The 63,119-nt window shown below is 46.0% G+C and overlaps 2 protein-coding genes across 5 annotated transcripts; both read left to right on the top strand.

Moving 5' to 3' along the window:
* The first annotated feature begins 11,828 nt into the window (after window positions 1–11,828).
* Window positions 11,829–46,312, top strand: LOC308577618 (procathepsin L-like). Of its 2 annotated transcripts, none has more exons than XM_081177981.1 (8): window positions 11,829–11,982; window positions 31,685–31,821; window positions 35,396–35,506; window positions 35,730–35,888; window positions 37,189–37,413; window positions 40,733–40,901; window positions 43,583–43,697; window positions 45,682–46,312. In XM_081177981.1, exons 2-8 carry the CDS (start codon window positions 31,693–31,695, stop codon window positions 45,779–45,781), a joined length of 1,008 nt encoding a protein of 335 aa, XP_081034107.1. In that variant the 5' UTR covers window positions 11,829–11,982; window positions 31,685–31,692; the 3' UTR covers window positions 45,782–46,312. The 2 variants fall into 2 exon arrangements, with proteins under 2 accessions (XP_081034107.1, XP_081034106.1); XM_081177980.1 differs by lacking the exon at window positions 11,829–11,982 and adding an exon at window positions 22,707–22,816.
* A 1,273-nt stretch (window positions 46,313–47,585) lies between these two features.
* On the top strand, window positions 47,586–58,007 carry LOC308577622 (interleukin-27 subunit beta-like). Of its 3 annotated transcripts, XM_081177990.1 has the most exons (7): window positions 48,782–49,027; window positions 50,225–50,342; window positions 51,419–51,664; window positions 54,193–54,307; window positions 54,935–55,107; window positions 57,139–57,302; window positions 57,480–57,783. In XM_081177990.1, the coding sequence occupies exons 2-7, from the start codon at window positions 50,255–50,257 to the stop codon at window positions 57,630–57,632; spliced, it is 939 nt and encodes a 312-aa protein (XP_081034116.1). In that variant the 5' UTR covers window positions 48,782–49,027; window positions 50,225–50,254; the 3' UTR covers window positions 57,633–57,783. The 3 variants fall into 3 exon arrangements, with proteins under 3 accessions (XP_081034115.1, XP_081034114.1, XP_081034116.1); XM_081177989.1 differs by lacking the exons at window positions 48,782–49,027; window positions 57,139–57,302 and adding an exon at window positions 47,586–47,872 and having other exon boundaries at window positions 57,480–58,007; XM_081177988.1 differs by lacking the exon at window positions 57,139–57,302 and having other exon boundaries at window positions 47,882–49,027; window positions 57,480–58,007.
* Window positions 58,008–63,119: the final 5,112 nt, after the last annotated feature.

Genomic DNA, 63,119 nt, shown 5'->3' with positions numbered 1-63,119 from the left:
GATATAAAAATATTTAAAGGGACAAGACAGGGCTGCCCGCTCTCTCCGCTGCTCTTTATAGTGGTGTTGGAGGTTCTGCTAAACGCAATAAGGCAAAACAAACAAATTAAGGGAATATCATTAGGCTCAAACGAATATAAAGTTAAAGCATATGCTGATGACGTGGTATTAACGGTAGAAGATCCTATAAACAGCTTAAAGGGAATTTTGGAGGAGATGGAGGAATTTGGGAAGTTAGCTGGATTCAAACTAAATAAGAATAAGACAAAGATGATCGTTAAAAACTTAGACCAAGACAAGATAGAATCACTACAGGAACAAACAGGAATTGAAGTAGTTAAAAAAGTTAAATATTTAGGACTCTGGCTTACCAATAAAAATATTGACCTATACCAAAATAATTATATCCCAGTGTGGAATGAAATTAAGAAAAAGCTGGAGATTTGGGCAAGGATGAAATTATCACTCTGGGGCAGAGTGTCCATGGTCAAAATGATGGTACTCCCCAAAATGCTTTTTCTATTCCAAACAATCCCGATAATAAAGGGCACAAAAAACTTTAAAGAATGGCAAAGGGTGATTTCTAGATTTGTCTGGGAAGGAAAGAAGCCCAGAATTAAGTTTAAGATATTAACAGATACCACTGAAAGAGGGGGCTTCGCCCTGCCAGACATGAGAACGTACTACGAAGCGGCATGCCTTTGCTGGATTAAAGAGTGGATAAAGTTGGAGGATACAGAGTTATTGGATTTAGAAGGGTATAAGAACAAATTTGGATGGCATGCCTATTTGTGGAGAGATAAGATAAAAGTACATAAGGGATTTTGCAGCCATATCTTTAAGGGACCTTTGATAGAAGTTTGGAATAGATATAAGAACATATTAGAACCAAAAACCCCACACTGGTTATCACCAGTGGAGTTAATAAGTGTAAAGAAAGTCAATATGGGGAAAAAATGGGGTAGGTACGAAGAATTGGTATTGAAGGAAGGAGGGAAGTGGAAAATTAAACCATACGACCAGGTAAAAAGATATACATACGATTGGCTGAGCTACTATCAGATAAATGAGATATTTAAAAAAGAAGTGAAAGAGAGGGGCTACGATGAAAAGACATCGAAATTTCAGAGAGAGATAATAAACAGTGATCGGAAAAATCTGTCAAGTATGTATAAAATACTGTTAGAATGGAACATGAAAGATGAGAAAGTCAAAAAAGTGATGACTCAGTGGGCAAAGGACCTCGGCTATGATATTCAATTGGAGAATTGGGAAAAATTGTGGAGAGTGAATATAAAATTTACAGCATGTGTACTGCTAAGGGAGAATATGTTAAAAATGTTATATAGGTGGTATATGACACCCGTTAAACTAGCCAAGATGTATAAAACAGATAACAAATGTTGGAAATGTAGACAAAAAGAAGGGACGTTCTATCACCAATGGTGGGAATGTGGGAAGGTTAAAAGCTTCTGGGGCGAAGTCTATAATGAAATCAAAAAGATATTAAGCTACACATTTGTAAAGAAACCCGAAGCTTTTCTATTAGGTATGGTCGGAAAAGATATTAAAAGAAAGGATTATAAAATCTTCCAATATGCGGTAACAGCAGCTAGAATCGTGGTGGCGCAGAAGTGGAAGCAGGAAGAAAGCCCAACGTTAACAGAGTGGAGATTAAAATTGACGGAATATGCGGAGTTAGATAAATTAACAGGGAAAATTAGATATATGAAGGATCAAAAATTTATAGATGACTGGGGAAAATTTGCGGATTATCTGGAGAACAAATGTTTAGTAAACACAACGCTAGTAGGATTTAAAGAGGCACTGTAAAACACTAAGAAGTATTGCTTATGGAAAACAATGTCTGAAAAATGGTACTAATGGCAGTACGAAAGATTGGAATGCGTTATAAAGAGATAAATACGAATGAATGTCAAGGACGTTGAAGGAAGTCCAAAAGAATGAGATGTATGAAACACGGATTTAATGTATATATATGGAAAGATTAATAAAATTTTTTAAAATGCAAAAAAAAAAAAAAAAAAAGGAAGCGCTTCCGAAAACAACCACTGTCGGAATCTGCAAGTGACTAGGGCAGACATGTCTGAGGAGCTCTGTCACACATAGAGGTTTGTGGAGTTGCACAAACTCTGAGGGACCACGATTTTACGCACAAGCAGCTAATCATCCCATCACAGTTATGGACCACCGGAATGAAATTCACGGCATGTAATGCCCTGAAGGAAAATATTATGAAAATGATATATAGGTGGTACATGACCCCAGTCAAGCTTGCAAAGATATATCACCTGTCTGATAATAAATGTTGGAAATGTAAGGAGCCTGAAGGGACATTCTTTCACCTCTGGTGGACCTGTCCAAAAGTGAAGGCCTTCTGGGAAACGATCTACAATGAGTTAAAAAAGGTATTTAAGTATATCTTTCCCAAGAAACCAGAGGCCTTCCTCCTGGGCATTGTCGGCCAGAAAGTGTTAAAGAAGGATAGAACTTTTTTTTATGTATGCAACTACAGCAGCAAGAATTCTCATCGCAAAATACTGGAAGACACAAGATCTACCCACACTGGAAGAGTGGCAGACGCAATTGATGGACTATATGGAACTGGTTGAAATGACTGGCAGAATCCGAGATTTGGGAGAAGAAACAATGGAAGAGGACTGGAAAAAATTTAAGGACTATTTACAAAAATATTATAAGTTGTATGAATGTTAAGAATTTGCACGATTTGGAAATTTTAGCTTCAGCAATTAGATTTGGTGAAACAGGAAACTAAGTTATAAGTAAGAAAAGGTTGAAATTCAAAGTAATATTATGTTTAACTTAAGGCACAAGTAATTGATAAAAAGTATTTTAAACTCAAAAACATAATATCTGAAAGGTACAAAATAAGATATGAAACAAGGTAATAATTTGCTGATATTTTTATTGTAAAGAACGCAGGGTGAGGAAGATGTGGGGAAGTCCAGTAGGTTGTACAAAAAAGTTTTGGAAAGTTGGTTTTTTTTCCCTTCTTTTTTCTTTTCTTTTTTCTTACTTCTTTCTTATATTTCTTATATTTTTGGAGTTTGTATCTGAAAAATGTAATAAAAATATTTTTAAAAATAATAATGATTGTCAGTCAAATCCCATCAGCAATGTGTTTCTCCCTTGAGCCCAAGAGAAGGACCAAGTTTGTAGCCTGGGAGTAATTTTGGACTCGCAGCTGTCCATGGAGGCACAGGCCAATTCTGTTTCCAGGGCGGCTGTTTCCCAGCTCCATCTGAGACCCGCCCTGCCTATGAATTGTCTTGCCAGAGTGGTGCATGCTCTGCTTAGGTGCCTGTAACATCATAGTGAGGGAACTGCTAGAAGGCCCTCGGAGCTGGACCTCAGTGTCCAGACTGGACAATGGGGGTGGAGATGCCCCTTCGGGTATACTGGGCCGAGAGCATTTAGGGGTTTAAAGGTCAACACCAGCAATTTGAATTGAGCTCAGAAATGTACTGGGAGCCAGTGAAGATCCTTTAGGACTGGGGTTATATGGTCCCAGTCTCCAGTCTGGCAGCTGCATTCTGGATTAGTTGTTATTTCCGAGTCACCTTCCAAGGTAGCCCCGCATCTTCGCTAAATTATTCAGTGCCAGATATCATCTATAAATAATTTTCACATAATTTTCTTTCAAAGTATAACATGCTATGAATTTCAGATCAGTTTTCCACAATTTATCCCGTAAGCTGAATTCAGTGTTATGTCCTACATCCCTTGCCCCGAGTAGCATCTAAATCACAAAACTTGTTTGAGCTTAGATTGACACCCACCTCTAGCCATCGAGTGGACCACAGAAATTCTTCCTTTTGCTGTTTCGTCTGCTTGTATTTAGACAATTGTTGTGTGGCGAGTTCCACCACCCCCCCGCCATGAAAATAAAGACACATGACACAATTATTAAGGTTAATGGGCTAAATAAGGCAACAGCTTCATTAGTTACAGGTGATGAGCGGTATTGGCTTAGGCATTGGTCCTAACCGACTGTATATGTCTTCAGCCCGTCTGCTTGAAGTCCGGGAAGGGTTAACCACCAGTAGGGGGAGTCCTGCTGATGCACATCAACTAGGAAATGCCCCAGGGTCACCCACTGGGGGCGTGCCTTAGGCGCTCACCTCCATTGGCTTCGGACAGGGCCACGCCCCCCAGAATCCTTTATCAGACTACCCTTCAATATGTGGGGCAGGTGATGGCGCTTCCTCCCCTCTTCCATCTACAAAACTATATGAATGCCTAACTGCCAATACCCAGAAAGTTCTGACGATTTACTACGAGGTGGGTGAAAACCAAGTGGTTGGTGCCAATTTGCCAAGTGCAAAAATTCCTACCAGGCCGCTCAACGGCGACCAACTGAGGTCCATAGCAAGGTCAAGGAACAAAAACCTTATAGAGTGGGAGGGTGGGAAACAGGAACCGCTGGCAGGCGGGGAAAGAGGGAGATCCTGCCTTAAGTAGGGCAGGCCACGCCCCCAGAGCCAGCCAATTGGGGATGGCGCGGCTGGAAATTCCCCCAATCGCTCCAGCCGCCGCGCACGTGGTGGGGCCGTGAAGCCCACAACTCCACCTCCTTCTAGGGCGGAAGTGGCTTTAGAGAAGGCAAATGTTGGGAAACAAGCAAGGCAATAAGGACATGTCCATGCAAGGACAAAGACCCCTTTCTACCAATAGGGGCACAGCAGAGACCGCAGGGGAGGGCGAGGGAGAAGAAGACACATCAAGAAAGCAGATGATGGTATCACCTGGTGTACTTTGCCTAGCCTTGGGAGATGACTCCCCTGGACTATTCAAACTAGCCTGAATAAACCTGTGTTTTCCCACTCGTTTGTTGTCCTGTGTGGCTGGAGAAATGGACTCGTTGGGCCTTTGTTGCTGCGGGGCTCTTCTCTGGTCCTTGTGAGCAAAGTTCAAGCCAAACTCCCCCCTCCCAAACTCACACATTGACTTATGTCAAACTCTGGATGTTTAACACAAGCATGTTTATCTCCAGCTCTGCAGCTGATGCTTGAGCCATTCAAGACTCCAAAAAGTTCCAGAGGTGAAATTTTATCCATGTATAATCATCTAAATCATAGTGATTTCTTCTTTTAAAGCTCAAGAGATATTTCTGCAGGTGGCGTAAGCCTCGGAAGCAACAACAACATGACAATATTAATTGCACTGTGACAGGAGAGGGGAAAGCTGGTGCAGAGAACATTTTCTGTGTCGGACACACAGAGTCAAGATTTAGAGCTTAGAGATATAGTGCTTAATACTTCTGAAGCCAGATCTGAGCTTCACCCTGATCACGAAAGTCTCTGTCACCAGAGTTTTCTCTTCTTCTGCTTCCCTGGTCCAGGAAGTAAGAGGGGCTACCGACAATACAGTTGTAGGAAGGAGAGTCAGAATGAGACCCCTGCTCCTCCTCATAGAATCATAGAGTTGGAAGAGACCACAAGGGCCATCGAGTCCAACCCCCTGCCAAGCAGGAAACACCATCAGAGCACTCCTGACATATGGTTGTCAAGCCACTGCTTAAAGACCTCCAAAGTAGGAGACTCCACCACACTCCTTGGCAGCAAATTCCACTGTCGAACAGCTCTTACTGTCAGGAAGTCCTTCCTAATGTTTAGGTGGAATCTTCTTTCTTGTAGTTTGGATCCATTGCTCCGTGTCCGCTTCTCTGGAGCAGCAGAAAACAACCTTTCTCCCTCCTCTATGTGACATCCTTTTCTATATTTGAACATGGCTATCATATCACCCCTTAACCTCCTCTTCTCCAGGCTAAACATGCCCAGCTCCCTTAGCCGTTCCTCATAAGGCATCGTTTCCAGGCCTTTGACCATTTTGGTTGCCCTCCTCTGGACACGTTCCAGTTTGTCAGTGTCCTTCTTGAACTGTGGTGCCCAGAACTGGACACAGTACTCCAGGTGAGGTCTGACCAGAGCAGAATACAGTGGCACTATTACTTCCCTTGATCTAGATGCTATACTCCTATTGATGCAGCCCAGAATTGCATTGGCTTTTTTAGCTGCCGCGTCACACTGTTGGCTCATGTCAAGTTTATGGTCAACCAAGACTCCTAGATCCTTTTCACATGTACTGCTCTCAAGCCAGGTGTCACCCATCTTGTATTTGTGCCTCTGATTTTTTTTGCCCAAGTGCAATACTTTACATTTCTCCCTGTTAAAATTCATCTTGTTTGTTTTTGCCCAGTTCTCTAATCTGTGAAGGTCGTTTTGAAGTGTGATCCTGTCCTCTGGGGTGTTAGCCACCCCTCCCAGTTTGGTGTCATCTGCAAATTTGATCAGGATGCCCTTGAGTCCATCATCCAAGTCGTTGATAAAGATGTTGAATAAGACCGGGCCCAAGACAGAACCCTGTGGCACCCCACTAGTCACTCTTCTCCAGGATGAAGAGGAACCATTGATGAGAACCCTTTGGGTTCGGTCAGTCAGCCAGTTACAAATCCACTGAGTGGTAGCATAGTCAAGACTGCATTTTACCAGCTTCTTAACAAGAATATCATGGGGCACCTTGTCAAATGCCTTGCTGAAATCAAGGTAGGCTACATCCACTGCGTTCCCTTCATCTACCAGGCTTGTAATTCTGTCAAAAAACGAGATCAGGTTAGTCTGACATGACTTATTTTTCAGAAATCCATGCTGACTATTGGTGATCACAGCATTCCTTTCTAGGTGCTCACAGACTGTTTGCTTAATGATCTGCTCCAGAATCTTCCCTGGTATTGATGTCAGACTGACTGGGCGATAATTATTTGGGTCCTCTCTTTTCCCCTTTTTGAAAATAGGGACATTTGCCCTCCTCCAGTCTGCCGGGACTTCGCCTGTTCTCCAGGAATTCTCAAAGATGACTGCCAGTGGTTCTGAGATCACATCTGCCAGTTCTTTTAATACTCTTGGATGCAGTTCATCTGGCCCTGGAGACTTGAATACATCTAAACTAGCCAAGTATTCTTGTACTATCTCCTTAGTTATTCTGGGCTGTGTTTCCTTTGCTGAATCATTTGCTCCAAATTCTTCAGGTCGGGCATTGTTTTCTTTATCGGAGAAGACTGAGGCAAAGAAGGCATTGAGGAGTTCAGCCCTTTCTGTGTCCCCTGTTTGCATTTCACCATCTTCTCCTCTGAGTGACCCCACTGTTTCTTTGTTCTTCCTTTTGCTACGAACATACCCATAAAAGCCTTTTTTGTTGCTTTTAACCTCTCTAGCCAGCCTGAGTTCATTCTGTGCTTTAGCTTTTCTGACTTTGTGTCTACACGTGCTGGCTATTTGTTTGAATTCCTCTTTGGTGGTTTCCCCCCTTTTCCATTTTTTGTACACATCCTTTTTTAATCTTAACTCAGTTAAAAGTTCTTTAGATAGCCACCCTGGCTTCTTTAGGCACCTTCCATGTTTCCGTCTCATTGGTATTGCCTGACGTTGTGCTTTTACTATCTCCCTCTTAACAAACTCCCAGCCATCATGAACTCCCTTTCCTTTTAGTATTACTGTCCATGGGATCTCACCCAGCACTTCCCTAAATTTTATGAAGTCGGCTTTCTTAAAGTCAAGAAATTGAGTCCTAGTATGCTTGGCTGCTCCTTTCCGCTGTATAGTAAACTTCAGAAGAGCATGATCACTCGCGCCTAATGATCCTTCCACTTCTACCCCACTAACCAGGTCATCAACATTGGTTAGGACCAGATCTAAAATGGCTGTTCCTCTTGTTGCTTCTCCCACTTTCTGGACAATGAAGTTGTCTGCAAGGCCAGTGAGGAATCTGTTTGACCTTATGCTCTTGGCTGAGTTTGACATCCAACAAATATCCGGGTAATTGAAGTCCCCCATTACTACTATCTCCCTTCCTTTTGCATGCTTGGCCATCTGTTCCAGGAAGGCATCATCTATGTCCTCCGTTTGGCTTGGGGATCTATAGTAAACTCCCACAATGAGGTCTCTGTTATTCTTCTCTCCCTTAATTTTGACCCAAATGCTCTCACTTTGGCTTTGAGGTTCTAAATCTTGGATCTCTTCACAGGTATACACATCCCTGACATATAACGCCACTCCTCCTCCTTTCTTGTCTGGTCTGTTTCTCTGAAATAGATTGTATCCCCCCATTATTACATTCCAATTGTGGGACTTATCCCACCAGGTTTCAGTGATGCCTATTATGTCATATTCAGTTTGCTGTACCAAGAGCTCAAGCTCATCTTGTTTATTTCCCATGCTTTGCGCATTAGTGTACAGACATTGAAGTCCATTAATCATTCCCCCGTGTCTCTTATTTAAGGATTTTTCCTCCCACCACTAGGTCTGCGTGCTGTTTGCTCCATTTGGTCCTCCTCCTCCTGCTTTTAATGATGCCCCATGGAGTCTGTGGGAACCAGAAGGCAAAGTGTCCTTTGAATCTGGTCAGGGATGAAACAGATGCTCGCAATTACTACAGGCCTGGAGACTTTCTCATCAGTGGGATCGTATCTTCAAAACTTTACCTAAAACAAGCTGCTGTATTGAGGTGTTTGGTGTTTCACCTCCCTCCATAAAACTGGCTCCTCACTAACTGTTTTTGAGCCCCTTTGAAGAAGCCAGAGACCAATGCAGCAACTTCCAAGTACAGTGGTAACCCGGGCTACAGACGCTTCAGGTTACAGATGCCTCAGGTTACAGACTCGGCTAACCCAGAAATAGTACCTTGAGTTAAGAACTTTGCTTCAGGATGAGAACAGAAATTGCATGGTGGCGGCAGTGGGAGGCCCCATTAGCTAAAGTGGTGCTTCAGGTTAAGAACAGTTTCAGGTTAAGAATGGACCTCCAGAACAAATTAAGTTCTTAACCCGGGATATCACTGTATTAGGAAGGATTGTAAGCAGAGGAGGCTGAATGTTGGAAGATTCAGGGCAGGTGAACGAAACTCCTTCTTCACAAAGTGCATAGTCAAACTATGGAACTCACGGCCACAGGAAGCAGTAGGATTTAGGCAAATTCATGGAAAGGAGGCGAATGTCCTGGGTCCTCAAACGCTCTGCGCTTCAATCAGGAGAAAGCTGTGCTTGCAGAGCTCAGGCGATATTGGATTTTGGCAAGCCCACTCGCCACGATGAGGTGATGATCCAGCGAGTGAGTCCAAACTCTTTATCGGGTTCCGGCAGGAGGAAGAACTTTTCCGGAGGGAAGTGTGGGAGAAGAATCTACAGATGATTAAAGAGCACAATTTGGAGGATTCCCAGGGGATGCACACCTATGAGCTGGGCATGAATCACCTTGGTGACTTGGTAAGGCAGACTTTTCTGCATTCCTTCCAGATGGGTTGTTTATTGCTGTGGTCAAGCTCCTCCTTGGGGAAGGACAACAGCATCCGCCTTCCATGCATAGAATCATAGAGTTGTAGAGGCGCAAGAGACCCCCTGGGTCATCTATTCCAACCCCCTGCAATGCAGAAATCTCAACCAGTGCATCCATGGCAGATGGCCACCCAACCTCTGCTTAAAATCCTCCAAGGAAGGAGAGTCCACCGCCTCCCAAGGGAGACCGTTCCACTGTCAAAAAGCTCTTCCTGTCTTCTTGACCTTCTTCCTGAGTGTCAGGGAACTGCCATCAGAGGGAAGAGGAGAGGAAAGTCGCTCCAGTGATGCAGGGGAGGGAACTAGCAAGGAGAGAGAGAGGGTTCCCACGGGGGAAAGAAATCCAGGGGACACCAGGGAGAAAGGGGAAGCTGAGAGTACGGCGGAGGGGAGGCTCAGAGACTCTTCCAGTGAAATCAGCGGAGAGAGCACAGGACCTCCGCTTGGCACGCCCACGCTGCGCAGAAGGCTTCCATGCAGAGAATCTAGGAGGAGACTTGGAGTCAAGCAACTTTTATGTTGGAAGAAATTTAGGTCACACCCACTGACGGATTCTGCCAGTGACTAAGACAGTCGCGTTTCAAGGGCTGTCAACCGGGGAAAGTTTTAGCTACACGGTTAGCTTGGAGCAGTTTGCAGTTTACGCACAAGCAACCCCAATTCCCATTACAGTGGTGCCTCGCAAGACGAAATTAATTCGTTCCACAAGTCTCTTCGTCTTGCGAGTTTTTCGTCTTGCGATGCACGGTTTCCCATAGGAATGCATTGAAACTCAATTAATGCGTTCCTAGGGAAACCGCCTTCAGACCAGGTCCGGGGACAGTCTGTCCCCGGACCTCTTCTGAAGGCTGGGGGGGGGACAAGGGCTTTTCTTCCCACCCCCAGCATTTTAAAAAACCCCGGGACAGCGGAGGACTTCTCCGCTGTCCGGGGCGATTTAAAAGCCCCTGGGAAGGCAGGCAGGGGGGACAAAGACTTTTGCCCCCCGCCCGCCTTCAGAAGGTGTTCCCGCCCCCCCGCCCCGCTTCGGAGCAGCGTTCCGAAGCGGGGTGGCTGGGGCAGGTGTTCCCGCCCCCCCGCCCGGCTTCGGAGCAGCGTTCCGAAGCGGGGTGGCTGGGGCAGGTGTTCCCGCCCCCCCGCCCCGCTTCAGAGCAGCGTTCCGAAGCGGGGCGGCTGGGGCAGGTGTTCCCCCGAGCGCTTCTAAAGGCGGGCGGCGGTGAGGGAATCCCTTGGACCCCCGCCGGACTTCAAAGGAGCTTCGGGAAGTCCGGCGGGGGGCCAAGGGATTCCCTCCCAGCCGCCTGCATTTAAAAGGCGGCTGGGAGGGAATCGCTGCTTTGCCCGGAGTGCTTTTAAAGGTGGGCGGTGGTGAGGGAATCCCTTGGCCCCCCGCCGGACTTCCCGAAGCTCTTTTGAAGTCCGGCGGGGGGCCAAGGGATTCCCTCCCAGCCGCCTGCATTTAAAAGCACTCCGGGCAAAGCAGCGAAGTGCGCTGCTTTCCCCGAGCGCTTCTAAATGCGCTGCGCTTCCCCGCTGTCCCAGAGATTTCCCTATGGGCTTTCGTCTTGCGAAGCAAGCCCATAGGGAAATTCGTTTTGCGAAGCGCCTCCAAAACGGAAAACCCTTTCGTCTTGCGGGTTTTCCGTCTTGCGAGGCGTTCGTCTTGCGGGGTACCACTGTACACTGAGGTTTAGCCCGAATCTCCTTTCTCGTAATTTGAAGCCGTTGGCTTGAGCAGGAGAAAACAAGCTTGCTCCATCTTCCATGTGACAGCCCTTAAGATATTGGAAGCTGGGGCTCATATCTCTTCTCAGTCTCCTCTTTTTCAGGCTAAACATACCCAGCTCCTTCAACTGTTCCTCATCAGGCTTGGTTTCCAGACCCTTGATCACTTTGATTGCCCTCGTCTGCAAACCTTCCAGCTTGTCAACATCCTTCTTAGATTGTGGTGCCCAGAACTGGACACAGGAACTCCATGTGTGGTCTGAGCAAGACACAATAGAGTGGCACTTTTCACTAGACTTCTGTTTATGCAGCCTAAAATAGCCTTCGCTTTCTTCACTGCTGCCTCGCACGGTGGGCTCACGCTAAGCTGGTGGTCCACTACGTCTCCTAGGCTTGTAGTCTTTCTTTGTGTAAGAATAGGCACAATCTGACGGGCAGCATAAATTAACAATGCCGAGTTTTAAAGAATAAGAGCTTTACTGCGTTAAAATCAACTTCTTCCTAAACAACAAGCTTCCAAACAGTCTGACTGAGATTCCATACTGCTCAGAACTGAGGCGACTGACTGACTGACATCTTACAGAGAACACAAAAGTGAAACTGGCTGCCAAGTCACATGACAGGGGGACTCCCCAGTTGGCAGTCAGGCCTGGAGAACCTGACTCGGCCCTAATGCCTGGGCAGGCCCAGCCCTTCCCCGCCTGCCTTGCTGCTTCGGCTCTCAGGACCCCATTACTTTCAGGAGCTGAGGGCCTCATCACACCTAAATCCAGCCCTGCGTCGGACGTTTGGCGTCCAATGATCATTCACAAACGGGAACACTCACTTCTGGGTTTGTGGCGCTTGGGAGCCAAAACGTTCGAGTCGCAAGGCTTTTGAGATCCAAGGTAGAACTGTATGTTCTTTTAAAGTTGTTTTTTTAATGCTTTCAGCTTTAGGTTTGTCTTTGCTGAATGCAATTGTCTTAAATAGATGCTGTGAGCTATCTTGAGCAGTTGTGGAAAGATTTTGAGTATTTCAAATAAACAAATGGCAGTGAGTGAAGCCATGAGCAGGATCAGTCCTCAGACCAAAAGACTCTGCAATACTCCCAAATTTTTTTCAGGATAATATTTGCCAGTGCTGAGCCTTCAAATCTGCTCTCATGTTGCAGTGCAATGAAATGTATTTTTAACAAATTCTATGCAGGAAAACCCCCAATAGTGAGCCCACCCACTCCAACCATCTGGAACGAAGGACCTGGGTTTTCAGAACAGAGGATAGGACTTCAGGTCTGGATTTCACTTCCGCTCCTTTCCTTTTTTTTTTCTTGTTGAAAACACCATCTTCAGGTATTCCAGTTGCTGGTTGTGGTCCTACCCTGTCTTTTATCCCCCATTTTTCTGGACATCTTTTTGAGGCAATTTTGTGCCCCACCCCTCACCTGCGCCCCTGGCGGGGGCCCACCTCATCACCCCCTAGCTAGGGCCCTGCCTGGACCACAGAGAAACCCTCTCCATAAAACTACAGGGATCTCTAAATCAGGCCTTCCTCCTCCACCCCCAGGATCACTGGGAAACACTTCCCCTGCCACAAAAGGTCACAACATACCTCCGGATTTTGCTGGGTTTCCCTGCACCGCTGGGCTGCTGCTGGTTCCCCAAACCACAGCCCTGCAAAGGAAGAAGGACATTGTACTCTCTGGGGGGCAGAACAAGCACCCCTGCCAGGCTGCCCATGCCCACGTCACCACAGGCTGCCAGCCTGCTCCTGCCTGGGCACCTGACCCCTGGCTTGGAAGGAGGGGAGCAAGGGGCTGCGGCGAGACGGGACTGCAACCCCCCAGCCCAGCCCTGTTTCACTCAGGTCAGCGTCATGACCTCCCTGCACATGTGGGGAATGGATTCCACATGGAATTACCACAAACTCCAATGGTTAATTCACTCCAGCCTCCTTCATGGTTTGGCGTCTCAGGAGCCTTTTTTGTCCTAGGAGACAGAAAGGAAAATAAAAAACAGAGGAAGAGGTTACAGGCAGGAAATGTCCGGGAATCCCAAAGTCTAAACTCAGAGACCTAGACTCAGGATCCAGCCTGGACCTCAACCTTTCCCTGTTCCCTCCCTGTGTCCTATTAAAGATTGTAAGCCCCTCGGGGCAGGACCCTTACCATGAAGGGTCATGTGCAGTGATGGCGCAAAGAAATAATTCGGAAGTAATTTCACCAGGCTCCTGCCCCATGCAAGCTGAAGCCTGCTAGGCGCCTTTCCTGAATACTCCAAATCGCCCACATCCTACCATTTCTTTCTTAAGAGGGCCTTCTTGAATGAGCAATGCAAAGAAATAGAGGAAAACAATAGAATGGGAAAAACCAGAGATCTGTTCAAGAAAATTTGAGATATGAAAGGAACATTTCGTTTAAAGATTACCATAATAAAGGACAAAAGTGGTAAGGACCTAACAGAAGCAGAAGACATCAAGAAGAGGTGGCAAGAATACACAGAGGAATTATACCCGAAAGATATGGATGTCTCGTACACCCCAGGTAGTGTGGTTGCTGACCTTGAGCCAGACATCCTGGAGAGTGAAGTCAAATGGGCCTTAGAAAGCACTGCTAAATAACAAGGCCAGTGGAAGTGATGATATTCCAGCTGGAATATTTAAAATTTTAAAAGATGCTGCTGTTAAGGTGCTACACTCAATATGCCAGCAAGTTTGGAAAACTCAGCAGTGGCCAGAGGATTGGAGAAGATCAGTCTACATCCCAATCCCAAAGAAGGGCAGCGCCAAAGAATGCTCCAACTACCGCACAATTGCATTCATTTCACACGCTAGCAAGGTTATGCTTAAAATTCTACAAGGAAAGCTCAAGCAGTATGTGGACCGAGAACTCCCAGAAGTGCAAGCTGGATTTCGAAGGGGCAGAGGAACCAGAGACCAGAGATATGCAGAAGACACAACCTTGATGGCAGAAAGTGAGGAGGAATTAAAGAACCTTTTAATGAAGGTGAAAGAGGAGAGCGCAAAATATGGTCTGAAGCTCAACATCAAAAAAAACTAACATCATGGCCACTGGTCCCATCACCTCCTGGCAAATAGCCCAGTACTGTGAAGCTTGGAGGTGGGATGTGAGGCATCTGGGCTTTAGCAGTGCAGTGGTACCTTGGGTTAAGAACTTCGTTCTGGAGGTCCGTTCTTAACCTAAAACTGTTCTTAACCTGAGGTACCACTTTAGCTAATGGGGCCTCCCACAGCTGCCACTCCACCGCTGCGCAATTTCTGTCCTCATCCTGAAACAAAGTTCTTAACCTGAGGTACCATTTCTGTACAAGCCAAGCCCTGGTTCCATGGCTCACCTGAATTAATGGAATCCTCTTGCAGGCCAAGTTGGGAGAGACCCCCTTCTCTCAGCACTGAACGGCCACATGCTCAGAGCGATGGCGGCTGTGCTGCTGCTTCTAAGTCCAGCTCAGCTTCAGGCCCCCCCTCGTGCCCCCTTCTAGAACCCACCGCTCTCAACCGACTCTCACCTGCCCCCCCTTCAAACTCCCTTTCCAAGCCTCCTTCCAGCTTCCGTCTCCGCCAGAATTCCACTCTCTCTCTTCCCCCTCCCTCCCTGCTTGACAATAATAATATTGCCGCTCATCTCCTCTAGGCCTCCTACCTGGAGAATCCATCTTTCTCTACCAACTCTCACTGTCATCTGACAGGCATCCCCCTTGCAGGGCATTATAAGGCTTGCTTGCAAAGCAGCACTTTGTGACATCAGCTGGGAAACGGGCCAGGCTGCTGGGTTGTCCGGCAGCTGAATGAAGAAAAATAAAACCAGACTTGCAGAGGCGAGGGAGGGCTGCTGTGGGGTCCCTGGCCCTCAGGAGGGGTACTCCTGTTCAGCGGGAAACTCATGCAAACAGATAACTTACAAGATAAATACTGAACCAAAAGCAACCTAAGAAAAATATCTTCTTTTTTTTAATGACAGGATAAACCACTCATTCAATTGTATCACCACTTGACTTATTGCTTGGAGGAGTTCCAGATAAATATATAGATGATAATATTTATTATTATCATCTATATGCTTAGACATATTTCTGGACATCTTTTTGAGGCAATTTTGTGCCCCACCCCTCACCTGCGCCCCTGGTGGGGGCCCACCTCATCACCCCCTAGCTAGGGCCCTGCCTGGACCACAGAGAAACCCTCTCCATAAAACTACAGGGATCTCTAAATCAGGCCTTCCTCCTCCACCCCCAGGATCACTGGGAAACACTTCCCCTGCCACACAAGGTCACAACATACCTCCGGATTTTGCTGGGTTTCCCTGCACCGCTGGGCTGCTGCTGGTTCCCCAAACCACGGCCTGCAAAGGAAGAAGGACATTGTACTCTCTGGGGGCAGAACAAGCACCCCTGCCAGGCTGCCCATGCCCACGTCACCACAGGCTGCCAGGCTGCTCCTGCCTGGGCACCTGACCCCTGGCTTGGAAGGAGGGGAGCAAGGGGCTGGGGCGAGACGGGACTGCAACCCCCCAACCCAGCCCTGTTTCACTCAGGTCAGCGCCATGACCTCCCTGCACATGTGGGGAATGGATTCCCCATGGAATTACCACAAACTCCAATGGTTGATTCACTCCAGCCTCCTTCATGCTTTGGCGTCTCAGGAGCCTTTTTTGTCCTAGGAGACAGAAAGGAAAATAAAAAACAGAGGAAGAGGTTACAGGTGGGAAATGTCCGGGAATCCCAAAGTCTAAACTCAGAGACCTAGACTCAGGATCCAGCCTGGACCTCAACCTTTCCCTGTTCCCTCCCTGTGTCCTATTAAAGATTGTAAGCCCCTCGGGGCAGGACCCTTACCATGAAGGGGCATGTGCAGCGATGGCGCAAAGAAATAATTCGGAAGTAATTTCACCAGGCTCCTGCCCCGTGCACGCTGAAGCCTGCTAGGCGCCTTTCCTGAGTACTCCAAAGCCAAGCCCTGGCTCCATGGCTCACCTGAATTCATGGAATCCTCTTGCCGCCAAGTTGGGAGAGACCCCTTTCTTTCGGCGTTGGACGGCCACATGCTCAGAGCAATGGCGGCTGTGCTGCTGCTTCTAAGTCCAGCTCAGCTTCAGCCCCCCCCCCCAGGCCCCCTTCTAGAACCCACAGCTCTCAACCGACTCTCACCTGCCCCCTTCAAACTCCCTTTCCCCATGGAATTAACTTACCACAATCTCCAATGTTTCTTTCATTGGCACACCAGCCTCCTTCATGGTTTGCCGTCTCAGCAGCCTTTTATGTCCTAGGAGACAGAAAGGAAAATAAAAAAGGAAGAGGTTACATGGCTCCATGGCTCACCTGAATAAAGGGAATCCTCCTGCTGCCAAGTTGCACATGCTCAGAGTGATGGCGGCTGTGTCCAGCTCAGTTTCAGCCCCCCCCCTCGTGCCCCCTTCTAGAACCCACCGCTCTCAACCGACTCTCACCTGCCCCCCTTCAAACTCCCTTTCCAAGCCTCCTTCCAGCTTCCGTCTCCGCCAGAATTCCACTCTCTCTCTTCCCCCCTCCCTCCCTGCTTGACATTCCCTTTGGAATTGTAATAGCATCACCTCACAATAATAATATTGCCACTCATCTCCTCTAGGCCTCCTACCTGGAGAATCCATCTTTCTCGACCAACTCTCACTGTCATCTGACAGGCATCCCCCTTGCAGGGCATTATAAGGCTTGCTTGCAAAGCAGCACTTTGTGACATCAGCTGGCAAACGGGCCAGGCTGCTGGGTTGTCCGGCAGCTGAATGAAGAAAAATAAAACCAGGGAGGGTCAAAGTGTGCTGGGATGAGGCCACCATGGGTCAGGCCAGAGGGGGCTGTTGGGGGGTGTGGTTGTGCCTCCCCTTCATCTGCATCTTGCTCCCCCACCCGTTCCTTCAGCTGCTCGAGAGAATCAGAGCATGGCAGAGTTGGAAGGGGTGCCAAGGGGCATCTAGTCCAACCCCCAGCAGTGCAAGGATCCTGCCCACAGCCAGCTCCTGGCTGGGCTCCACACTCCCACCACCTTCTTCCCAGCTGGATGCACAGACCCCTTGCCCTTCTGCATGGGGTGGAGAAAGGGGAGAGAGAGAGGTTTTGCTCCCTGTCCCTCCGGACATGGATATGAGAGCCCTGTCAATATCTCAAGGGCATCCCAGGGAGGAAGCTTGTCTTGGCTTCAACCAGAGCCAGGGCCTTTTCAACTCTGGCTCCGGCCTGGTGGAGCGCTCTGCCTCATGAGACCAGGGCCCTGCAGGATCTGATTTCTTTCCGCAGGGCCTGTAAGACAGAGTTGTTCCGCCTGGCCTTTGGCTTGGAGACAATTTGATTCCCTCCCTCCCTCTCTTTCTTTTTTCCTTTCCTTCTCCTCCTGCGATGAGGCTACATTTTAATATTTCAATGTTTCAATATTTTAATGTTGTATTTTAATTTTCTTTTGAAGTTGTAATCATTCAACTTGTTTTTATTATTGCTTGTAAGCCGCTCTGAGCCCGGCCTTGGCGGGGGAGGGCGGGGTATAAATAATAATAATAATAATAATTCTCCTTCTCCAGAGGCCCTCAGGACCTGAAGCCTTCAAGCGACCAGAAAGGAGATTCCGACTCCAGGAAGAACTTTCTGGCAGCAAGAGCTGCTTGACAGTGGGAGGAAATCCCTCGGAAGGTGGTCGACACTCCTTCCTTGGAGGTTTTTCAGCAGAGCTTAGATGGCCACCTGCCATGGGTTCTTGAGTTGAGATTCCTGCATTGCAGGGGGTTGAACTAGATGACCCTTGGGGTCCCTCACAACTCTACAGTTCTAGGATGCTATGATTTAAAGTGCATCCAGTGAGCAGTTAAAGCACATGGCGTCCCCCAAATGATCCTGGGCATTGCAGCTTCCCTGTCAGAGAGGCCAGTGTGGTGTAGTGGTTAAGAGCAGTGGACTCGTAATCTGGTGAACTGGGTTTGCTTCCCCGCTCCTCCCCATGCAGCTGCTGGGTGACCTTGGGCTAGTCACACTTCTCTGAAGTCTCTCAGCGGGGGGCAAGTTCTCGTCTGCACCATCTGACTGGGCTCTTCTCCCCCATTCCCTGAGCCTGGCATGCACTCCTGGGTGGAAAAGATCATCCTGCAATGCAGCGAAGGGTCTGTGGCCATGTTTTACGTTGCCCTCGGCTACCTGGGCTTCTTGGCTGCCACCTGCTTCACGGTGGCTTTCCTAGCCAGGAAGCTGCCTGGCTCCTTCAACGAAGCCAAGCTGATCACCTTCAGCATGCTGGTCTTCTGCAGTGTTTGGGTGTCTTTTGTGCCCCCCTACCTGAGCACCAAGGGGAAGTACATGGTGGCCGTGCAGATCTTCTCTATGTTGGCCTCCAGTGCTGGGCTCCTGGGCTGCATCTTCCTCCCCAAGTGCTACGTTATTGTGCTGAGGCCTGATCTGAACACAAAGGAGCACCTGACAACCAGAACTTAAGATGGCATCGGATTCAGTGTTGACAATGGCCATCACTGCAGTGATGAAACACAAGTAGTTGTCTTTGGATTACAGCTCCACATAGCTCTCTTCCTTTTACATGAATCATGAAAGATGAAAATAATTGTAGAAAACCTGCAATGGCCACAAGGCTACTGGGTCCAATGTTTAGCCTGTACTGCTTTATCACTGCCTGATTCCCACTAGATAACTGGTGATGAGCTATCTTAGCCTTGATGCTGCTAATAGGTCACAGTCGTCCTATCCTTTTCAGAAGTTGGAGCTTAGGGACACTGTGGCAAAAACTTTGTTTTAGCTTCTTCTCTTTATATTTTAGGGATTTTTCCAAATATAACGGAACTTTCCCTTTGACCCACTATAACGCCTTACCATCTGCTCTATTGCCCCCCCCCCCATTTAGTAATGAAAAACGGAATTAGAATGGCAAATAAAAATCCATTAACCCAACAGTTGTTGATAAAGCATGCGTATGAATAAGCCCTGAGGGGCATGCTCCTCAAACCTTCAACGATGGAAATCAGCGGAGCGCTTACTAAACTCCCACCATTATAGAAACAATACCTAATGGTTATTGGGGTGAGGATGTGGAGGCTGCAAGAGAGGCTGAAGAGGAGAAGGCAGGGCAAAATTTCCTGCTTTGCCTCAAACCGTGAAGCATCCTAGGCTGCCCCTGCCCCTTGCCCAATTACAAAGTGTTCCTGCTGTTTCCACAGGCCTGGCACCTTGGCAAACACTTGCCCTTCAGCCAGGCATTTGATAAATAAGAATCTTCACACACTTTAACTCAGTGGGTCTGACATCTGAGGAGATGCGCAGAGAAACATTCTTGGCTGAGTTTTGCTTTTCCTGGTATAATTTTATTCATTTATTCATTCATTTCATAAAATTTATATACCATATGATTGTAAGAAATACTCCAAAGGGGTTTAATATGAAGTTTCTGGATGGGGTAACTGTGAGGTGGATTTGTAGGTGGTTGACTGAATGAGCCCAAAGAGGGCTTATAAATGGTTCCTCATCATCCTGGGAAAAAGTGACAAGTGGGGTGCCGCAGGGTTCTCTCCTGGGTCCGTGGTTGTTCAACGTCTTTATAAATGACTAAGGGTGGAGGAGTTGTAGTCCCAAAACAACTGGAGGGCCAAGTTTGCCTGTGCCTGCCTTAACATTTGGGTGTACATCGGAAGGGCTGAGCGTCAGGAGAGAGGTACATTTCCTTCTTTTTTAAATCTAAGGGCTTATCCACACTTAAATTCTGCCCTGTTCTTTCCAGGTCGGTGCTTTAAGTCTCCATCTTGGAGTGTGTTCGGGGGGGGGGGGCTGGCTTTCCCTGCTAAAACCTTCTCTTTTAGGCCAGGAAGGTGGAAGTGGCCGAAACTGGAAAGATTTGAGGCCTAGACCTCCAACTGTCTCTCCTCAGACCAGGCAAGGAAGCATTGAAGAGGCTTAATTACTGACCTTCACACAACCTGAGGCCTTTTATTGAGGTGAGGGGGGAGAGAAGAAAAAGACTGTTTGTTTGGCTTGCACCACTTTGAATTGCAAGGACTGCTCCTCACTGCAGAAGCATTCCCTCCCCGCAGAAAACGAAAGGTTTCTTTTATGACTCAACTCGACCAGTGCAATGAGGAACGCTAAGGAGGTTAGATAACAGCCCTACGGAACAAGTGCAGGTTTCGTCTGCTCATAAAATAAGCAGACAGCCCTCGACTGATATAGCTTTGTTAATTATTGGAATGCCTGCCGGAAGGAGAAAATGAGGTGCAAAGAGCCAGAAGAGCACAATTGGGACTCACAATTCCTCTAAAACAAAGAATCAGCAGAGAGCCAGCGCCATCTTCCCTGGCTCAGAAACAGAGCGGGTTGAGGAAGCCGAGAAAACGGAGCAAATAGAACAAACAGTGAGTAACAACGTTGGGGGAACCTCACCCCCCCTTAAGGAGGATGACAATGACCCGACCCCCCTCCGCCCAGAGAAAGCTAATCCGTCCAAGAGGGCAAGAGCAGGAGCAGGAGGGATTCCTCCCACTCCCAACGCTGACCCACCCAGGCCTCTAGAACAAGATATCAGAGGAGCCTGCTTTCAACCGATTCCGGATACGCACCCCTACCAAGAGATTTGCATGTTGTCTGCAGAAACTATAGTTCTGGTTCTCCAAAGACTGAATGAAATCCTCACCAAAATAGTTAACAATGGGAAACAATTGGATACTAGCTCCTCCCCTTTAAATGCCCAGGGGCTTAAAAGGATGATAAGAAATGGCTTTGTTAACAACTCACCAACTCAAACTAGGGATGAATTGAAGTCCTGTCAAGTCTTGCAAACGAACTTGAGATTCACCGATACACTCATAGGTGGATGAACCGCAGACAAATTACTATGTCCTTGTCTCAGCTCCTGGATTACCATTGCCGAAATGTAGATCTAGAAAATTTCCACTTCCTGCCTACCGTGAGAAACATCATGCACCTATTTATGACCTTTAGGTCATCAGCCCTCCCATCTCGATTCATGGAGATAAAGGATACTCTATGGTGGTTCCAATCTCTCCGCCCAGTGAGGGTATTTAAAGACGAAACAAGGAGGCAATTGGTCCCTAGCATAGAGTCAAAGCTAATGCGGACAAGGGAAACCAAGCTCAACACTAGAAACACTAATTGCCCGAAGGAAGAAAAGAACTTTGTAAGCCTAGAATTACAAGACCTGAAGAAGAGGCTACTGAGTATAAAGACTGAGATTTCTACCCAAAATATAACGACAGTAGAGCCTAGAGCACAATATTTAAAGATGTCCAACAGCTCTTTATCCCATAGAAAGATATCAGTGCAACTCCCTGTTCCCTTTTCAAGCGACACCGAATTAGATGAGGAATTTGGCGCCTCCGACATTTTTATGGCAACAACACGTAAAGAACTCTATGTTGCTGACAAACTGGAGAAATCCATCACCAAATCTACATCTGGACCTTTGCCTAATGTTCCAAAAACTTATCAGAATGATCAACCTTCTCTACTGTACTCCTGGCGAAACAGGATGGACAGATCTTCTGAATTCGAAGCTGGCTCTTTGTTGGCCAGTGATCCACATTTTATAGCACATACCTCATTAATACTCCCACAGCCACAGATAAAACCAACAGTCCTCCAATCAATCCAGGAGAGAGAGGGGGACTGACAGTTAACAAAACACCATGGGACTGCCCTCCCCGCTTGGGGTGCGGTTGGTTGGGTTTTATCTTCTAGGGATACTTACCCTATCAAACCTTCACCTCTTCCCCATACCATTTTAACCCAGGAGTCCTGGCCCAGGGATGACTTGTTAGTAGGGGATGTTACCCTATTGGGGAGGCTAGTATGGGGTCTGGGATTTCCACTATTGAAGGGCTAGGGAGGAATGGCGGTGGGCGCTCTGCTTCAGGGCTCGCCATGCGGCAGGCTGCTATCCGCAGCGTGGAGAGCCCTGCGGGAACTCCCGCAGGGCTCCCCACGCTGCAGATGTCTGCCCCGCGCGAGGGGTGCTCTGCTTCAGGGCGCGTTGCGCGCCGGGCGGCAGGCTGCTATCCGCAGCGTGGGGAGCCCTGCGGGAACTCCCGCAGGGCTGCCTAGGCTGCAGATGTCTTCCCGAAGCGCCGGGCACTCTGCTTTTGGGGCGCCCGGCACTCCAGGAAGCAGACTGCTATCCGCAGCATAGACAGCCCTGCGGGAACTCCCGCAGGGCTGCCTAGGCTGCAAATGTCTTCCTGAAGCCTGGAGAGCGAGAGGGGTCGGTGCGCACCGACCCCTCTCGCTCTCCAAGCTTCAGCGAAAGCCTGCATTCGCCCCATAGGACGCACCCAGATTTCCCCTTCATTTTTGGAGGGGAAAAAGTGCGTCCTATGGGGCAAAAAATACAGTAACTAGATTGATCCGTCCTGGAGGGGAAAAGAGTTGGGATTTTGTTTTTGTATTTTTTCTCCTTTTTGTAATTGTTATGTATTGGAAATTAATAACACTATATTAAAAAACAAAAACACGGCTTTTTGTTTCCAGCCTGTTCTTCCAGCAACCTGACTTGTGCAAGCAGGCAGACCAGTGTGTGTGTGTGTGTGTGTGAGAGAGAGAGAGAGAGAGAGAGAGAGAGAGAGAGAGAGAACAAAAGGAAGTTGTGCTTTTTAGGGCAAACTATCTGCGTAAGTGTTACGGTTGGTTTTCCTCTCACAGAGTGAGGCAAACCAACAGGCAGTCTATTTCCCCCCGACCCGCCCTGCTGCACAGAGAGGTAGGTTGTGTCTGCCTGTGTGGGAATCGATGGTAGGGGCTGCTTTGTATGCAGGAATTTGCAGGTTTAATGGCTGCTGACCCTGCCAGCTAAAACAGACCGAAGAGCAGGTGGTGGGAAAGACCTGGGTCCCTGTTTTGGGAGGTGGGCATCTTCCTAAGTTCCTGTATTGTATAGAGATTGGAACCAGAGCTCAGTCATTCAATCCCCAGGCATCTCCCGTGAGAAGGAGAGGGTGAAGGTTCTTCCTCAGAGGCTGTAAATGCCTCTGAATATCAGTTTCTGGGAATCACAAATGGGGAGACTTGCTATTGCACACAACTCCTGCTCTTGGGCTCTGCATCTGTTTGGCCACTCTGAGGACAGGGTGGTGGGTGACAGGGGGCATTGGCCTGGCCCAGCTGGCTCTTCTTAAGGAAAGAACACCTCTCTGCTTGAGATCCTAGTAAGCTGCTGCCAGCCAGAGCTAACAGTCCTGGGCTAGATCAATGAATAGTCTGACCTGCTGCCCTAGGCTCAGAGGTCATTTGCACTCCAGCTGCCACCGAACTACAACACCCATCAGTGACATCTGGAGGGCCAAAGGGCCAGATCAGGGCTGAAATTAGACTTGAAAGAACCATTCTGTTGTAGGCAAGAGGCTCTGTCAAGGGGTGTGCTTTGTAAATGTGCCTAGCCCTCCCCACAACCTGCAGCATCCATGACTGGTGGCTGGCTGGCCTGCCTCTTCAGCAAAAGCAAGGCCACCATCTCCTGAGACAGCCTGTTCCCTTGTCCTATACTTTGCATCCTCAGGAAGATAGCAAGCCACTTCCTGTGTGTTTCAGGCTATTGAAATGGGGGGGGGGGTAGTGTTGAGCGAATGGACCGGTGGAGAGCTTAGCCGGTAGAGTATGAAACTCTTCATCTCAGGGTAGTTGGTTCAACCTTAGACAAAAGATTCCTGCGTTGCAGGGGGTTGGATTATTTGACCCTCATGGTCCCTTTTAGCTCTACAGTTCTATGATTCTAGAGGCCACTTTCTGTGTGTGGCTTTTGATACACTTGATTTTAAAAAGAATCTAACAGCAGAAAACTTAAATCTTTTTGGAAGTCTTGTTCCACAGGTGCTGAAAAGGCAACTGAAATGGTGCCTGTCCAATATCTAGCAGGAGGGAGCTTCCAAGAGTTGGGGCCACAAAGGCCTGATTCCTACGTTGTGTGGAACTAGGATTCCCAGGGCGTGCCTGAGCACGCAGCTCTCTCCTCTCAAGCCCAGCCCAGTTCTATTCTCTCCCACCACTAAGTCCTGGAGAAAGAGGTTAGTTGGGAGAGGGGGAAGAGGACACAAACACACACACACCGCAGGAATCCTGCAGGAATAATTTGCAGTCAACTCCTGAATGTTGCAAGCTGCGTGCCCAGTCTTCTTCTTCTTCTTGTGGACTCTCCTTCCTTGGAGGTATTTCAGCAGCGCTTGGGTGGGGGCCCCTTCCAGCCCTGCAGTTCTGGGGTGGCTGTGCTCCAATTTGTGTGTGGTTTTCTAATGCACAAGTTAGGAAGGGTTGCCATTAAATGCAAACTGAGGAAGCTTCCTATGTTCTGTGATAGGAATTTTGAGGTCATAGATATATGTTCATAAGTGTACCAATCAAGCACATACATAGATCAGCACAGGAAGACCGACTTGGAACCATCTTGATTCCCAAACTGTCCCAAACTGACCAAATGTTTTCTCTGCAAGGTAAAAGGAAAATGGGAAAACCTCCCCATTGTCTTTTCCTTCACAAATCCTGTCTTAAGGGTATGTCTGTGTTTGAATAGGGTGTGAGCCTGTGACCTGGCCCAGGAACTAAGTATTTATCATTACAAAAGACTGGCCAGGCTCCCCAGAAAATCCAATCAAGTAACCTGCCAGACAGGAGATAAACAAATTTCTGTTTTAGACCGCCTTTTTGTGATGTAGGTGTGATGTATCTGAGGGGTGGTCTTAGGTTACACCCCTTCTGTGATGTATGTATGATGTTTCTGGGGGTGGTCTTGATCTAAAGGGTAAAGGGACCCCTGACCGTTAGGTCCAGTTGTGGCCGACTCTGGGGTTGTACCGCTCATCTCGCTTTACTGGCCGAGGGAGCCGGCGTACAGCTTCCAGGTCATGTGGCCAGCATGACTAAGCCGCTTCTGGCGAACCAGAGCAGCGCATGGAAACACCGTTTACCTTCCCGCCGGAGCGGTACCTATTTATCTACTTGCACTTTGACGTGCTTTCGAACTGCTAGATTGGCAGGAGCAGGGACCGAGCAACGGGAGCTCACCCCGTCGCGGGGATTCGAACCGCCAACCTTCTGATCAGCAAGCCCTAGGCTCTGTGGTTTAACCCACAGCGCCACCCGCATCCCTGGTCTTGATCTACAGGGTGGCAATTTCAAAAGTATTTATAAGGCCTTGCGCACCATTTTTCGGGGTCCCTCCTCTCTCCTGTGAGTGAGGGGAGCACCCTGTTGCAACAGATCAATAAAGATCAAGCTTACTAGCTGCTTTGCTTCTCAATATTCTCTGGTTGGCCTCTGTTATTTTCTCCTACCAATAGGGAACCTATGTAAGGACTCTATATGGGCTCTTGGATACCCCATAAGGGAAAAGGGCATATTTTTGTTTACAACAATTTGTAACTGTTCACCCCAATGAACATGTCTGGATAGGCTTGCCTTGGTGAAGAAATTCTTAGCAGGCATCAAAATAATAATAATAATAATAATAATAATAATAATAATAATAATAATAATAATAATAATAGTAATAATTTATACCCCACCTTCCCCTGCCAAGACCGGGCTTAGGGTGGCTAACATCAGGTATAAAAACAATTGATTAAAATACAACTTAAAAACAGGATTAAAGTACAACTTAAAATGCAGCTTCATTTCAATGGAAGCCCAGATCAAAAACTGTTTGGGAGGAGAAAACGTCAAATCTTCACCAAGGCCAACTATCCAGACTGGTCCTACGTGGACCAGAAAAAACCAGGGAAGTCCCCAAATAGGAGTTCCATCACAGAGGGAAAAAGGGGAAAAGAAAGGGGGGAGGGGATCAAGCTGATTCCAAGCCAAAGGCCAGGCAGAACAACTCTGTCTTACAGGCCCTGCAGAAAGAAATCAGATCCCACAGGGCCCTGGTCTCAGGAGACAAAGCATTCCACCAGTGTTGAAAAGGCCCTGGCTCTGGTTGAGGAAACTCAATGAAACAACTCAGTGAAGATGCCTGCCTCAATATCAATAGGAAAGGAGTTCTGGAGAATACCTTCTACCACACTGAAAGATCCATTTCATGCAGGTGGGGGGGGGGGGAATGTGCAAAAGTAACTTGAATGATGCACATAAATACACAAATAGTTCCAGCGGTAGCTGAAGGTTCAGCATGAAGAATAACCAGAATATAGAAAGGTTTTCAAAGGCTCTAAGGAAGTGTCCTCTGCAGCTTTGGTTTCCCCCTTCTGCCTTATCTTGCTCAAGCAATGGGTTTTGCAAAACCGCTAGGCCACATCCGCTGCTGCAGAGGACAAGATAAGCCTCTGCAGTGAGCCGGGTGGGTGGGCTGGGGGGGGGGGCGGCGCAGGAGAGCTAGTTTTGCAAGGGGAAGGTGAGAACATCATTTGCTTGCACTTCAGCTGGTGGCATAGTTAAACTATGCAACTCGCTCCTGCAGGAGACAGTGATAAAAGAGGATAAATTGTGGAATTTTGTGGAAAAATCGTGGAGGGGTCATGTGATTGGTGCCTGCCGGCCAGGACGGCTCTGCTCTGCTTCCAGTCAGAGGGGGAAATGCTTCTGAATGCCAGGGGCTGGAAGCTGGGGGGGGGGGCGGCTCTTGCACTCAGATCCTGCTTGCAGGTTTCCCCCAGGCACCTGGCTGCTCCCTGGGAGGACAGAAGGCTGGACCGTGTGCCATTGGCTTGATCCAGCAGCCAAGGCTCTTCTTATGTTCTTATGGAGCCTCCCAGACCAGAGGCAGTCTATCTGGATCCCAGCAGGGGTGGCCTGTGGGGCTGGGGCTCTGGGTACATTTTTTATGGGGTGCTTAGGTTCGCAGCATCAACACCCCAAAGGGGTCTTGTTTCTCCCATAGCGGAAATCAGCTATGGCTCTCTCTCTCTCTGCCTTCCCAGCCTGCTGCTTCTGCCTCCAGCTTCTAGTTCCAATAACTGCTCCCAAACTCTGGCTTTTTCAAGTTTAGTTGCGATTCATGCAACTTGGGGTCCCTTCCAACTCTGATTCTATGATCTGCCATACTGCACAGAGCCCTCTTTCCTTTGATCTCTTAATGGCCCATCAGGGAGGTAGCCTGCCTTATATTTTAACACATGCTGGATCCAGGGATTAGAGAGGTCTGTCACCTACAAACTCATAACAATAGGTAGGTAGGTAGGTAGGTAGGTAGGTAGGTAGGTAGGTAGGTAGATAGATAGATAGATAGATAGATAGATAGATAGATAGATGCATGTCGCCCCAATCTCTGAGCAGAGAGATATTCACAGAATCACAGAATCATAGAGTTGGAAGAGACCACAAGGGCCATCGAGTCCAACCCCCTGCCAAGCAGGAAACACCATCAGAGCACTCCTGACATATGGTTGTCAAGCCTCTGCTTAAAGACCTCCAAAGTAGGAGACTCCACCACACTCCTTGGCAGCAAATTCCACTGTCGAACAGCTCTTACTGTCAGGAAGTTCTTCCTAATGTTTAGGTGGAATCTTCTTTCTTGTAGTTTGGATCCATTGCTCCGTGTCCGCTTCTCTGGAGCAGCAGAAAACAACCTTTCTCCCTCCTCTATGTGACATCCTTTTATATATTTGAACATGGCTATCATATCACCCCTTAACCTCCTCTTCTCCAGGCTAAACATGCCCAGCTCCCTTAGCCGTTCCTCATAAGGCATCGTTTCCAGGCCTTTGACCATTTTGGTTGCCCTCCTCTGGACACGTTCCAGCTTGTCAGTGTCCTTCTTGAATTGTGGTGCCCAGAACTGGACACAGTACTCCAGGTGAGGTCTGACCAGAGCAGAATACAGTGGCACTATTACTTCCCTTGATCTAGATGCTATACTCCTATTGATGCAGCCCAGAATTGCATTGGCTTTTTTAGCTGCCGCGTCACACTGTTGGCTCATGTCAAGTTTGTGGTCAACCAAGACTCCTAGATCCTTTTCACATGTACTGCTCTCAAGCCAGGTGTCACCCATCTTATATTTGTGCCTCTCATTTTTTTTGCCCAAGTGCAATACTTTACATTTCTCCCTGTTAAAGTTCATCTTGTTTGTTTTGGCCCAGTTCTCTAATCTGTCAAGGTCGTTTTGAAGTGTGATCCTGTCCTCTGGGGTGTTAGCCACCCCTCCCAGTTTGGTGTCATCTGCAAATTTGATCAGGATGCCCTTGAGTCCATCATCCAAGTCGTTGATAAAGATGTTGAATAAGACCGGGCCCAAGACAGAACCCTGTGGCACCCCACTAGTCACTCTTCTCCAGGATGAAGAGGAACCATTGATGAGCACTCTTTGGGTTCGGTCAGTCAGCCAGTTACAAATCCACTGAGTGGTAGCATAGTCAAGACCGCATTTTACCAGCTTCTTTACAAGAATATCATGGGGCACCTTGTCAAATGCCTTGCTGAAATCAAGGTAGGCTACATCCACTGCGTTCCCTTCATCTACCAGGCTTGTAATTCTGTCAAAAAACGAGATCAGGTTAGTCTGACATGACTTATTTTTCAGAAATCCATGCTGACTATTGGTGATCACAGCATTCCTTTCTAGGTGCTCACAGACTGTTTGCTTAATGATCTGCTCCAGAATCTTCCCTGGTATTGATGTCAGACTGACTGGGCGGTAATTATTTGGGTCCTCTCTTTTCCCCTTTTTGAAAATAGGGACAACATTTGCCCTCCTCCAGTCTGCCGGGACTTCGCCTGTTCTCCAGGAATTCTCAAAGATGACTGCCAGTGGTTCTGAGATCACATCTGCCAGTTCTTTTAATACTCTTGGATGCAGTTCATCTGGCCCTGGAGACTTGAATACATCTAAACTGGCCAAGTATTCTTGTACTATCTCCTTAGTTATTCTGGGCTGTGTTTCCTTTGCTGAATCATTTGCTCCAAATTCTTCAGGTCGGGCATTGTTTTCCTTATCGGAGAAGACTGAGGCAAAGAAGGCATTGAGGAGTTCAGCCCTTTCTGTGTCCCCTGTTTGCATTTCACCATCTTCTCCTCTGAGTGACCCCACTGTTTCTTTGTTCTTCCTTTTGCTACGAACATACCCATAGAAGCCTTTTTTGTTGCTTTTAACCTCGCTAGCAAGCCTGAGTTCATTCTGTGCTTTAGCTTTTCTGACTTTGTGTCTACACGTGCTGGCTATTTGTTTGAATTCCTCTTTGGTGGTTTCCCCCCTTTTCCATTTTTTGTACACATCCTTTTTTAATCTTAACTCAGTTAGAAGTTCTTTAGATAGCCACCCTGGCTTCTTTAGGCACCTTCCATGTTTCCGTCTCATTGGTATTGCCTGACATTGTGCTTTTAGTATCTCCCTCTTAACAAACTCCCAGCCATCATGAACTCCCTTTCCTTTTAGTATTACTGTCCATGGGATCTCACCCAGCACTTCCCTAAGTTTTATGAAGTCGGCTTTCTTAAAGTCAAGAAATTGAGTCCTAGTATGCTTGGCTGCTCCTTTCCGCTGTATAGTAAACTTCAGAAGAGCATGATCACTCGCGCCTAATGATCCTTCCACTTCTACCCCACTAACCAGATCATCAACATTGGTTAGGACCAGATCTAAAATGGCTGTTCCTCTTGTTGCTTCTCCCACTTTCTGGACAATGAAGTTGTCTGCAAGGCCAGTGAGGAATCTGTTTGACCTTATGCTCTTGGCTGAGTTTGACATCCAACAAATATCCGGGTAATTGAAGTCCCCCATTACTACTATCTCCCTTCCTTTTGCATGCTTGGCCATCTGTACCAGGAAGGCATCATCTATGTCCTCCGTTTGGCTTGGGGATCTATAGTAAACTCCCACAATGAGGTCCCTGTTATTCTTCTCTCCCTTAATTTTGACCCAAATGCTCTCACTTTGGCTTTGAGGTTCTGAATCTTGGATCTCTTCACAGGTATACACATCCCTGACATATAACGCCACTCCTCCTCCTTTCTTGTCTGGTCTGTTTCTCTGAAATAGATTGTATCCCCCCATTTTTACATTCCAATCGTGGGACTTATCCCACCAGGTTTCAGTGATGCCTATTATGTCATATTTAGTTTCCTGTACCAAGAGCTCAAGCTCATCTTGTTTATTTCCCATGCTTTGCGCATTAGTGTACAGACACTGAAGTCCATTAATCATTCCCCCGTGTCTCTTATTTAAGGATTTTTTCCTCCCACCACTAGGTCTGCGTGCTGTTTGCTCCATTTGGTCTATGACATTTGGATGATCATCTTCATCAATTGATAGGCTCCTACCTTCAGGAGCACTGTCTCCCTCCCCCACATTGGTCAGTTTAAAGCCAGGGGTCCCCGGGGCTTACCCAGGGTCCCCGGGGCTTACCCAGGGTTGGTTATTCCAGGGGTCCCCGGGGCTTACCCAGGGTTGGTTTCCTTGGAATGAGGGACAGTGGAGAGCCAGGCGCTGCGTCAGTTTCACAGCAGCGGGACGGTCCCTCTTCAGCCAGCCAGCCTCTGCCGTCTTGCCGGTTGCTGAGCAGCAGGCCAGAGAAGCCCAGAGGGGGGTCCCTCCTTCTCACCATAGCTTGCATCTGCTCGGGAGGAGTCCAGGGGGGCAGATGCCAGTCCCAGCAACGTCTTCCACTAGGGCCAGTCAGCCTAGGCGAACTCTGCTGTGTTTTCCCTTTTCTGAATAAAAAGCTGACTTCTCCTTGAGTCTGGCGTCTCCCTTCTGACCTGCGGAGGAACCAGCCTGGGAATCCAGCAGAAGTCCAGCATGGCTCGGTCTCTCTCGCTTCCAGTTCAGCTCTCACACAACTGGGGGGGGGGGGGGGACAAGGCCCGTTTATTTGCCCAGAGGGCACCATCACAGGGGTCCTTAGGTGGCAACTGGGACCATTAAGAAGAAACCTGCCTGGCTAGTTCAACAATGGAAATCTGTTAGATTTTCTCTTTGCTGAGGAGGAATTAGAAGGGCATCATGCTGACTAAATCCTCTCACCAAACTAATATATATATACAGTGGTACCTTGGGTTAAGTACTTAATTAGTTCCAGAGGTCCGTATATAACCTGAAACTGTTCTTAACCTGAAGCACCACTTTAGCTAATGGGGCCTCCTGCTGCCGCCGCGCCTCCGGGACATGATTTCTGTTCTCATCCTGAAGCAAAGTTCTTAACCTGAAGCACTATTTCTGACTTAGCGGAGTCTGCAACCTGAGGTACCACTGTACCTTGGTTTACAAACTTAACCATTCCGGACGTCCGTTCTTAAACCGAGGTGCGCTTTCCTTCGTGAGGCCTCCTGCCGCTGGTGCCCTTCCACCATTTGGATTCCGCTCTTAGACTGAGGTAAAGTTCGCAAACTGGGGCACTATTTCCGGTTTTGTGGAGTTTGTAAACTGAATCGTTCTTAAATTGGACTGTTCTTAAACCGAGGTACCACTGTACACATGCTGCTTCCAAACTTCAGCCTGGCAGGTGCTGGCTGCAGAGATGCTCTGGGGGCCTGACCTGCTCTGCCCCCTCTCCCCAAGGTCTCTGGTCTGGGCCATTGCAGGGCTGGGGGGGGCACCTGCTGGGCAAGATCTCCACTCGCCAGGCCTCCATGATCGTCCAGAGGCTTTGGCTTCCAACCTCATCCCTTCCAATGCCTGACGATGGTTCTGTTTGCCCATCTCTTCCAGACTAAGGAATGCCTCCGGTTTCAAGAGTCCCTCTGATCTTGCTGGTGCTCCTGGGAACATCCGCCAGTGCACTGGATTGGGCCCTGGAAGGAGAATGGAAAGGATGGAAGGAAGTTCACGCCAAGCAATACCTCAAGGTGAGTTTGCCGTGACAAGATGTCAATTCCCCCGAAGTACTAGCACTGCTGATTATTGCAGAGAGAAATTTCCCCTGGGAAATCCAACTTTTCTTCAAGGGACCTAAAGACAAAGACTCTCTGTGCACATACAAAGTGCCTGGTTCCTTATAAAAACGTAATTGCTTTGTTGGATTGTAGTCTTTCTAGGCCTTATTAACAATGGGTAGGAAAATGTTGCACCCGAGCCGGGACGAAAGGAGCCAAACGACACCAAGGGGTTAAATCCAGAGAAAGAGCGTTTTATTCTGCCATGGGGGGGGGGGGCAGAGGCACCTGTGTGATTCAGTTCACAAAAGACAGGCCGCAGCAAAAAGCATTTTACATCAGGTTTTTATCCTGTTCCACAAACCCCCCTTCTTCCCTCTCCCCCTCCACAGGTTTTACATAGAAATGTATGTTGCAACTCAATGTGCCAGAACAAGGTCATCTTGGATCTGGGAAGCAAAAAAATTTGCTGTTCTCAGCTCAGCTTTTTGCTACAGCTTTTTTGTAACGCTTTTTGTCTTAGAGGAAAATGCAGTTTTAAAAATGCTTGAGGTGAGGCCTGGCTGGGGGGGGGGGATTCACAAACAGTTTTAGGGCTTTTGGGGGTAACCCTAACTGTTCCCGTTCAGGATTAAACGAAGGTTCCCTCTAAATTCAGCATTGCGTTCTAGTGAGGGACATCTGTGCCCCCAGCAGCTGCTATTCAGAGGTAGACGCTCCTGGGCATGGAGAGTCTTAGAATGACCAGCTGGGAAAGGAACATTTCAGAGACAGGCAGCACCAAATGGGCTCCTTTGGAGGAAGGTGAGATATAAATACATATAATAGTGGTGGCCTTTTAGTAGAATAAAAATAATACTGAGGTCCAGCTCTGAGGGCCTTCTGGCGGTCCCCTCTCTGCAAGAAGCCAAGTTACAGGGAACCAGGCAGAGGGCCTTTTCGGTGGTGGCGCCCTCCCTGTGGAACGCCCTCCCACCAGATGTCAAAGAGAAGAACAACTACCCGACTTTTAGAAGACATCTTAAGGCAGCCCTCTTTAGGGAAGCTTTTAATGTTTAATAGGTTATTTTATTTCAGTGTTTTGTTGGAAGCCGCCCAGAGTGGCTGGGGGGTATAAATAATAAATTATTATTATTATATAATAGCATTATTCCCCCCTTGCTTTTTATTTTTGTCCTAAATTTATTTGCCGAGCTAAAGAAGAAAATACATTTATAAAAGGGGGAACCAGTGAAATTTATAAAATATTAGAAGAAATGGAGGATCAAAAAGATCATTTAAAAGAGGTGTGAGAAAAGGCAACAACAAGGCAGATAGATTATCAAAGCTAGGGGGAAATATAATAGAAACGTACATTGAAAATGTTGTCTATAAAAATAAAAGAAAATTGTTATGTTAATTTGGAGATGGCATTTAACACCAGTTAGATTAAATCAAATAAGCAAGGGATATTTGGCATTACATTGGTGAGGATGCCAGGAAACAGGGAATTATGTTCACATGTGGTGGGGGTGTAAATATGTAAAAAATAGTAATAATGGCAAAGGGTGTTTAAGAAGATAGGAGAAATTACGGGGTTAATGATGATCCAAAGTCCAGAGGTAGCACTATTATCAATTTACGATGGGGCTAGGAAGGACTTGCTCAGAAATATTTTGACAGCCGCACAAATCATTATAGCTGGGAAGTGGAAGGGGCAAGGAGAATATAAAATGGAAGAATGGTACAAAGAGCTTTGGGATATAGCTATTAATGACAAGTTGACATGTACCATTAGGGTAAGACGGGGAGCAATGATTTTGCAAAGATACGGAGGGTGGTTTTGGAGTTTGTATTATTAACACAGAAAAGGGTTGGACCATCACACAGGAGGTGCTGAGATTTTGGGAAGCTGAGCAGGTATTGTGGTCTCAGTGGAGGGGGCACACTTTTATTCTTATTTATGTATGATTAGTTGTATGATTTTTATTACATTAATAATAAACAATATTTTTAAAAAAGAAAGAAATTCATATCAAATCATTCCCGTGGTGGGTTTTCATCATTCCAGCGTTGCTTTACTCAGGGAGAAGATGGCCATCAGAGGAGGGAACTTGAAGCGAGGCCATAATCCCTGAAGCGTGTGGTCACACACTCACCAGCCATACTGCCTAGGGGTTAAGTCTCATCATCCTGACTCAGGATTGCCACTCAAAACCATTCAGAGAACAATGTCCAACCGGTTTCAGTGTACTGGGATACTGGTATTTGACTTGGCCTGGGGAGTCGGAGGTTGCAGCTTACCCAGTGATAGGAATGTAGTATGTATCTGATTGACATGGCATCAGTTTTCAGCCCAAATGCCACTCCTAGTTCTTGACATGTTTATGACATATGTGTGACATCAAGGTGTTATGGGTAATCTAGGGAAACTTTTAAAAGAGTACCCCTTGTTTAAAAGAGTACCCCCCACTGCATCTTCTGTGTTGAAGTTTGGAGTCTTGTTGCAACAATAAAGATTCGGCCTCCTGGCTGCTGGTTTTCTTCAATTTCTTGACTACAGTCTTGTTTGACCTTCCAGCCTAAGCCTGCGGAACTCATTGCTGCAAGAGAGAAACACAGGAACAGAATAGAGAGAGAGAATGAAGAGAGAATGAATAAGACTCCTTCTGGCCTGTCCAAACAGTGCATCATTGAGATAAGATAACAGGGCTGATCTCAATCCCGCTCAGTCCAGCTGCTCCCAGCTCCTCTGAAAAACCTTCCAGATGAGAATCTTCTGCTTGTTTCTTAGCAGAATGGAGATGTACTGGCCATGTTCTGGCATGTTTCAGCTTCCAGCTTGGAATACACACAATATGCTATAAAACTTCTGTTATTTGAAGTGATTTCTGTCCCTCAGAAATGCCATTTAGATTTAATACTTGGCACACATACATCCCCATTTTTAAAGTTGGATTTTCCATAGCATCAATTTATTGTGGGAGAATTGATCAAATTTATTTTTACTAGCCATCATGCTCCATAATTTCCTGACTGACTTAATTCTGTCAGGTGGATTTTGAATTATAACATATTTTGATCCCAGTGCTGTCCATGCAACTAATGGGGTTATATCTGCATATTCAAGTGACACCCAAGCCAGAAAAACATTGTTGGAATTTACTTTCCAACATCTAACATTTGGTAGTAAATAAACTTGATGGTACAGTTCTAGATTTGGGATGCCAAATCCTCCTTTTTTGTTGGTAACTTGCATTCTTTAGTAAGGATATTCTTGGAGTTGCAGAACCCCTTAGGCATTTCCTAATTAAGGAGTTCATTTTACATAAATATTTACAAGATAAATGAAGTGGAATTCCTCTCAAAATGTAGATCATTCTGGGAATAATGTTCATCTTGAGAGCGTGTTCTGTGTTACAAATCAAGCATTGCTAGGAGGTGTTTCTTTTTGTTTTCTAATGTATTTCTTACCAAGAAAAAAGTCAGTGTGGCATGAGGAAATTTTGGTGTGGCCAGAGAAAAAAGCTTGAGAACCCCAGATCCGTAATTGAGCTTCCCATTGCAGGAGGAAGAGGCATTTCGCCGGGCCGTCTGGGAGAAGAACCTGCGGAGGATTGAGCAGCATAACCAGGAGGGGAGCAGCTTCCAGCTGGCAATGAACCACCTGGGCGATTTGGTAACTGGAACTCTCTTGCCTTGCCCTTGTTGAGCTGGCATTTGTGAGCTCAACGCTCTTTGGGGGAACGCAGGTCTTGGGAATGGCTGCAGTCCAGCTGCTGGGAGTGGAGAGGGAGGATGCCGGTTTTGCCCTGGGATGCAGCCTCAGGAGTAGCTTGGCAGGGGTGGGCATTCTGAAAATCTGGAAGTAAGAGCACAGCAACTCTGGTTTCCTCCCGCAGACGGACGAAGAGTTTAACGAGATGCTCAGCGGCTTCCGTTCTGACTTGGCCGACCAACCCGGTAAGAAGGTGGCCTTGTTCCAAGAATCATCCAGCCTGGAGACCCCCAAGGAAGTTGACTGGCGCACCAAAGGTTATGTCACCCCAGTCAAGAACCAGGTGAGCCCAGAACCACCTGGGGAGACTTAATGGCCAAGCTCAGGATTCCTGGAGGGGCCTTTTTTAACATCTCTCTGTTGGAGCAGGCCAGCATCCGGTTCCCACAGGGCAAGAGCACTCTGCCCACTTGTGATACCCAGCACCTGGCTTTCCGAGGTGGACTGCCCCTGGCCATTGAGGTTCTGCACATGGAGAACACCACTGGGTCAGACAAAAGGAAGTCCATCTAGCCCAGCACCCTGTTCTCACAGGACTCCACCTGATGCCCCAACAGGAAACCTGCAAGCAGGACCCAAATACAAGAGCAGGGCCATCCTGGCTAGAAGCCAGCCTGACCTTCTCCTCCACATATCTGACCAGCCCTCTTTTAAAGCCATCCAAGTTGGTGGCCCTCACTGCCTCCCTTGGGAGGGAGTTCTGCCCTTTAAAATGTCCTTCTGAAGGACTTTGCTCCCTCTGTCTGAATCTTCCAGCATCTGCCTTCACTGCATGTCCACCAGTTCTAGTGTTATGGGAGAGGGAGAAAAACTTTTTGCTTTGTCATAGAATTGCAGAATTGGAAGGGACCCTCGGGGTCCAAACCCCTGCAATGCAGGAACCTCAGGTAGTTCATTCATAACAGATGGCCATCCAGCCTCTGCTCAGAAACCTCCAAGGAAGGAGAGGCCACCACCTTCCTAGGTACTCCATTTTCCACTCTCAAAGAGCTCTTTCTGTCAGAAAGTTCTTCCTGATGTTTACCGTATTTTTCGCTCTATAAGACGCACTTTTTCACTCCAAAAAAAGTAAGGGGGAATGTGTGTGCGTCTTATGGAGTGAATGCAGGTTGCGTGGCTATCCCAGAAGCCAAATCCCTCTTGCTGTTCTAGCTTCTGGGATTCAGAGTATTTTTTTCCTTGTTTTCCTCCTCCAAAAACTAGGTGCGTCCTATGGTCTGGTGCGTCTTTTAGAGTGAAAAATATGGTAGTTGGAGTCTCCTTTTTTGTAACTTGAAGCCATTGGTTTGGGTCCTACCCTCCAGAGCAGGAGAAAACAAGCTTGTTCCCTCATCCATGTGAGAGCCCTTGAGATGTTGGAAGATGGCTCTCATATCTCCTCAGTCTCCTCTTCTCTACCCAGCTCCTTCAACCTTTCTACATAAGGCCTGGTTTCCAGGCCCTCCTCTGCACATGTTCCAGCTGGTCAATATCCTTCTTAAACTGTGGCTCCCAGAACGGGACCCAGGACCCAGGTGGAGTCTGCCCCCACACCATGCCTGTTTGATTTACTTCTGCCTCACCACCTCTTGCTGTTCCCACAGGGCCACTGCGGATCCTGCTGGGCATTCAGCGCCACCGGAGCACTTGAAGGGCTGCGCTTCAACAGGACAGGGAAGCTGATCCCGCTAAGCGAACAGAACCTCATTGATTGTTCCTGGAAGCTGGGCAACCAGGGCTGCCATGGAGGGTACATCACCCGGGCCTTCGAGTACGTGCGGGAAAACGGTGGCATAAACTCAGAGACCAGCTACCCCTACTTGGAGAAAGTAAGACGGAAGGAGGAATCAGTGCACATGCCTCGCTGATCTGGGCCACACACATGGGCACAATTGTGCTTCCATTAGCCTCAGTTGTTTTCTCTCCAGGAGAGACCTCATTATCACATCCTTTGTTCTCTTGTGGCTTCCAGAGAAACACTCAAAGGCAACTCCCTTCAAAATGGCAGTTTGCAATTTAATAACCCTCTCACATGATCTAAAGTTAAACACGATATGAGAGAGCAGAGAACACCCTAAATTGATTATCAACCCATTTATTTTATTTTTTCAATTTTTGTTTATCATTTCCATTTTTACACATGAAACAAGAACCTCCCCTTACATGGTTCATTTTGTTACTTTCTTTACTTTCTTTTCCACTACATATTCTAGTTTCCCCCTATATCATATTTTTTCTCAACTTTATATCTCAATATTTCTTACTGCTCTTACTGTTAACTTTTTGACATGCTTTCAATATGTTTCCAAATAATCTATAAAACATTTCCAACCATCTTTGAATACTTTTTTTTTATCCTGACCCTTATTCTATTTGTCAATCTTGCCATTTCTATATATTCTATTAACTTTGTCTGCCATTCCTCCTTTGTTGGTAGCTTCCCTCCACTTCTGAGCATACGCCATGCGCAGACCCCTTCTTGATGATCGGAGGGATCTGCTTTGCTTTATTATAGCCCAATGGGATTTTCCAATTTTTATTTTTTTTTATAAATTTTTTATTAATTTTTCACATTTTATAAAGACATACCACACACAAAAAAGACAAAAACAAAAACATGTATAATTTCAAAACCCTCCTTTCTTAACCTTGTTCCTTGACTTCCCCCCACCCCCTCTTCATACATCCCAATTCCCATAATTAAGTCAGCAAGTTGTTATTTCTCCTCCTTATCATATTGGTATTAATATTACGTCTCTTATGAAAAATTAAGTTCTTTCCTAAGGTGGACCCAAGTTCCCTTCCATCGATTTCCCATTTTATATTAAATATGGATCATACTAACTAAACCCAAAATCCTAAGCGTTTTTAAGGTTCTGTTTTCCCCTCCCTCCCATCCCCGGTTTCCGTCCCTTCCCAAGTACATGCCCACAATAACAGTTCTTAGCCTGGATTCCTCACGTCCGAGGCCTTCAAATCTCTTTCAGTCCCTCTCTGCCGGTTTTGTTGGTAGTCCTTTTTGTTGGTCATTGAATCTCGAAGGAGCTCTATCCCAATCAAACCAGGTTTTCTTTCCACAAGAATACTTGATGACAGCTGCTGCAAAAGTTCCACCAATCCTTCATATTCAGAGTGGAGGCCCCAATCATATTTCTTCTTTCTTTTAAGTTCCTGTATTCCAAATACTCCAGGGGCCTCCTCCTTCATCTTTCGCATCTTTCGCAGATTTGTAATCCATATAATCCGAGGGTCTTCTTCCTTGTAATCCGCTAGTGTAGGCTTCTGGTAGGTACTTTCCATCTGTACTTTCTCCATTCCTTGTTTAGTCTCCTTCAGTTCTTGAGATATCTCTTCTAATTCGGCTGCAGATTTTTTCTCATTCAAGTCCTTGGTACATTCAGCAGAGCTACTTGTTCCAGAAGTCAAGGTCGTAAGTTGTTTGTTCATAGCCAGACTCTGCTCTTGTAAAATTCCCAGAAGGAAGAACATTCTTTCTATCTCAGCTAGTAATTTTCCATCTGTAGCCATTGTAATGTCTCAGAATTCCCCCTAGAGAATTCTGGTTACTTAGTAGTCTTTTTCCAACAATCCTTTACCTCGTTGTTTGCTTCTTTGTTTCCAACAACTTTAATTCAGTTATAACATTTAGTCCAGAGAGATCTTAAATATCAAATTTTTTAACTTCAAACTGCCCGTTTGACAGCTTTGACAGCTGTCAAACTCCTTATTCCTCTTCAACAGACTCAGACACAGGACGCTCCCGGGTCCGGGGGGGGGGGGTTACACAAAATAAAACTTCTAAAGTTCCACTCTCACACTCCAGCTCAAAACTTCTTTTGTCAAATCGTGGAGGCTAATATCTTTTAGCTCTCGCCAAGAAGAATGGACTCTCCACCTTAGTTCTCCTGTTCTTGCTTTAGATCATTTGTAAAAGGGGGGGTGCGGACTTCCCTTTAACACATCCCCCGGTCGTACCGAATTCAAAGATAGGTATTTTAAAGTCCGAATTCCATTCTACTCACGGGTAATTTCTTTTCAGGTCCAAATTTAGGGAAAAAAGTCAGCGCTCTCCGGCCATGGCACACGGCTTCGCTCCGCTGGAGTAGGGGTCTACTCTCAGCACCGCGCCGCTCTCCGTACCCTTTCCAAAGCCTTTAAAAAGGCTCTTCGTGGGTCGGAGGGGGCGCTTAAGGTGCCCACCGAGTCACCAAGTCCGCAGGCATCCGCGCCTGCGGTTTCTAAGGGTCTCCGCGTCGCCGTCGCGGCAAGACCCGTCCCCAGCAGAGCCGATTCCCTCCGGAGCTCGGAGGGAATCCGCCATTAGCCGATCGCACTAACCCGGAAGTCCAATGGGATTTTCCAATTTTCAGCAGCACACATACAAGCACATACAGAGTTATTTTCTATTCCAATGTTAATTAAACTAATAGTAAGTATTATTATTATTATTATTATTATTATTATTATTATTATTATTAACACACCCTTCACAGGTGGAAAACACAATTAGCCTGCCAAGGAGCTCACTGAGCTGAAAGGGTGAATGTGGTGACTGGCAGGCGACCTTCTGAGGAGTGGTCCCCTCCGGCATGCAGAGAGGTCCACCTGTTGCCCCCTGCACGACACCCACAAGGAGGTTGGGGGGTGCAACCCTTGCCTTGCCCTGGCGCTGTCAACACAGGTTGCACCACTGGGACCAGCGCAGAAGGAAATGCATAAGCCCACACCAAATTTTACACCTACGGTAGTTTGGAAGCAGCAAACTGCTCAGTAAAGTCCGCTTCTCGTGGATCCTTCATAGCCTTGCAAAGTCTGCACTGCAGCCCTTCCTCTGAGGAGGGCAGATTGAAATGTTTCCCTTTTTTGTGGAGCTCAGTTTCCAAATCGAGTTTCTGTCATTCATAGAATTGTAGAGTTGGGAGGAACCCCGGGGGTCCTCTAGTCCAACCCCCTGCAATGCAAGAATCCTGCTCGCAGCCCTACGGGGGTGGGCTTGGACCACCAGCCTTCTGACTAACAGGCAGGTGCACTGAGCCCTGGAAGCCCTGGGGGCTCTTTGCAAATGCAGCCCTGGGGAATCTGCCCCAGCCACTCTCCTCACTCGCCCTGCTCTGCAGCCGCCTCCAGGTGATTGTCGCTTCTCTGCAGGATGGATCCATGTGCAGTTACAACTCTCAGGACCGTGCGGCCAACTGCACATCCGTCGTGGTGGTCCCAGTGGGGAACGAGGTGGCCCTGGAGCAGGCTGTGGCAACCATTGGGCCGGTTTCGGTGGCCGTGGACAGCAGGAGCTTCTACTTCCATTTCTACAAGTCAGGTGAGGGGCCAAACGTTCGGAGAGGGTGGCAGCCTCTGGTCTGATTTTGGTGGCAGCTATATTGCCTTTATTAATATTGCGCAGAATGAAGCAATTGGATGCATAAAAACGGTCTCCTTTTGGAATAAAAATTGTCCAGATCCATAAATGCAATTCAAAGCTTTAAACAGGTACGAAACAATCAGCAATACATCCAGAAAGTTGTATAAAGCATTTGCATCAAGGATAGGCTCTTCTTAAATTATGACCAGAGCAAAAATCCACACTGTGTCTCTGTGCAGCTCCTGGAGGTGCAACTTATCACATCCTCCTCTCACTGTGTTTGGGTACAAAAGACCGAGCCAGCTCCCTCCAGAATGATGAATTGGCAATTGACTACATTAACTGCATCATCTAAGGTTAAACTCCCATGTGAAAGCTAGCAGAGAATATGAACAGTAAATTATTGACTCAGATAGATAGATACAATGGGATTTTCCAATGTTAAACCCTTAGCAACATACTAGATTCAGGTAGGTATCCGTGTTGGTCTGATGCAGTCAAAATAAATTAAAAAATTGTCCAGTAGCACATTAGAGACCAACTAAGTTTGTTCTGGGTATAAGCTTTTGTGTGCACGCACACTTCTTCAGATACCTTAGCAACATACATACAGGCACTCTCTATTTCAGTGTGCAATTATACAATTATACTTAACAAGCTAAGGGATAATAGGCAAGTCCTGGACACAGATGGCTAATTTGTGGGCCTTATCTAAGGTGGGCTGCAGCAGCAGTGCCAAACACTGTAGTCCATGCAGCGGTGAGCTTGAGGTTGGACTACTGCAATGTTCAGCACGTGGGGCTGCCCTTTGGACCTGGTTTCGAAGCTCTGGCAGGTGCAGAATGCAGTGACCAGACTGTTGATGGGGACATCTGGCCAAGGACGAGAGACACCTTTGTTAAAAATATTTGTACCGGCTGCCCAACCCCTGCCAAGCCATGTTTAAAGTCCTTGCATTGATTTACAAATCCCTGAACAACTTAGGTCCAGGCTGCCTCAGGATCACCTGAAGCCTTCTTTCCCAGCTCAGTTACTGAGATCACCTGCAGGAGCATTGTAGAGTCATTCCCCAACTCAGGCTCACCTGACAGCAACAAGAATCAGAACCCTATCCTGTGACCTTACCCTGTGGAACTCTCTGCCACTAGCAAGCCAGCAGGCACCACCTGTGCCGACTTTTAAACACCTGCTGAAAACTTTTCCACGCCAGGCCTAAGCAGAGAAGGAAAAGTGCATCTTCCCACAATAGTTAGCTGATTTCTGATTTAAACTTTTAATATGGTTTTACACTATATGGTTTTATGTACTAGTACTGTAAAGAACACACACACACATAATATTTTTATGTTGCACTGGATGTGCTTGGCTTAAAGGCCTGTTCTGTGCCTGAAAACCTCAGAACTCGGACCCTCCACATGCTAAAAACCAGGATCTTTATATCAAGTTGGATGGTTGGGGAAGTTTGTGCAATTATAGAAGTAGCCCATCTATGAGGCAGAGGATGCTGCCGTTGCTCCATCTAGCTCAGTAATGTCTACACTGGCTGGCAGCAGCTCTCTGGAGTTTCAGGCCGAGGGGTCTCTCCCTCCCAGCCCCACCTGCAGATGCCGTCAGGGATTGAGCTGATGTGGTAAAGGCTCTACCACTGAGCTACACTCCTCCCTTTGTTAATAAAGTAAGATTCTAGTCCTCATGGGCCCGATTTAAAGAGGAAGCTGTATTATGGGAAGTCAGGCCATTGGTCTATAACATGGGTAGGCAACCTAAGGCCCGGGGGCCGGGTCCAGCCCAATTGCCTTCTCAATCCAGCCCGTGGACAGTCTGGGAATCAGCGTGTTTTTACATGAGTAGAATGTGTCCTTTTATTGAAAATGCTTCTCTGGGTTATTTGTGGGGCATAGGAATTCGTTCTTCTTTTTTCTTCCAAAATATAACACACACCCCCAAGGTCTGAGGGACAGTGGACCAGCCCCCTGCTGGAAATGTTTGCTGACCCCTGGTCTACAATATATACCTCAGGAGTGTCTACACAAAGGGCTCGCCCACACGTCTACCTGTGTGCCACAGAAAGTGTGGTCCAAGTGTTCTCCCCCTTGCCCTGCTCCTTTCCGAGGGAAAACTGGCTCTTTTGGTGATCAATTGGAACAAATGGCAAACCAGGGAAAACCCAAATTGGCTATTGAGCGCTAAAGAGCAGTTTTCTTTGGGATGGCAGGACAAGCCCTGACTTTCTACAGCTCTTCCTTCTCCGTACCCCTTCCCTCTTTGTGCATTACCCCTTCAAAGATCCTGGTGCTCTTTAAAAAATAGAACTTGGAATTTATTTACTTTTTTAAATCCAAAAAGCTTCCCATTGGAAAGTCATACTTGACACACAAGGTAGATAACTAGATTTCAGAGTGATGGTGGTGTTGGAGTGTTTGTGCAGCCGGCTATGGTCTACTCTGAGTGGTCCCAGTTGGTCATTGTTATTTTATTTATTTATTAAATTTGTATTTATGTTAAATATGTCCCTACATTCATATCGGAGGATGTGCTGCAAGCCAGGCTTACATTGGATGAAGCCCCCTTGGGCGCGCCTTCCTCCCCGCTTTGCCCCGTTCTGATCCTGCCTCACTCCAGGTCTCTTCTCCTGCCAGGGGTGTTTGACAGCTCCTCGTGTACCCAGCTGGTGAGCCACGCCATGCTGGCTGTTGGTTATGGGACGCTCCAGGACGGTGGGAACAACACGGCTTATTGGATCCTAAAGAACAGGTGACCAAAGGGGTATTTGAGCCGGGGCGGGGATGGTCGGGAAAAGCTCAGAAGAACATAAGAGAAGCTCTTCTGCGAGGGCTGGCCCACCCATGAGGTGAGGTGCGGGAACCGCCTCAGGCTGCAGGATCCATGGGGCAACAGCCTCCATAGCGGCCCCTTGGCAATGGGAAGCTCGTCTCCTCCCACCCTTGGTGGTGGGACACCACTGAGCGATTGTCTCAGGTGCCCCAATGTCTTGGGCCATCTAGTCCAGCCTCCTGTTCTCACAGTGGCCAAGCAGAAGCCCCCAAGTCTGGGAGCAGGATTTGGCCACAAGAGCAGCCCTCTTCTCCTCCCATGGTCGCCAGCAACCACAGGAAGGAAATGGGAAAGCCTCCCCATTGTCTCTTTGCTCACAAATCCTGTCTTAAGGGCATATTTGTGCATGAATAGGGTGAGCCTTCAGGAACTAAAGTATTTACCATTACAAAAGAATGGCCAGGCTGCCACGGCAATGCAATCAGGGATCATTAACAGGTGTCCCGACAGATAGGATGTCTGTTGTAGACCACCTCCTGTGATGTATGTCTGCTGGAGACCACCTCCTTCTGTGATGTATGTCCTGGGGGGCGGGGTCTTGGGCTACAGGGTGGGCAATTTCAAAAGTCTACATAAGGGCTTGCACACCATTGTTCTGGGTTCCTCCACCCTGCTGTGTGTGGGGAGTGGGGACCCTGTTGCAACAGTTTCATACAGTGGTACCTCGGGTTACAGATGCTTCAGGTTATGCGATTTCGGGTTGCACACCACGCCGAACCCGGAAGTACCAGAACAGGTTACTTCCAGGTTTCGGCGCTCACGCATACATGCATGCGCAAAAGCGTCGAATCACGACCCGCACATGTGGTTTAGACCACAGCGCCACCCGTGTCCTAAAATTATATTAGAAAGTAATTATATTACTAATTATATTCGGTCTCCCATTATTAGAATGGGATACAAAAGACGAAATGGTTAAATCTAGAATATACACTGGGCTAAAGATCTGGGACCTAATATGGAAATAAGTGCATGAGAAAAGCTGTGGAAAGTAAATATGAAATATACTGCTTTAAAAGTAAATTACATGAAAATTACATGTATTGCTTAAGTGATATACTTAACACCTAGCCAATTATCTAAAATGTATAAGAATATTCCTAACAATTGCTGGAAGTGTAAACCCGCAGATGGATCTTTTTTTCATATGTGGTAGAATTGCAAGAAAGCGAGGGAATTTTGGGAAATGAAACATGATGAAATAAAAAAGATATCCAAAATGCCCAAAGCGTTTTTGTTAGGGATTATAGGGGGAGAAATCCCCCCCAAAAAATATTAATGTTGTTTATGTAACAACAGCGGCTAGGATTTTATGTGTGCAGAAATGGAAGGAAGAAGTTCCCACCAACGAAGAATGGAAAAGTAAGATAATGGACTTTGCAGAACTCTCAAAATTAACAGCAAAATTAAGAGAATCTAATGACGAGTGTTTTATGGACGAATGGATGCCTTTTTTGGACTATTTAAAGAAATATTATAGTATGATGAGCTTGCGAGGAGGATTTGAGATATGAGCAACAGAAATAATTAGAGTATAATACTGTGGTTATGATTTAATAGAAGAGAGAGTGTAGCAGAAGGAGAAGAACAACAACTCCATGGAAAACTGGGAAGCAGATAAAAAAACCAAGAAAAGATGAAATTGTGTTTTGATTGTATATGCTAAACATCTGGAAACTTAACAAAATGTAATTTTTAAAAAGAGATTTCACCCCCTTAAAAATATAAAGCGGTATGGAAATGAAAATACTACTGTTACTACTACTGACAATATACAGTTATGATGGTGATAATGGCTTTGAGGGTTTGGGGGGCTTTTATTTTTTTTACAATCAAGTGGTATATAAATTGCATGAAATAAAATAATGTACTGATCCCTCCTTTCTCTCTCTTTCTCTGTCAGCTGGTCTGAGAAATGGGGAGAGCAAGGCTACATGCGATTGGTCAAGGGCACTGGCAATCACTGTGGCATAGCCAATCAAGCCAGCTATCCCGCCCTGTAAGCTTCTCAAGAGCCAGGATCCCACCCCTCCCGACCTGCCCCACCTGAACCTGTTGCACAGCTATGAATCCTCAGTTGTTGAACATGCAATTTCACGTTCTCTGAGAAAAGTTGAAATTGCAAAGGAAATCATGTACAGTGGTACCTCAGGTTAAGAACTTAATTCGTTCCGGAGGTCCGTTCTTAACCTGAAACTGTTCTTAACCTGAAGACCACTTTAGCTAATGGGGCCTCCTGCTGCTGCCGCGCTGCCAGAGCACGATTTCTGTTCTCATCCTGAAGCAAAGTTCTGAACCTGAAGCACTATTTCTGGGTTAGCGGAGTGTGTAACCTGAAGAGTATGTAACCTGAGGTACCACTGTACTATTATTACCTGCTGGGCTTCCTGACTCTGCCCTGTTCCTTAGTTGTTGTTTTAAATGTCTCTGTCCTGCATATAATTCTGAAGCATACCTTATCCTTGTATTGCTTTCCATTTGGCAGTGGCAACCTGCATTTTCTTGCCTTTTTAAATAAATGTGGAATTCTGAAATGCCTGTTGTTGCCGGAAACTGGGATGAACTTCTTGGGGAAAGTGTCAAATGAATATTTTAATAACTCGGTCGGTTGAGCATGAGAATCTCAGGGTCATGAATTCGAGCCCCACGTTGGGCAAAAAGATTCCTGTGTTGCAGGGGCTTGGACTAGACTCTAGGATCAATGAATGCCATCTGCATGATACAGAATTTGACCACACCTGGATTTCCTACACCCTGGGGATGTTTGGAAGTTAACACTTAGTTAACAACGCTTTTCTATCATTTGCTGTATTTCAGTTTGGCATCGTGTGTGTGTGTGTGCGTGTGTGTGTGTGTGCGCGCGTGTGTGTGTGTGTGCGTGTGTGTGCGTGTGTGTAAGTGCTTCAGGCAAGGGGAACATAGCATGAAATGTGGTCCAGCTACCACCAGAGCAGCAGGGCCAGAGGTTTATAACTGGATTCCTCCCCAAACAGTATGGCCTTTCTACATTGAGGACATTGTTCTTCCTGTCCATCCTGACATGTTATGACATAGAATTGTAGAGGGACCCCGAGGGTCATCTAGTCCAACCCCCTGCAATGCAGGAATCTCATCTCAAGCATCCCTGACAGATGGCCATCCAACCTCTGCTTAAAAACCGCCAAGGAAGGAGAGCTCATCACCTCTTGTGGGAGTCTTCCACTGTCAAACAGCTCTCACTGTCAGAAAGTTCTTCCTGATGTTTAGTTGGAATCTCCTTTCTTGTAACTTGAAGTCATGGGTTCGAGTCCTACCCTCCAGAGCAGGAGAAAACAAGCTTGTTCCTTCTTCCATATGATAGCCCTTGAGATGTTTGGAGATGGCTTTCATATCTCCTCCCAGCCTCTTCTTTCCCAGGCTAAACATACCCAGCTCCTTCAACCATTCTTCATCAGACTTGGTTTCCAGACCCTGGATCATCTTGGCCTCCCTCCTCTGTACACCTTCCAGCTTGTCAACATCCTCCTGAAATTGTGGTGCCCAGAACTTGACGCAGTATTCCAGGTGTGGTCTGACCAAGGCAGAACAGAGCGGGACTATAACTTCCCTTGATCTGGACACTAGACTTCTGTGGATGCAGCCCAAAATAGCACTAGCCCCCCCCCCCCCATTGCTACATCACACTGTTGTTAAGCTTGTGGTCCACTAGGACTCCTAGTTCCTTTTCTGATGTACTACTGAATGCCGGGTGTCCCCCATCTTATATTTGTGCAGCATTTTTATTTTATTTTTTATTTTTTGTGCAGCTCTACACAAATTTTATTTTATTTTTTTTGTATTTTTGTGTATGCAAACCACTTTGAGATCCTTTAGATAAAGTGGTCTTTAAATTGAAATAATATTATATTTGTTGGCATCCATCTGTTTTGAGAAACATTGGAGTATGCCTCGAGGGGGTGAAGTCAAACTGCACTAGCAGCACCGAAGTGACCCCCACAGGGCGCCAGCCTGGGCAGGGTTTCTGAAGGTCCTCGGCTGTCCAGATGACAAGATTCCGGTACTTTCGGATTTGGCGCAACCCGAAATCGCACAATCCAAAGCGTCTGTAACCCGAGGTATGACTGTAGTTTTGAAAACTGTTGATTTCACCTGTCTTTTGATGAATTTTTTATTGTTCCTGGCTGTTTTATAAATTTGATTTTATCGGCATTTTCATATATCGTTTTATGTACCTTAAATTGCTTAGAGGTGGGTGGTTGTTTCTTTTGATTCAGTAATGTCTCCGAAAATTTTTACACATCACTTGTGGAGACAGGCGAACTAATGCCAGTGTACTGGAAGAAGCAAAGATCACCCGTGTCAAAGCAATGATTCTTCAACATCAGCTTCGTTGAACTGGCCGTGTTGTGCGGATGCCTGATTATTGTCTTCCAATCTAAATAAAAGGGTAAACTTGCACACTGGCCAGTTTCCGTTTTGACTTGAAATGTTTGTTTCGGTACTCACTGCAACGACACCCGCCTGAGAGAAGACAGGGCTCCACCTGGCGCCCACTACTCATAACTCTAGCAAAGGAAGCTAAAATGAGTAGCAGGGATATTCTATCTGCATGAGCCTTTGCAAACTTATTGCTTTCCGGATATTTCAGGCGGCTCTTCCTATCGGCCCCAGCCAGAACAGTTTTGGACTACAACTCCCATCAACCCCCAGTCAGCAAATCTGTTGGATGCTGCCTTCAAATCATCTGGAAGGCATCTGTAGGCTTATAGATAAACTTGGCACAATAGTTGTCAACAGCTTTGCCACTTGTGCTTCTAATAACTGCTTTAAAATGAGGGTGGGGTGGGAATACTGAATAACTCACATTCCCACCCCCATTTCTGGTCAGTTAGCCTACCTCACAGGGTCGTGAGAGAATCAGGAATGCCCCTTGCTAAACAAAAATTGCTCCAAGAAGTGTTAAATGGGGGGGGGCACACACACACACACACACACACGAGTGCACAGCCTTGGGGAAGTTTCGGGAACCCTGTTTTGTCATTCTGGATGTTCTGTCCGGGATGTGTGACAGGAGGGGAAATCCGAGCCAGTGGAGGGGGGGGCTGTTATGGGAATCCGGCCCTTCTTAGGAGAAAAGGCTTCCTGAGATCAGCTGTGAGCCAGGAAGTGAGGGGAAGGCCAGCGGTTGAGACAAAACCACAGAAGAACCTCCTGAAGAGAGACGTGGTCGGGAACCAGCCCAGACTCGGAAGGCAAAATCTTTGCTACTGGTGAGTCCCCCCCCCCCCTTAAAAATAAAAATTTAGGACTCCATTTACTGTTGCCATGACAGCAGCATGCAATGCAGTGCCTTTAACAAATCATAGCATAAAAGGATCTCTGCCCCAATGAGCCTGCAATGGCATGGCATACCTGTTGCTCTCCCAATGTTCCCGGGGGCCACCCCATCTCGTCACTGAACTTTGGGGCCCTCGCTAGTCATGGAGAGCTGAGCTAACCTGTCAATTTTGGTTTCTCTCATATTCTCGATTTTTCCAGCCTTGAGTTCAGTCCTAGACATCAGTTTACAATTAAAACATCTCTCTCTCTCTCAGCTGCCAATTTTAATTGTCTAATTTTAATTATGTTTCTAGTTACTTCTTTTGACTGTTGATAATTTTAATATTTTGTTTTATAATTTTGTAAATCATTTAGAGGTGTTGTAGTTTTTTATTTTAAGAAAAAAATCTAATGGTTTACAAATTTTGTTAAATAAAATAAATGCTAGGTGCCGCTGCCCCCTGCTCACTCTGCTTGCCACCCCTGCCTCCCCGCCAGCCCCTCCTCCCTTTACACCTCACTCACCTATCCCCTCCTGGCTTGCCCCACACATTGCCTCTTCCCCTCTCAGCTTGCCCCTCCGCTCCCTGATCATCATGACCCCCCTTGCTTTTAAAGGAAGGGGGTGGGCTTCACAGAGCGGTTTGCAAAGCACCTCCCCCCATCAAACAGCTCACCTGGGCCACCTGCCATCATGCTAAAGTTCACCACCTACTGGCAGCCACATGAACTACAGTGTGATGACGGCCTTGCATTTTTATGTATAAAAATAAAGACCATTTGTGCCTGTAAAATCTTTCAGGTGGTCATACTGCTTCACTTGCAATTGGTGCACATCCTCTCGTTTCCTGCTAAAATCTTGTAAGTTTTAATAACACAGATTTTCCTGAGTTGTAGTTTCTTGTCCTACTTTTGTTGCACTATAGTACAAGAGTGCCACTCCAGACGGCAATAATGTGGTGACATTGCAGGACTAATAAACCAGAGTGCCCTGTAGATGGTCCTACTGCATCAATAACATGCTACAGAATATACCCACCAAAAAACCAGCCGTCTGGAGGGGTCCTTCTTAGTTAAGTTGTAAGCTTGGAAAATACTGCATATTAAGTATTTTACATAAGTTGAGTTTTGATGACTCTTTCACACAGGATTTGAAGCTGCACAAGCACTGAAGGAAGATGCAGCGGATAATACTGACCATCTCATTTCTCCTGTCACCCGGTTTCCCTTCACAAGAGGACATTGTTTGGTTCAACGGATCAAAAGGTATGGCAGGAAGAGAGGCAACTGATGGGAGAGGCTTGGCAGTGTGGCTGCTTTGCTGCTCCAAAGCTGCATGCAAATTCTCCAGAGCTCCACGAGGTCCAGCACCTTGCTTCCTGGAGCAACTCCTGCTATATCATCCAGAGGACCTCTTTCCAACCTTTTAATACTGTGTTGGGTTAAAACTGGTGGGATCCCCCAGTCTTGAAACTCTTACTTAGCAGCCCCTGTGGTCCCCTTTAATTTGTGTTGTGGTTAACCTGGGGGCATCACTGCACACTTCAGTGCATTGTGTAAAATCATAGCAAGGTCACATTGAAAACTTTTATAGGGGATCAGGCATTGGTGTTATTGTCCTGGTTCAAAGGCCATATGAAGGGATATCCTTGATGTTTCCCATGTACACTTAGTACCTGAGCAGCAGACTGAGCAGACACAGTCTATAGCACTAGGGCAAGAGGCACTGAAGCAACTCAGCCCAGCTAACCAAGACCGCTGAGTACAGGGCAGTATAACAAGAACAACAACAACAGCAACAACAACCTCACAGGGTCATTGTGAGAATAGAAGGCTGAGAGGTGATATGAGAGCCACCTTCAAATATCTGAAGAGCTTCATATGGAAGATAAAGCAAGTTTGCTTTCTGCTGCTCCAGAGAGGAGGACCTGAATTAACTGATTCAAATGACAATAAAGGAGATCCCAACTAAACATTAAGATGAGCATTCAGATAGTAAAAGCTGTTGGCCGGTGGAACGGGCTCCCTCGGAAAGTGGTGGCCTCTCCTTCCTTGAAGGTTTGTAAACAGAGGCCAGAGGACCATCTGTCAGGGATTCATTAGCTGTGGTTCCTGCATTGTAAAGGTTTGGACTAGATGACCCTTGGGAGTCCCTCCCAACTCTATAATTCTATGATTGTAAGAAAATAGGAGTTCTTTCTTGTATTCTACTTGTAAGCTCTGGAATAAAAGATAAGTGCTGCAAGCTTATCTCTTCCTCTGATGCAATACCACGCAACTGTTGTATATTATTAATCGTCCCCCCCTTCCATTGTTCTTTTTTGGGGGTGGGGGGAACACAGGAGTTCCACTAGACCAGCAGTACGCCAGTCTTGGGGCGCCTGAAGTCCTCTTGCATTGCCCTGTCCCTGAAGGCAATTCTACGGTGGGATGGAAAATGAGCAGCACGTCCCGTGGGATTTTGAAGGCAGTGAGAAGAGATGGCAGCCTTGTTTTGCAGAACGCCAGCCTAGCTCAGAATGGGGAATACAGTTGCCATGATCTCGCCACTGGGCGGTTGCTGCGGAGAATTCATCTGAAGCTGGGCTGTGAGTAGAAAAAGACAATTACAGTCCACATTCCTTGTGTCTCAAGTTCTTGATGTTTGGTCTTTTGTGACTCCACCCCTCTCTGGTTGATTCCCCACCAGAGTCTAACTAAGAGTCTGCCTTTCTGTAATCCAGGATTTCCCAAACTTGGGTCTCCAGCTGTTGTTGGACTACAATTCCCATTATCCCTAGCTGCAGGACTAGGACGATGGGAACTGTAGTCCAAAAACAGCTGGAGACCCAAGTTTGGGAAACCCTACTTTGAATTGGTTGGAAGAGGAATCAAAATTCAGCGTAGCACTTAATTGCATGCTATCGTGCAATGCCTTTCCCATGACCAAGATTCTTATATAGTATTTTCTTAGAAAGAGGCCCTGCTCACCAAAGGCCCCTGCAATGTTTATTAGAAGCTTGCTCCTTGGGTCTTCTTCATCTTAAGGCATTGGCTGCCCCTTAACTTGGTCTGGTCTTGGTCTGTGGGAGGTGACTTAAATCACTAAGCTTCTTTCAATTTTTAAAAATTGGAATAGAGGGGGGATTTGCGGGGGGTGGGGTGGTAAATTAGGAAACAAGTACCTGTAATCTGCCACTTGGGGTGCTGATGGCAGGAAAATGGGAACAGAATAAGTAAAGGCATAAAAGAGAGCAATTCAGCAGTGCTTTTGCTTTTGCAATTGGTTGTAGAAGCCACAAGGAATAAGCTTCTAATTAAAGGCACAGTAGGGTTTAAAAGTTATAACGTCCACAGGAATTTACCCTTAGCGATGGCAACATCCTAATGATTTGGTTTTTGTTGCAATTTACCATATACCATAATTGGCAGGGAAGGTAAATGTCACAGAAGTCCCCATTATTAAAAAAAGAGGGTTTCATACTTATGAATATCCTATTGCATCAGCTGGGCAGCAATTTTTCTTTTCAGTTTCCCAGTCTCAAACTCAACAAAGTTGCCAACTGACACCAGTACCTCAATTGCTGTTTTTGCACTTTCTTTTGAGATAATCACATTTCCCACAATGGCATTATTCCCTGTGTTTGTGGTGTTTATTGTGTTAAAAGTCCATTTACACTTTGTTCAAGACTGCTTTCAACCATTTTCAGGGTGGCTTATAATGCCTGTTTAGTTCTTTTGCATATTTCTTGTAGAATTGCTGTCCAAAAGGGTTGGATCAAAATCCCACTACATGTGGAGGTATGTGCCTGTAGAGCTGCAGCCTCTCCAGCCCAATTAAAAAATTGAAAGAAGCTTAGTGATTTAAGTCACCTCCCACAGACCAAGACCAGAGGTTCCTGGTTGTGTCAGCACTAATTTCTGTGGTGTTAGGTACCATCTATAAGTAAGTTCCCTTCTTTTAGCTAAGATGGCTTTCAAGGGAGGTTTAGACCACATTTTAGTCTATTGGGTAGGGTTTATTTCGTAGCCTATGTCGTGCTCCTATTGTTTTTTGATTGTGTTGAGGGATTCTGGAGAAGTATCTTGCATATTGTGGATACCATCTTTTAGCCGTGTCCCTCTGCTGTCAGGCGAAGGTTTTCAAATGTGGTCAAGGGCCTAGTGGCTACTGATTTTACTGCTGGATTAAGAAGGTGTGGTGTGTTAGCCAAGGTATTTGGGTGTCCCCTAGTTTTGTCTTTGTGGTGTTGGTGAACAAACATTATTCTTGAAGTGATGTAGAATATCTTAGCTGAATATGAAAATGAAAAATGTGTTTGCTGGTTGACATTTTCATGGAATTACTCAAATGTAACTGTCTCCCCACCAGATAGTAAAATGGAGAGAGAGCAATGACCAAAATGGGTCATGTGACTCATTGACTGGGTAAACACCATGCATTTAATGCATAATTTTCCACCTACAGAATCCTGGGAGCTGTCAGGGACTGGGCAGATGAGAGTGTGGTCAGTGGCAGATCCCCCTTCCCCTAGGACTAGACATAATCAAGAACATTGTCCTTAGCAGCCACCATAGGCAGCTGGCGGGGTCTGATTGCTAGGAAGCAGCTAGAATTGGCAGTATTACATGTGCCACATAAAACCCATTCTACACATGTAAGAAATCAATCTTTTAGTGTGGCAGCAGCTACACTTTGGAACTCCCTGTCTCTAGATCAGTGTTTCCCAACCTTGGGCCTCCAGCTGTTTTTGGACTACAACTCCCATCATCCCTAGCTAGCAAGACCAGTGGTCAGGGATGATGGGAATTGTAGTTCAAAAACAGCTGGAGGCCCAAGGTTGGGAAACACTGCTCTAGATATCAAGAAGGCGCCTTCACTGTATTGTTTTGGTGCCTGCTAAAAGCGTTCCTTCAGACAAGCCTACCCAGATGCTTAGAAAGTCAAGGTGATTTGAATCTGTTGTGGTCCTTTAACTTTTGTATGCTTTAAAGAATGGTTATGGATCCCCCCCAGTTTTATTGATTTATCTTTTTTTTGGTAAACCTCCTTGAGGGTTTTTTTTATACTATCAAGCAATGCATAAATTTTATGAAATAATTAAGCCACCTTTTCTGCTCCTCCCCTTTCCTCCAGACCCACCTGATAAGCCTTTAGTATGGTGCTGGTCCAACACCTACCCAGCCATCAATTGCTCCTGGAGGTTGGAGACAAAGACACACCTGCCTACTTTTTTTTCCTCCACGTACAGGTAAAAAGGAGAAACTCCCTCTTATTGGTATCATAGATACAGTTGTGGCAATTCGGCTTCTCTCTTCACAGAAACGGAGGAAACAATGTTTATCAAATTAAAGTGAAGCTTTCAGAAGGGCTGCAGGGCTACCCATGGCGCCCATAAACCAACTTGTTTCCTTAGCAGGTATCATGGACTGGTTGGACCCAGGGGTGGTGGGAGGAACCAGCTAGAAACCCCAAGGGAAGAAGGGTCAGAGCCCAGGGACTGCAGGTGGGACGACAATGAGTGGTCAGAGGAGGAAGAGGGGGCAGACTGAGAAAAGGCGTCAGAAGCTGAGGAGGCAACAGGGTTTAGTGAGCAGGGAGAGTCTGTGGCAGAGAGAAGTCTAGAATCAGAGGCAGAAGAGGAATCTGGAGAGGAGGAGACTTAGGCAGCTGTGGGGAGCCAGGGACCTTTAGTCTCAGCAACTGATCCATAGGGCAAGAATTTCTGTGCTCATGAGGCCTGACACTCCTTTTGCAGCTCCTGTTTTGCTAATATAGAGTTAACTCCAGCTCGCTTGGGGTGATTCGTTGCTGGTTTGCTCTTGTCACTAGGTGGCCTGGGCAGCCCATGCTAATCTCTGACTTCTTTGCAATCCAGGCTTGGCATGGGAGGGGAAGTAAAGGAGTGTGTCCAAGCTACCACAGTGGCCAACAGCTGCTCCATTGACAATGTCCAGATGTTCTCCATCAATCCCTATGTGCTGAATGTAACAGCGGTGAACCCCCTGGGGGCAGCGACGACCCACTACTACTTCTTCCAGAATGAGATCCGTAAGTTTTCATAGAATCACGACACACGATTTCCTGCAACTTTTCTAACGGAAGGAAACAGGATTCATGCTGACGGCAGTAACATGCTGTTGCTCTTTAGACATTGCTGGACTACAGCTTCCATCATCGCTGACCATTGGTCATGATGGCTGGGGCTGATGAGTCACTAGCCAATACCTGGCCACACTAGCTAGCCCAAAGAAGGATCCCTGGTCCTCTGGTGGAGGCAGATGAGCAAGAGTCTTCCACTGCTTTGTTGGGGCAAAAGTCTGTACAGTGCAGAGATAGGGAACTTGTCTATCACTGGGGGATTTAAAAGGTTTTAAACCACAAGGGTGACAGAAACAGGTTTGTAGGTTCAGAGTTTTGAGGGCACATTGTGTTATTCAGAGTGGCTTTTACAAGGCTGGCAGGATTGACTCCGAATGTTGTTCACATTAACACCACACATTTATAGCGCTTTAAACAAGCATGGCTTCCCCCAAAGAATCCTGGGTAATGCAGTTTGTAAAGGGTGCTGAGAGTTGTAAGGAGGGCTCTATCCCCCTCACCGAGCTACAATTCCCAGAGTTCCTTGGGAAGGATTGTTAAACCTCTCTGGAAACTGTAGTTCCATGAGGGGACTAGTGGGGTCTCCGAGGTGGAGCTAAGATGGCGCCGAGGTAAGACGCACTTACCGGTGCTCTTCGGATTTCTTTTAATCTTCTTTTAATCTTTTATATTTTATCTTAACTGACCCACTCAGTCTTTGAAGCATTTTATAATTGCTGTAGCTACATGCTATGGCAACTCTCTGAGAGATTTGGCCCTGCTCCAGATTGCTGCAGACTGCTCCTTGTTCTCTCTTATCAGTGGGCCAGCCTCGGCTGCTAAAAGAGAAGTGAACGCCATTATCCTAATTGGAGAAAGGACTTAAAAGGAAGACGCCGTGTGGTGTTTAAATGTTATGTTTTTAAGAATCGTTTTTAAGAATCGTATAATCCTTGGCCTGAGGAAAGTATGGGTCAGAACAAACACTTGAGAGACTTTGACGAGCCCCTATCATCCCCTAAACCAAAACTATCAAGGTTGGGGCCACACCGGAATAGAAGAGGGAGTGACAATGCCGAGCATTGCCTTGGGGTGGAAACCCAAAATCGCTTCCTTCCTCTAAGTGATTTAGAAGCCACTCCAACTCTGACGACTCAATTTTTTTCAAAAGTAAAGCCTGTAAAGGAGAATATGGAAAAACTCTCATCACAGGATGATGGTTTAACATCTGATATGGGGGAGTTCCCCAGTTGTGTGCAGTTACAATTAGTTATTAAGACCCTTCACTGTATCTTTAAAAGGCTGGATGAGGTATCTTCACAATTATCTAATATCCTGCTGAAGGTTGAAAAACTTGAATCAACAACACAATCTTCAGTTTGTGAGGTCAAAAACTTATTGCCAGAGAGTGAGGTGTTGCCTAATTCAGATAAAAGAAAGGAGACTAAAATTAAATATATCTTAAATTCCCAAATGAATAATCAGATATTAACTCTGCAACCCAAGAAAAGTTGCCTTTCGGTCAGGTCGGAAATAGGAAGATGGTCATCGCTAGATGGGGCTAAAGACTGTTTAAGCAAACTCTTAAAAATTAAGAAACACCAGATTGACTTATATGCGGTGATGCCCCTGTTCCGACAGACCAACTTCTTGAAGGTGATACTCGCGTTCCACTCTGAAAAGATACCATCTATTATTGCTAGGCGGAAAACACTTTTGTCCATGGCCGATATCGTAGCAACGAGGGTTTTTGCAGATAGCAAGATCAAACCCCTTCTAAAGAGGTGCCCTGGCGGTGAGGACATTAGGACAAGAGACTCCGCCTTACTTCTCCTAACAATCTTCAGCACCCTTAACAAACTACAGTTCCCAGGATTCTTTGGGATCCATAACCATTTAGTGCGTGGTGTGAAGGTGGCACCGTAGGCCACGCATGCTTCTTCCATCTCTCCTCTTGCTTGCTTGTTTTGTATTATTTTCTCTGCACTGGCTTTGTCTTAGTCAAGCCTGACCCTCCAGAAGACTTGACCGTCTCCCAGATCCCGGGCCAGAGGAAGAAGATACTTTTGGTGTGGAAGCCCCCCAGCTCCTGGAAATTCCCAGAATACTTCCCCCTCAAATACTTGATCCGTTACTCAAGGGATGGAACCAACACCAGCAAAATGGTGAGAGAGAGCACCATATATGAGTCAGGGCTCTGCAGCTTTAGGACAAAATTGCTGCGCTTCCTGTATTTGACCGTAGTGCTCCTTCTTGCAGCCCTTCCTTTAATGCACAGGCTGCTGGTGGGTGTCAGGTTTTTGAGAAATGAAATTACAGCTGTGGTCTTTTGTCTCTCGCAGACAAGGCCCACCGAGCAGACATCCTTTGTGTTGACTGGGATCCGCCCTGGGGTGACGTACCAGGTCCAGGTGGCAGCGAAGGACTTCCTGGATCACGGCGAGTACAGTGCCTGGAGTCCGGCAGCATCAGGGGCAGCCTGGATGCCAGAGTGATGCGCTTGAAGAGCATCTGGAGTTCCTGTGGATTTCGGATGAGCCCCCACTTCCCAGGGATGGCCAAGAGTTCTTCATCACCTTTTGCAATTCTGGAGTTCACACAGAGCCTGAAGTCTAATTTCTATTTGCATGGGAAAATTTCAGCTCCTTTTCCTCCTTTTCCTTTATGGGGAACTAATCTGACTCCCCTTTTTCTTCTATAAATGTGACAAATGTATACTCTCATTGCACTCTCAGTTGTTTCCCGGTTTCCCCCTCCCTCTGTATTTTCAGTTTATTTTTCTATTTGCATTTCTTACATTCATTATTCTCCCTGCATTTTGGTATGTGCTTGTGCCAATAAACATTCTGTATAAAAAATGACAACAACAACAGTTTCTTGTTGAAAAAGAAAAAAACTAGTTTCTTTCACACACCCTCCCCAAAAGATCATAGACCTCCAATCCGGAAGTTTCTGACAAGGGCTTTTTGAGAAAGCACTATCTATATCACACTGCAACCAATGGCAGTATTCAAATTTATCTTAAAAGGAATTAATAACATCTCATTACTCAAAAGGCTCATATCAGCCAATCTTTTTATATAATGTTACTGTTGGAAAACAAGAGCAAGAACATAATAAAAGCTCCTGAATCCGGCCAGTGACCCCACTAGTCCCCCATCCTGTTCTTCATCCCATCCCCAACCAGATGTCCTTGTAAGCAGGACATCAGATTAGTATATTATATTATATTATATTATATTAGTCCAATTACTGCATTAGTATAGGATACTTCAGTTATTTCTGTTTACATTTTATGAAAATATGCATTTTAACAGTATTGCACATTTATTCTTATATTAACAATGCACTTAAAATTACTACTTAAAGCAATGAATACATAATTGCACACAGTTAAGCAGTATGAAAATGTGTAAACAATGTTCTTAAAAACAATTGTTAACAATGCCTAATATCTTTCTTATTGTGATTAGTGTTACCTTTATTGCTACTAATACCAGTGGCTTACAAGATCAAGCCCTATTCTGGGGCCTGGAAACCAAGCCTGATGAGGAATGGTTGAGGGAGCTGGGTTTGTTTAGCCTGGAGAAACTGAGAGCAAACAGGAGCTGTCCGAGAGTGGAGAATGGACTAGCTAAGAAGGTGGTGGCCTCTCCTTCCTTGGAGGTTTTTAAGCAGAGGTTGGATGGCCATCTGTTATGAATGAACTAGCTGAGATTCCTCATTGCAGGGGGTTGGGCTAGATGACCCTTGGGTCCCTTCCAACTCTATGATTCTATAAGTACCAGTGATAAGACAGTCCACAAAAGGAAAAGGGGCTGGAATGGAGGAGGGCAGGGGAAAGAAAACTCCTGGCACTCATTCTTTCTTGTTACAGAACTAAAAGATTTCCCAAGATCAGAGCAGGCAAAACACTTCTTCTTGCTTCATTAACAAATTACAAAGCACTGGACGAAAAAAACAGAAACAATGATAGACACACATAATAAACTATTTCCAGGCCCATTTCTCTCCACATCCTTCAACTTGAGGTTTGGATAGAAAGAGCTGAGGACTGGAGTTGAACTCCAAAGCAAGAACATCTCCAGGAGAGAGCTGCATGCTCTGTCAAGAAGTCTCTCTGAAAATCATCCACCTGGGAAGGGAGCCAACCTAGGCGAAACCCCAACCCTAACCGGTCCTGGAGGTTTTGCTAAACATGATTAGAAGGGACCGGTTGGTTAAAGGTATACAGGTCGGAGCCAAACAATATAAATTGAGAGCATTTGCAGATGACTTACTACTGGCATTACTGGAGCCAGAATCTAGTACTAAAAGGGTTTTAGAATTAATTCAGGAATTTGGTCAAGTGGCAGGTTTTAAACTGAATAAGTTAAAAACCAAGGTTTTAGAGAAAAATTTAACACCGATCGAAAGAGATAGGTTTCAGAACGAGACAGGATTGACTGTGGTAAAGAAAGTGAAATACCTGGGGATTAATATGACAGCCAAAAATGTGAACTTATTTAAAGATAATTATGAAAAATGTTGGACGGAAGTGAAAAAAGATTTAGAAATTTGGTCAAATCTGAAGCTTTCACTGTTGGGCCGAATTGCTGTGATAAAAATGAATGTACTGCCGAGAATGTTGTTTTTATTTCAGACATTGCAAATTGTGGACAAGATGGACTGTTTTAAGAAGTGGCAGAGAGATATCTCTAGATTTGTCTGGCAGGGCAAGAAGCCCAGAATAAAATTTAAGATACTGACAGATGCAAAGGAAAGGGGTGGATTTGCCCTGCCAGACCTTAAACTTTATTATGAATCAGCAACCTGAGGAGGGAGAAAGGTTGTTTTCTGCTGCTCCAGAGAAGCGGACACGGAGCAATGGATCCAAACTACAAGAAAGAAGATTCCACCTAAACATTAGGAAGAACTTCCTGACAGTAAGAGCTGTTCGACAGTGGAATTTGCTGCCAAGGAGTGTGGTGGAGTCTCCTACTTTGGAGGTCTTTAAGCAGAGGCTTGACAACCATATGTCAGGAGTGCTCTGATGGTGTTTCCTGCTTGGCAGGGGGTTGGACTCGATGGCCCTTGTGGTCTCTTCCAACTCTATGATTCTATGATTCTATGATTCTATAATTCTAACCTTTTGCTGGTTGAAAGAATGGCTACTTCTTGAAAACACAGACATTTTGGATTTAGAAGGTTTTAACAATGTATTTGGATGGCATGCATATTTATGGTACGATAAGGTCAAAGCTCATAAAGCATTTAAAAATCATATTGTCAGGAAAGCTTTGTTTAATGTCTGGATAAGATATAAGGACTTGTTGGAAAATAAAACTCCAAGGTGGCTGTCACCAATGGAAGCAAAAGCCTTGAAAAGGCTCAATATGGAGGCCAAATGGCCGACATATTGTGAAATTTTGGAACAAGAAGGAGATAAACTGAAATTGCAGAGTTTTGAAAAACTAAAAAACGAAGTGAGAGACTGGCTTCATTACTATCAGATAATGAAGATAATGGAGGCATATAATTTGGATAAGAAAATTGGTTTCCAGGTGGAAAAGTCAAAATTAGAAACAGAACTGTTAGAACCCAAAACTAAGAATTTGTCAAGAATGTATAACTTGCTGTTGAAATGGAATACTCAGGATGAAACGATTAAATCTGTTATGATTAAATGGGTACAGGATGTTGGACATAATATCATGTTTGCTGACTGGGAACAGTTATGGACCACAGGTATGAAGTTTACGGCATGTAATGCCTTAAGAGAGAATATTATGAAAATGATATACAGGTGGTACATGACCCCAGTCAAGCTTGCAAAAATCTATCATTTGCCCGATAATAAATGCTGGAAATGTAAAGAAACTGAAGGTACATTCTTTCACCTTTGGTGGACGTGCCCAAAGATTAAGGCTTTCTGGGAAATGATATACAATGAATTGAAAAAGGTATTTAAATATACCTTCCTAAAGAAACCAGAGGCCTTTCTCCTGGGCATTGTCGGCCAATCGGTGCCAAAGAAGGACAGAACTTTTTTATGTATGCTACAACAGCAGCAAGAATACTCATTGCAAAGTATTGGAAGACACAAGATCTACCCACCCTGGAAGAATGGCAGATGAAGGTGATTGACTACATGGAACTGGCAGAAATGACTGGCAGAATCCGAGATCAGGGAGAAGAGTCGGTGAAAGAAGACTGGAAGAAATTTAAAGACTATTTACAGAAATATTGTAAAATTAATGAATGTTAGAAGGATGTTGGATAGAAACTAAGTGGTTTCCAGCTGTAATGCTTTAAGAGATATGAAAAAAATAAGGTTTCACAAATGGGTAAAAGCTTAATGGTAAGGATTTGCTGAACTAACAAATTGAACTGGAATACAAAGAAGGGAGGTATGAGGAGGTCCGAAGTGTAAGAAAGTTATGTTATTGGAAATTAATGGATGTTTTTAACTGTTTTTATTTTGTATGTTTATTTTTCATTTTTTGTTATATCTTAAAAACTTTCAATAAATATATATATATTTTTTAAAAGGAACCCCAACCCTAACACATGGCCCAGGCTTGTCGCATTGGTGTGGGTAACCAGAGGTTCAATTTCACTCCATTGTGAGAGAAATAATTTATGTTGCGTTTTTATTCCCTTTTTAGAACAAATGTTGCTCTTATTAATTGCTTTTTTTTATAAAAGTCATAAGTCCATAAGGTTATAATGGTTGGGAGATTTTAATCTGGGGCTGTTCTAATATTGTAAAAATGGAAAGGAAGAAACGATTTGTTAGAAAATGTAAAGGCAATAGTAAGGTAAGAATTGCAGGAGAAATAATTAAGACGAAAGTTTCCACCTAAACATTAGGAAGAACTTCCTGACAGTAAGAGCTGTTTGACAGTGGAATTTGCTGCCAAGGAGTGTGGTGGAGTCTCCTCCTTTGGAGGTCTTTAAGCAGAGGCTTGACAACCATATGTCAGGAGTGCTCTGATGGCGTTTCCTGCTTAGCAGGGGGTTGGACTCAATGGCCCTTGTGGTCTCTTCCAACTCTAGGATTCTATGATAGGCTATCAGAGATGCTGAAGGAAGTCCAAATAAGGATATATGTATAATAATTTGTGTGGTATATCTTAAATTTTTTGTATGCTAAAATTAATAAAAAATATTACCCCCCCCCCCAAAAAAAGCATGGAGGATGTGTACCCAGAGGGGAAGTATGTTCAGCTGAAGTATGTTCAGCTGAAGAACCGCTCAGTACGCTGCTGCCTCTTATGAAACTCCATCCGCCGGGCCATCTTGGTCTCAGTAGGCACCAAGTGGCTTGTTAGGCAGGCAAGAATATCCTTGAGAGATGTCTCACTTAGCTTCGCTGGAGCAAGCAATGCCTTGGCCAGCTTGAAGGTCTCAGGTCCACAGTAGCTCAGGAATGTGGCCCTTCTTTTGCTGGCATCGGTGATCCCTTGAGCCACTGTGAAGAACTCGAAGCGTTCGACGTAGTCTTCCCACGTGTGGGGCTCTGATGGCTGGAAGGGCTCCAATACCCTTGGACTCTCCATTGTCCTGTGGCAGGGTCGTCTTCTCAGCTGGCCAGTGAGTCTTGTTCTTAGCTGCAATCCAGACTCTGAGGCAGGGCTGTGTTTAACCGCTCCTCAGCATTCCGGATCCCACCTTCGTCGCCAGTTGTTGTGACGTGGGGTTTGTGATTTCAGCTCTCTTGATATAACATGCTGGAGACAGTTCTCTAGTAACACTTCTTTATTAAAGCAACAAGACTGAAGACTGGGGAGAGGAAAGCTACATTTATAGGGACAGGGGACTAGCTAGGAAGGATACATTTTGGAGGGAACAATTATCAGGCAATCACAGTCCTGCCCTTTGGAGGAAACCAATAAGACAGAGGATCCAAATACAGCAGCTTAAATGAACCAATAGTAGCTGTACCCTTTGAAACCAAAAGGCAGTTACTTTACCCTAATGCAAATACAGACAATAATAAT

This window comes from Podarcis bocagei (assembly GCF_964188305.1).
Source record: "Podarcis bocagei genome assembly, chromosome: 18".
Taxonomy (NCBI): Eukaryota; Metazoa; Chordata; class Lepidosauria; order Squamata; family Lacertidae; genus Podarcis; species Podarcis bocagei.
This window is presented reverse-complemented; position numbering and strand designations above follow the sequence as displayed.

Excerpts from the sequence above, each read along its gene's own strand:
- LOC308577618 (XM_081177981.1), top strand. The coding sequence starts at position 31,693 with ATGCCTCCGGTTTCAAGAGTCCCTCTGATCTTGCTGGTGCTCCTGGGA. Across the intron at positions 35,889-37,188 it reads TCACCCCAGTCAAGAACCAG|GGCCACTGCGGATCCTGCTG; the intron begins GTGAGCCCAGAA and ends CTGTTCCCACAG. Across the intron at positions 37,414-40,732 it reads GCTACCCCTACTTGGAGAAA|GATGGATCCATGTGCAGTTA; the intron begins GTAAGACGGAAG and ends GCTTCTCTGCAG.
- LOC308577622 (XM_081177989.1), top strand. The coding sequence starts at position 50,255 with ATGCAGCGGATAATACTGACCATCTCATTTCTCCTGTCACCCGGTTTC. Across the intron at positions 50,343-51,418 it reads TTGGTTCAACGGATCAAAAG|GAGTTCCACTAGACCAGCAG; the intron begins GTATGGCAGGAA and ends GGGGGAACACAG. Across the intron at positions 51,665-54,192 it reads AATTCATCTGAAGCTGGGCT|ACCCACCTGATAAGCCTTTA; the intron begins GTGAGTAGAAAA and ends CCTTTCCTCCAG.